The sequence below is a fragment of the Taudactylus pleione genome, unplaced genomic scaffold (assembly GCF_031769625.1).
Source record: "Taudactylus pleione unplaced genomic scaffold, aTauple2 ptg000406l, whole genome shotgun sequence".
NCBI lineage: Eukaryota > Metazoa > Chordata > Amphibia > Anura > Myobatrachidae > Taudactylus > Taudactylus pleione.
Window position 1 is genome coordinate 121,628 of NW_028284808.1, and position 72,089 is coordinate 193,716.

General features: G+C 43.1%; 1 protein-coding gene across 1 annotated transcript; it reads right to left on the bottom strand.

The window, feature by feature from the left end:
- Positions 1-4,002: 4,002 nt before the first annotated feature.
- Positions 4,003-53,261, bottom strand: PTBP2 (polypyrimidine tract binding protein 2). The gene is made up of 14 exons (XM_088446816.1): positions 53,163-53,261; positions 36,422-36,452; positions 35,665-35,740; positions 24,648-24,820; positions 15,923-16,066; positions 14,932-15,096; positions 14,726-14,836; positions 13,924-14,119; positions 12,774-12,913; positions 10,687-10,720; positions 10,106-10,198; positions 8,188-8,404; positions 7,937-8,014; positions 4,003-5,555 (listed from the first exon to the last, which is right to left on the bottom strand). Exons 1-14 carry the CDS (start codon positions 53,168-53,170, stop codon positions 5,426-5,428), a joined length of 1,596 nt encoding a protein of 531 aa, XP_088302942.1. The 5' UTR covers positions 53,171-53,261; the 3' UTR covers positions 4,003-5,425.
- Between the last annotated feature and the right edge of the window lie 18,828 nt (positions 53,262-72,089).

The window sequence follows — 72,089 nt, forward strand, 5'->3', positions numbered from 1 at the left end:
TTCAACCTTTTTAAATTTTATTTGCATGTTTAACCAATGTTTTATTAATGCCTATCTGTGTCAATTTGCTACTTTCTTCATCCAGTCACTATGTTTGTCTGGAGCATCTTCAAATTTGTTTTTTTTATATTTGACAGTTTACTCATAGGCCCTTTAATCCTGGACTGGATGCTCCATGCTTTTATGGTACATGGGTATAGCTGCCCACAGATTTTGGTTGGGGGAGGGGGGGTGGTTGAGTAGCTTGGGAGGGTTCAGTTTGGGGATCGAGATATGCTGTGAGTTGGGGTTATGGTTATACAGGATGGGAGGACTAAGAGGCTGGGATGTTCTCATCGTTGATGTCCATGTTTTAGAGCCTTTGGATAATGTGTTTTAAATATTTTAGTTCTCTTTTCATTGGTCTGTTACTTTTGATCTGATAATCCTGTACGGTGTTTTCATACCTGTGAACTATCTATATGACATAAGATGTCTGTTTGATTATGATCACTTGAAACAAGTCTACCTCAGACTTTTCTTTATTTTGTTTCCTTTGATTTGTTCTATATTATTTTATTTATTATAATTTATATGGTGCCACAAGTGTTCCGCAGCACCTTACAAAGTACATAAACAAAGTAACCAGTGACTTACAATACAATGCAGGACATGTATAATAAACATTGTTATATTACCAACCTTTACACCCAGATAAGCAGCCAAGTATTAGTTGCCCTAGTGGGGAGTAAGAGATAAATTAAATCACAGTAGGGAGAAGCACAAGAGGGTAGAGGGCCTTGCTCGAAAGCACTTACATTCTTTAAGGGAGGGGCAGACAAACAGGAGTGACACAGATGGGGTAGGCAGGGAGGAAGGAAGATGTAGCAACAAGTTAGGATGAGAGCTGGAAGGCTTTAAAGAAGTAGTGGGTCTTAAGAGCTCATTTGAATGATTGTAGAGAGTGGCAGAGTCTGGTGGGGAGAGGGAGGGAGTTCCAAAGGTGGGGAGCAGCACAGGCAAATATATATATATATTTTTTTTTTATTTCACAGATCCGGCACTCACCATACCAGTAGACAAATTGCCCAGGGTGCACAGCCAGAGATTCAGATACTTCAGAATGTGGGAGGCACTCCAAGACTTGCACAAAAAAATACACACCTCCTTTGTGGACGCACACTCTTTCCAAGGTAAAAAATGCCGCGGTGCCCGCTACAACGGATAAAAGAGCAAGCAAAGTGCGGCACTCGCGGTCTAGTAAACACAACTCGTGAGTTCCATGAATAAACAACGTTTCGGGCTTTATTTGCCCGTCCTCAGGCTACACAAGGCCAACATTAATTTTTAAATCTTTATTAATGTTGGCCTTGGGCCTATCTTGAGGTGTCTTGGTACGTATCTTTTTTAGAGCCTCGAGGAGGATTTAAAGCGAGCTCAATTTTTGGACTAATTAATCAGAATTGAAAACGAGTAGGAATAACGGTGAAGTTGTCTCGGGACTGCATTGTAATTTACAATATATTTATAAATTGTGTTTTATCAAAGCGCCCCATCAGTAACCAATTTGTATATCTTTTAGAACAGTCCTAACAGAGGACTCACTGAATGGTGCTGCTGTATCTGATTTGATTAGGCAGTGTTTGATTTTTTGTGATAACATAATATAAATTTAATATATATCTATATATATATATATATCTATATATATATATATATATATATATATATATATATATATATACACACACACACACTGATTTTATACATTGGCTTATATTGCGGTCCTCATTTATGCTAATTTTTGATTTTGCTATCTAAAATAACGCACAATTGTCCTGTCTCATATTTATTTCGTTTATGTGGGTGTAAACTTTAAAATTCCAAAAATAAAACCGAAAAAAAAAAAAAAAAAAAAACAACACACCACACATTGGGATTTAAGGGTGTTTCTATAGAAAAAAAAAAAAAAAAAAGATTCATTTTTATATTATTCATTAAGAATAGAATGTAATTTACAGATAGTTTTGTCAGATATTATTGGTGGGGCTGTTGTTTAAATGTCTTGTATGCTATGGTGTCATTCAGTTAATCAAATGTATTAAAATCAGTCTTGGTATTTTGCTAATGTTAAAAAAAAAAAAATCATCTAAACTTTCTTTCAAAGTAACAAATTGCCTAATGCTTCTGGAAACTCATGGTGCCCATTCAGTTGCTTTGCCCAAATATAATTTAGAAATGTCCACATGAACCAAGGCAGGCACAGGCACACACACACACACACACACACTAGTATAAGTAAAACTTTTCACTTTAGATTTAGCAGAAATGTGTAATATTTGACCTGATATTTATAGGACTAAAGTGAAACAGTATGACAAAACAATAGAACTGTTTGCAACAGGGAAAGAAGCAGCAATATAGATGCGAGACAGAAAAATATAGGATCAATTGAGGTAAACAGTAGAGAGAAGGTAAGAAGACAATGAAGAGTATTTGTATCTCAAATTTAGTTAAGAAATGTTGCCAGTGGTGACAGTTTTACAAAGCAAAGCCTGCATTAATATCTACATACCAAGTATTTTATTTACCAATGCAGTGTGCTGGGAAGAATTTAAAACTAAAAATTATTCTGATTCTAGAATTTTATGGGTGCTTTTATTCAATATTTTTTTCCCCTGCACTACTATTCTGAATATTTAGACACTTTTCAAGTAACCTTACATAAATGTTAATAATTGCTGAAATACACAACCTATAAGAACCGATTAGCCCTACGATTTACAAATTATGAATTGTAATATGTATTTATTGTTCCTAGGACTTACATGATGTGTATACTAATCATGCTCTAATAAACATCTAAGACATTCTATCATTTTAATTGAATTAATTGGTATCTTAATACAAATGTATTGTGGTTCTTATTACCTTTTTTACCCCTAATCCCATTGATAGACACATACACCAGATTAAAATCCATTTTATCTCAAATTCTGAAGTATTCTGGGGTTTAGAAGAGCTAATTTTACAGAAATAATTATATTTGTTTTTCACTGAATGGTGAACTGTAGTTACAAGCTTAATTTTAGTGTTGTGTGTTTTATGCACAACTTAACATTCTTACTTCACCAAACAAAGATGCAATAAATCTTTATACATATTTTACATATCCAAATGATAGCCTGTCCTTCTCAACATACTGTGCTCAGTCAGCAGTTTTAGTGTAAACTGCAGATGATTCTTTAATAACATCCCTCCCCCCCAAAAAAACAGCGAGCACCCAGATCAATTTGAAGATGCAGTTCTCAACTTACAATACTCCACTCGATTAGCTCTTAAATCATTAAGGGTTATATTTACTAAGCAGGGTTTTTCAGAGTCACCGCTCTCCAGAGATTTAGGCTGTGGGATTTAAAAAGGCAAAACCATTAACTGCAAAACTAGAAGTATTTAGTATGTAAAGTGCCTACATCAGACAGTATAATTTAACATTTGTTTTTAGAATGTAGATAAGGGTGCTAGTTATCCTACATATTCATGTACAATTAACTATTTTTAATCCCTGTTGTGCTGTGGACAGTTTACAAGATGGCATATTAAAAAACCTGAACATAATTATATTTGTATGCTTGAAAGTCTTAAATGGAGATATGGCACGATAACCTATATTTTGAAACAGTAACAGAAAATAAAGAAATAAAAATTAAGCTGCAAAGTGGGAAAATGACATACCTAGAATATAGTTCACAGACTACAAAAAATAAAAAAACAGGCAGTTATAGAAAGGTGATGTTTGTAAAGGCTGTAGATTTTCAACAGGGTGGGAAAGGTTTAGCATGGGCTGCTGGGTTAACCCCTTCACAAATAAGTTGTGGACTTTTTGGCAGTACAAGCCATTTGTCAATTAGATTTCCCACCCTGGTAGAGAAATGTGAATTTAGAAGCACAGTGGAGAGAAACAGAGCTTAGGAAAGAAGAGGCAGCAGAGAGAGAGACAGAAGAGAGAATACAGAGCTACAGAAGTGTTTATTGAGCATGCTACAGAGGTAAGCAGAATACACAAGATGAAATCAAAAACAACCATCAAACCTCCCAACTTTGTTAGAAAATTAAATTTTAATTGTGCCGCAATCAAACTGGACTGAATTTTACATTTCTAAAGATGTAAAAACTGAACTGATAGAAAATATACATGACCATTTTCCTACATAAACAGAATCTATGGATTTTAACCAAATACATTAGTTTTATTTTAAAAAAATGTACTTGTCTTAAACAAAAGTCAAGCTAACTGCTAGTTTTATAGATTAGCAGCTTTCTCGATTACAACCGGTAGATTCGCAGCCATGTCTAGAAGTCAGGTCTGTTTCTAAATACAAAATATTTTTGAAGATTTTTTTTTTTTATTACAACAGAATATTACAATGCAAGGAAAATTAAGACTAAAGGCACATTAACTTTGGTCCCACCTGGTTGTCAGTTTCCAAAAACTGCCATTATTCTCTTCATTCGTCAAAGGCTTTCCCTGACTTTGTAAAATACATGCACCAGTTTCTGAAATTGCTTGACCAGTCTGCACATGCTCAGAAATCCACAACCATATTCCAAGTAGAATTACAAACAGGAGATGGCAATATATAGTTAAATGCACATCAGTCATGTCAACTTCAAAAACTACGGAAAATATTCAGCCACAAACAAGACATTACTTTAGTGCCAACATTTAAATGATACGTTTCACAAGAGTATGTACAAAAAGGTTAAGATTCTACTACGTATTCTATAATGTGGCCAAGACATCTTAGGGATCTCCTTCCTTACCTTCTAGAAAAGAACATACAACAATTCTGTAATTTGTTACTAGTACAGAGATCAAAAAATAGATCATGTCTAATTTACAAGGCAAATGCTGACATAAAAAAAAAGTAAAAATTATTTCTTCCAAATAAAATGAATATACTGAATGAGAAAAAAAAAAAAAAACTGCTTCTCCGTACACAAAAACATGGACGAAACCATGACTCAAGTTCTGAGCAGGAGGAACCAAAGCTTAACCTTTTTACACATCTCCTGGTGCAAAATGTATTTATTCACATGTAACAATGTGCCTATGTTTATTCACCTGTGTTTTAAAATGGTAACACTTAGGGGAAAAAACAAATTCATTTTTTTAAGGCACATGTCCACGGATTAAAACAAAAGAAAAAAAAAAGAAAAAAAAAAAAGTTAAATGAAGACTTTAAAAACACAAATGGCTTCCCTAGTCACATTGGAAAATATGCAGCTAGATGTTAACTGCATTTTTTAAATCAACTAATGTAATGAACCAAGAAATGATATAGTGAAGAACAAATCAGACTCTGGTCCCTACTTTTCTGAACAGTCTATTGGTGACAATACACTTAACAATGCAATAAATCCAGATGCTCTGCTTTTTGTCTTTTTAAATTGTTGACTTGGAGAAAGAAACTCTCAGATGGTGATTGTCTCCAATGTTGTAGTTGTGAAGGTCAATCAATGCCTGTATAGCTTCTTCCACAGTAGACATTTGAAGGAGGGCCATTTTATGGTCTCTAAAAGGGGAAAAGGAAACAGAAAAAAAAAAAACTTAGCAACATTTAAACCAACAACTCCATTTGCTCTATACCAGTGGTTCTCAAACTCGGTCCTCAGGACCCCACACAGTTCACTTTTTCCAGGTCACCCAGCAGGTGCACAGGTGTATTCATTACTCACTGACATGTTTTAAAAGATCAACAGATGCAGCTAATTATTTCACTAGTAATTATGTGAGGAGACCTGCAAAATATGCACTGTTTGGGGTCCTGAGGACCGAGTTTGAGAACCTGTGCTCTATACATAGCTTCCACAAATGTCAACAGTCTGTTTGTAAGGGGTAAATTTACTAAGAATCACGTTTGGCCAAGTTTGCAATCTCACGCGAGTTTAGCTTGTTTTCCCGACTCGCAAATTTACTAAGGGCAAACACATGTGAACTCGCAGGAAACAGACATCAAAACTCGCATGAGTTTACAAAACACGACCAAATACACCATCGGCCAAACTCGCAAGTACTTTCCATAAGAAACCATACAACTCGCAAATTTACCAAGAATCGAGTTTTGAAACTCGCATGAGATATTACCAAACTCTCAACAAAATAGACTTTTCAAATACACAACCTCCTGAGGCGAGTGTTTGGATGTGTTCACAGGTGTTTCAAGTTGCAATTAGTGGGAAAACAATGATTATGTTTTTTAAAGGTGCTAAATCAGCTGCATTGATATGTGTGAAGCAAAAATGGCAATATATACTACAATTGGTATTCATTGCATGCGACTGGGATTTCATGACCTGCTGCACAAGGACCATGTTCTACTACACAGAAAAATTCACATTGCGCCCCATCTTGGTCTTGCCCCTCTGCCTGGACGCCTCATCACTGTTGCCTGTACTGACTGCCCTATAGAGCCTCTTGAGATGCAACCTCCTCCACCTCACTCTCTTCCTGCCTCTCCTATGCCCTGGACATATTTCTTCCCCCTCCCTATACAAATGCAAAACTCACAGAAAAAAAAAAAAGAAACTAAAACAACCCTCCTCTCCTACTACCCACACACATGCCACACACACAAAACACACTGACAGGACAAAAGAAAAAAATACAATCAATAAAAACAGAAAAATTAGACAACCAGATATATGACAAGACAATAAATAAGCACAAAACAATGTCCACACACCAATCAGCAATCTAATCCAGTAGCCAAAACCTCTCCTACACCACTAAACACACTCCTCACTTTCCCTCTGCAACCTCCAACCAACAAAAACCTCAAAGGTTGGGCTGATTGTAGTGTATTTATATGCCTAGGCAGTGTGTGCATGATGTTACTGCTTCAATCAGAACATGTTTCTAGGATGATGCATTCAGTCTCCTGTGTGTTTTCTAAACACAACCCTCCTCCTGTGTGTTTTATATAAACACATCCATTCTCACGCGTGTTTTGCCTAAAACTCACACGACAAAACACATTTGCAGTCACCATCGAAAAACACGATTTTGCAAAACTCACTTCTTGGTAAATTTGCGAGTTTGGTTTGGGAAAACTCCCGCGTATTTGTGGGAATCTCGCCCAAACACGATTCTTAGTAAATTTACCCCTAAGAGCCTGTCTAGGGAAGGGGAAGATAGGGAGGTCAATTGCACAGTAGAAAGAGAATAATACTATGTCACTCAAATAGGAGTTAACAATGTAGCTGGAGGTGCTCCTTGGAGTATATCAGGTATATTTGAAAAAGGAGAAAACAAAACTCTTGTGCGGGGCACACTCTAAGAGGGGAGAAAAATGGGAATGAGAAATAAATGTATTGTAAAAGGTACCTCTTAATAGTTAAAATTTAAATACTGCATGGCAAATGCAACAATGAATTCAGACCCATAATAGATACTGTCCGTTGATATTAGTAATGAATTTGGCATTCTTGCTCATATATTTATTGTGTATATTCAAGCACATACAATTTAAGAACCAACTACTATGTTCTGTCATTGTTACATTTGCCATGTGGTATTTTAATTACAACTATTAAAAGGTACGTTTTACATACATTTATCTCTCCTTCCCCTTTTTTCCCCCTCTCGGGAGTGTGCCCCACGTAATAGTTTTGTTCTATTCCTCCCATTTCAAATGTTTGGAATGTTTCAAATGTCAGTAGTTTGTGAATCACTTTTCTTTGTTAATTAGGGCAATGCTGTACCAATCAAAGGGCTTTGGGGCTCCAATGGATTGGGGAAAAAAAGGTAATTCACCAGGCAAGTAAAATAGGTCAACTTTGTTGATCAACCAATGGTAAATTCTTTCTTCTGATCGAGCTCTTTAAGGGTTAAAAGTAAAGGCAGAAAAATTATCACAATAAAAAAGTATGAAAAAAACTAAAATAAAGGACTTACTGAAAGAATTTGAAAGCTTTGACAGTTCCTCCTGTGTTGGTAAACAATGTTCTCAAGTCATCTTCAGTTATTGTTTGCCTAAAAGAAAAAATATATAAAAAAAAAAAAAAATCCTATAAAAATCCTGTAGAAATACAACTATGGGGTTGCTTATGTACATATACATATGAAATTATAGATTTCGAAATCAAGTAATTGATAGGTTTGTTTTAGTGGTGCAGAACGCAGTAATGGAAATGTGCTTTACTCACGGAATGTTGGACAAATGCAGAGTTGCAGACGGTGGAAAGATATTCTGAAAGTTTTTAGAGCCAGGCTTCTTGAAACGATGTAGAGGGGAGTTGCCAAAGTCTTTGGTTAGCCCTTGATCGTCAAGACCTTCCCGAGGTAGCTGTACTGTTTGATGTTTGGACAGTGTAACCCTGATAATCTTTCCATACATCTTCTGTCCATTAAGGTGGCTCATGGCTGTACAGAAATAAGATATGGAGCATGAATAGAATAAAAAAAAAAAAATCACACACCCCTCCAAAATATATTTGATCATTATATCACATAAGAGACAATGTTATTTAAAATATGTTATTTGTCCACTGTAATTTTTGAAGGATACTGTAATTAAAATGAACTATGTATCTAGAGAAATAGAACATGATTGAAGTTTTGGTTTACAAAACAATTACTAATTTAATCAATGTGCTACACTCAAAAGTTTGTAAGTTCCAAAGCAATACTATGGTCCATCAAAGTGAAACAATCCTACTTTGAAGGGGCTTTAATTTTTGAAACCATGCAAATTGAATTCATGTATACACCACTACATGTTAAAAATAATTTTCTCTCATTAAGGGGGAGAATTGAATTCCCAGAGCAACGATGTTGCTCCCTGGTTAAGTGCCCAGAGCTACTCAATTGACAGCATTGCATCTTGCAGTTGAATCAGGAAATGCAGTTTACCGCAACTAATGCCAAGTGGTTACTCGTGGTAAACAGCATCTACTGAATCAAAGTGCTGGGCGCAACTAGCCCCGATGCTCTAGTTAAGTCAGATTACGGCTCACACCCTCAGGAGGGTGTGATCAGAAATCACTAGTTGGGGGTTTACAGCGTGGGCAATTGAGATGCTCCGACACTTCACCCGGGAGTTACATTGCCGCAAAGGGTAATGCATTAGCCCCCCTCCCCAAGTGCTTTATTTATCTTTAGGCAATTAACAGGGCTCAAACACAATGTGTACAGTTAACAGGGCTAAAAAGGGAGCTGGCTCCCTTATTAATGCATACGTAAAGACACCTGGCAACTTTATTTAGTAAATATATGGAGAAAAGGTCTGGATATGATGTATTCTGGCAAACAGTAAGATTAAATCAGGATCTTTGCTCATAAAGTACACTGGTGCGTAAGTCCATGTTTCTGAGAACATGACAAGGGAGTTTTAGGTCATTATTCAAAAGGTACTCAGCTAAACACCTTATGTTAATGCTCACTTTTACTATATCAGTACTGGTTACAGTTCCACAAATCCATCCAACATGTGACCTGAGCAGTAAACAAACTAACCTATCCTCCCCATTTCTCCACTTGTAATCAGGAACAAATAAGAAAATCAAAAACGTATTAATCCAACACCAAAATGCAGAAAACACCACAATATCCATTTGCGGAAGTCACTTTACGGATACAGAATACTCACACTTTCACAGATTAGCTTGTATTCCAAGAGGCACAGACCACAAAGCTTTATAAAATAATCTTCATATTCTTAGTATTCGATGTCCACAACAGCATATCACCATATACTGAGATGAACTCCCTAAAGTGTGACCCGAAAAGGTTCCATATTTACATTTTGGCTTCTGTGATGGGCACAAGTTACCGGCAGAGGGACCTTTTCTCCGGCAACTTGCAATCTAGAACAGACTTTTTTTGCACCAGAGGTGTTAAAAAAAAAATGATTTGATGTTGCTGTGCCAGAATTCTTGGCAATGTGTGTATAGTGTAGACTGCTGATAACTGAACTGACCCCTAACAGTTGATATTGAGTAATGGTTAAAAAACATGACCCTTCTACTGTCAGGTAATTTAGAATGGTAAAAAGGTTCTTATGTAAAACTAAACTGTTTATGACCATTCTGCTTTAAACCCTTTATGCAATAAGACATATCTTACCCAGTTGTGACTGGTTGCCGTCAGCCATTTGTATAAGAGCACTGTCTTTCTTATTGTATAAAATCTTCACACGCTGCACATCTCCATAAACACCTTATAGTAAGATTCACAGAAAAATAATGCAAAGAGTTTAAATAGTAAATCAGGCTTTTATGAACTGCATTAGTTTTGAAAGATCAAATGAAACAACCAGACACCGAAAGTACCATTCAACCAATCCTAACATTCACAAGAATGAAAAGCAGATCAAGATCTTGAACAGTGTATTTTGGATAAGAATATATTTGATATACCCTCAAAGCTATGTGAATGACAAATTAAAAAACAAAAACAAAAAACGACCATGCAAAATGAAATTCACATGCATTAAAACAAAAAAACCCACAAAATTAAATAAGTGACTATGGTGAGATTTAAAGAAGAAAACAATGATAAAGTTAAAAGAAGGGAAAATAACAAAAGCAGAAGATAAAACAAAATATTTACTCAAATTTACGCCAAAGTGCTAACTACAAATAAAAAAATTAAGGTGAAATTAAAATGAAATTAATAATAAAAGTATAGTGCTAACAATAACATACCGAAGAGGGTAAACAGACTTTGGGGCGAAACCATCTTTAGAAGGAGAGAAGAGCAAGCAGCGTAAGACAAGAAGAGAGAAGAGTCGAGGAAGAGCGGAGATGAACAGATCATCCATAACGAAGGGTGGTTCCCGTAGAATGGTGAAGGTGGTCATGGATCATGGTTCAAGGCAGTTAATTGGGGCAAGTTGGTCCGAGGAACACATTGTTCAAGCCAAGAAGCATGAACATAGGGATTGAGGGAGGGTGAGGACAGACACAGAAGATGGGGAAAGGTTGTACAGCAGTATTTGGAAAACATTAAGAAACAGGAAGAACACAACACAAAAGGGAGGGTAAAGGATGTAAAAGGGAAAGGAGGGGGTTGGATGTAGAAAAGAAAAAAAAAAAAGAAGTGGGGAGAAAATAAAATAAAGGTCAGTACAAAGGATATGCAGGAGTTTGGTCAGAAAAAAATGGTTGGCTTATGTACTGTACACAAAAAACTAAAATGTAGTCATCCAAGACAAAAATGGGAAATCACATTCATATCAAAGTACACAATACTAATTTGGTTTGACACAGGGAGGCATGCAGTAGAAACAGTCTATGATTTACATTTCACTGCATTAAGCATGGCTGGCTTCGAAATGCATAGGAAGTCTCCAGTAGATGGCTGGCTGATCATTTAAACATGCAAAATGAAAGGAGACAAAGTAAATGTGACCAATGCTTACCATAGTTGGCACAGAAATGAATATCAATTTCTAGAGTGGAGTTAGACAACTTAGGAGTGCATCAATCAAGTTGCCTACCTTCACTCTAGAATATATCAATACAAGAAACAAGAAAAAAATAAAATAAAAAACAGCCACCAAGTAATCCTGGTTATCAAACTTCCAACATTTCATACCAGTATGCACAGCATCCAAACAGAAATGAAGGAAGAGAGCAAAAATGGCAATATTGGGAGAGGAAAGACAGGTTTAAGAAAAAGAGAGAAAGATACAGCATTAGAGAAGTTTAGAGAATATGCCCAGGTTACTGCAAAGAATAAGAGATTACTAAGACAGGAAGAGAGCTTCATCAAAATCTTTGGAAGAACCTTGAAAGAAAAATGTATTAGAGTAGTTGATACAAATTGGAGATTTGTAAAAAACAAAAAACACAAAAAAGCAAAATGGCGCATGTAATGAAGAATTAAATTATAGTATGTGAAACAGCATAAAAACAAAAAACACACACAATGACATTCAGAAAACAAGACTGATCCAATTTTGCTGGGCATGGTAACTTAGTGTGTGATTTAATTAAGTGTGATGTTGAATAGCCCCGGGAAGGAGGTCCCAGAGCTTTCCATTTGACTGCAATGTTAAGCCGACAGAGGATTTCAGCTCGCACCCTCCTGAGGTGCGAACAGAAATCAGACTAAACTAGGGCAGCGTCGCTGGTTCCGGTCTTAACACATGCGCTAACAGCATCGTGGCCGGCACTTAAGTCAGAGAATGTAGGTTACCGCAACTAAACAGCCAGCATTTCCCAACTTAAGCACAGGACGCGATGGGGAAAATTGAATAGCACTGGGAACTCATTCCCAGCGCTATTTAACATCGCACTGAATTGAATCGCCCCCTTAGAAGCTAGTGTGCATAGAGTGTGGTTTGCTGCAGTAAATTCAATACCTTGGTACAATGTGTTTTTCAAGCAATTGGAACACATAATTACTTCCAGCTAAATTTACCAACTTCGGGACAAAGAGCATGCACTAGCCACAATCTTTTTATGCCATTGTACTCCATTCACTGCAAGAAACTGCACTTCACATATACAAGTTCTATTATTGTAGTTACCAGAGTTTGATCAGAAGAATCCAGTTTGATTACTCTATAATTAGTTTACATTTGCTCTCCACCCATTCAGCTTTTACCAGATTAGCAGAGTTCTATATATTTTGTGTTAAACCAAATTACAAAAAAAAAAAAAAAAGTTAAGCACAAAGATGTATTCTTAAATAAAAAGAATGTTGGTGGGGAATAAAAAGTAAAACATTAAAATGTGTTTATGAAGAATATAACTACGTTTACACTACATGAATTTGTTTCACTGACCTCTTCATTCAAGTTGCTTACAAGGAGAACAGTGTTGCCACCCTGTGTAACACCATGCATACCAACACGGCCTGCAGCAGCAGCGGCAGCTGCTGCAGCAGCATTCGGGATTCCTAGAGGACTCAATGCACCTGGAACTGCTGCAAAAAAGGAAATATACTCAATAAGAAAAAAATTTTGCCGATTTGCTGAAGGTGGCCTGATGGGACAGTTACATGGTGCTTGGTGTGTCTTCCTACAGCCAGCAAAATGAAGACGTATGGCAAAAATAAAATGTTTACATACAGCCCACAATTCAATAAATGTATATAATTTCATAACAAGTTATTCTTTCAAATTAGGAAAGATCTTATGCTCCTTACTTTAGCAGTCCCATTTTATTTTGCTTCGAGCTTTTATATAATCGCATAACGGGATATGCTATGTATTTTACACTGCAAAGTGTTGATATGACAAAATAACACCAGTAACCTGCATTTTAGTACAGACAAGCACAAATTTACAACAAAATTCAGTTTTTTGCCAAGGGAATAGTGTGCGTCCGTTTGGGCATTGGACTGCAGACAGACATAGTTGTAAATGTACATTGAGCATGGCAAATTAATAAGAACTGGAACGTCCTCTAAATTGGTTAAGTTATATCTGGATTGATACAAGGCTAAGAACTAGCGAGCCATCCCATTCAAACCTTATCCGGTCTTATAGCTTTACTGGAACTTCCATATTCTACTGAATGACTTATTAAAGCCACATGCTGTATTATAACAAATAAGACTACATAGAATGTGTATTATTATGTAATGATCACAAGGTGAACAGTCTTAAGAGTGTATGCAAGCCGCTGTTTAAACTTGGCTGTCGCAAGGTAACCAGATGTGAGTATTTCCAGATGCACAAGACAGTCTGCATGAATGTATTATTTATATGAGCAGAACCAAGATACCATATTAGGTATGGAAGGGAACCAGTGTCACACAAAGCAGCATGTCTCTGCACAAGAGACAGGGAGAAATTAACTGAGATCATAGCTTAGCGAATCAATCCATATTTGGTGAGCATGCTGGAAACGAGATATATATATATATATATAAAAGGTTCTTCATACCATAAACCTACTGTGCACTGCTATTTAAAATCATAGAAATCATACCTAGAAGTGAAGTCTCCTTGGCAAATGCTGCAGCAATAGCTGGATCTAATGCAGGCTGCCCGTCTCCAGATGGAAGGTCTGGGCGTGTATAGTCCCGACTTTTATCATTGTTGTACTTCACATTTAAGTTCACCAGTTTAGAAAAGTCAATCCGAAGGGTACAGCATGCATTATAGATATTTTGACCATCTAATGCCTGCAATGAAGAACACCAGTTTAGAATAGTGACATTCACCAAATATGATACCATTAGCAATGGTCCCCATGTGTAATCTGCCTCAAGCATTTTATCTGAAAATTGTGCTCTAGGTCCCAACATGATTATAAAGAGGCTACTCAATTGCTAGCGTTGGCTGCTGTCAATGCCAGGCGCTCGACAGAGCAACTAAATTGTTGCTCAGTTTGGGTGCGATAGCTGTCGGCACTGCTATTTCTGCTCGTCTCTCCTGAGGTGAACAGAAATGTGCGATAAGTCCTGGTTTTGGGCGCCCAAAAAGCAGGACAAGGGCTTTAGACAGGTTTAGCAATTTTAGGTGGCTAAACCCAATCTAATTAGAAACAACAAGGGCGATAATTAATGGGTGCCAAAAACATTGAATTGCAACATTGGATGCCCATTAGAGTGCCTTAAAAAACAATTGAATCGTCCCCTATGAATTGCATTTGCAGTAACGATTCAGCACATAACCATTGCATTCCAGTGTAAGCAGAAACTTTGAGCACATTGGTCACATACATAGGAGTGCTCACTAGAATGGTTACTTTTATTATCACATAAGTAAATTTAATAAGGTTTATGCACCAGTTTAGCTTGCTGTGCATTAGTCGGGTCTCCATACTGTAGCAGTGCTTGAAACTGATTGTTTTTTGTGAATGTGATTATCTTCAACACGGTCCCAAACTTTGAAAATATCTACAGGTAAAAAAAAAATAAAAAAATTCTAATGAATACATTGTTTCATATACAAAATCATCATGAAAACACCAAGAATTGCTTGTCTTACAAACCTGGTGAAGGACATCAAGTGTGACAGGGTAGTACATGTTATCAATAATTATTCTCAGTACTGGACTCTGTGCTGAAGATAATGTGGTCTCACTTCCTGCGGTGCTGCCCACAGAGGCATTTGTCGCCTGGACGGCGGATACAGCCTGAAGCACTGCTTGGGCACGCTGAAATGGAAAAACACATACACAGCATAAGGGGCCCATACATCAGAAATCAATTGGGCCAATTCTGCGTTTTGCAGAGGATTGTGTAAAAAAAATAAAATAAAAAAATCGGCAATGTATTGGGTCGCCAATTCTGACCAAAAAGGGATCAGAACCGGTGAATCAGGTTGTCCAGCATGTTGGATTTCACCAACAAAATCGGGGCTGTAGAAAATGATACACCTTTTACGATTGGCAGATCTGTTCTTTGGGGAAAATGATCTGCGAAATATGGTACTTATCGGCAATGTATTGTTAAATCAATGGTAAGAACATTGAAAATGGTGAATCTTTTTTTTGTGCTTGCTGTGGCCCCATTAGCTGTAGTGGGGGAGGGAAATGCTGCTTTTGATAACAGAATAAAAGGGGAGAATATGAACAGATGTATTACAGAAAAAAGCAGACTACAAAACAAAAATATTTTTAACCACCTCTAGATGGTAGTGGGCCATCTACTATATGCTGGTTGGGGCTTCCTGACAGGATTTAGGTACAGTCTGTGCCTCTCACTGATCCCCATGCCAGTTAAGTTCTGTTTAATTAGTTTAGATAAGCGTTCAAGAGTTAGGCATCCCTTAAAGAGTTACATTACAACTAACTCCATCAAAAATAAAGTGAACCCATTTGGAATTCTTGTATACAATAAGTATTTTTCAATATTCTCCAGTTGCACATTATTTGTGTGAAATATTTACTGTTGGACTGCAATGTTAAATTGTATTGACTAATCCTAGATTATATAAAGCTATTATAAAATATATTTTTTTAAACTAAAAACATCACATACCTGGTTGAGTGCACTGTCCGTTTTGAGTTCTTTATGATTAGAGTATTGAATATAAATTGGCTGGTTACGTAGGTGGGGTGTCAATGAAGTGTAATAATTAACCATTGTGACAGCTGCTTCTTCTGTTGCCATTTCCAAAAATGCCTACAACATACCAATATATTAATCCAGATAAACAAGAAAATAGCAACAAAATAACATTTCATGTGTATAGTTGCAAGCATGCATTTGAGAATAATGTGAACTTAACATTGAATATCCGTTAAAGCCAAAATGGCTGATCATACATTTTTTTTTCTGTGCTTGAAGACAGGGCAGTGGAGTAGGAGACAATTTTGGGAGGAGTCGGAGTGGGGAAAAAAAGATACAGATTCCAGATTTAACATAATAACAAATTCTACCTAAAAAAATCCTCCAAAGCAATTCCTAAGAACGACATGTGCGATAGGAGCGTGGTACATGCCTGTAGTGTGCACTCCCCCTCCCCGCTAGCGTCTCACACACGGAGGGGACAGAGTTATGTGGTGAGTCGGACTAGTAAATGACATGCCGCCACCACCACCAACCTGGGCCAGCTTGGAGAACCCCCTCGCCCATATAGAATCTAGTAGGATTATTGTGATATGCACATACTACTAGCATTCCCGCTAGGCTGTTTTAGCGGGGCGCCCTGCCCTCCTTCTGGAGGGCAAAAAGCGCCCTGCCAGCGGGGTGCAGTCTTAACTCGCGGGTCACAGTGTCCCGCGGGTAGGGAAATGTGCTGTGACCCTGTCACCGCCGGAGAATAGACGGCGGGCGCATGCGCCCGGCATCTATTCTCCCTGTCGGCAGCACTTGGGGGCTGCCCGGCATGTCCATAAGTGGCGAGCACGCTCCCAAGAGTGACGAAAAGGGGACGCGTCTTAGCACGCCCCCTTTTCAATGGTCACACCCCCTTTTCAATGGCCACGCCCCCTTTTCGGGCGCGCACGGAAGTGCCCTCTCTAGCTCCGGCGCCCTTCCTGCCGCCGGAGCTAGAGTGAACATTATACTACAGTAACTGGGGAGAGGAGATTTAAAAAAAAAAAAAAAAAAAGGAGGTACAATGAAAACGGGAAGAATGACAGCAAAAAGAGACTGAAGGAAAAAACAAAAAACAGGGGTATAGAGAGACCACGGGTGGATATAAAAGGTAAGTGATTGCATTAAATGTACAGGAGTCTGATTCATTATTCCCCATTTTCCAGTTACTCCTCCAGATCAGTGTCATGTCTCTCTGAACACGAGCCTGATCATAATCATGCAGAAAGGAAACGCTAAATGGCAGGAGGAGAAAGCCAACAAAGTGTTGTTGCAAGTAACGCTCTTTCCCTGCATATTATCGCCCAATAAAGAAGAAACCAAGTGATCATTTTGTGTCTTATCGACAACGAAGACAAAGCATAATATCTTGATACAATCCCAAATATTTGAGAAACGTCTCTTAATTCAACTAACTCTGAAATATTTCAAATCATGAGAAGGGGTAAAACTCTAAAAATTAGCACAGACCTAGATGTAAAAATTAAAGTTATGGTAGACTTACCTAGATAACCCTTTCTTCGAGGTCCATAGGGTCCCAGAGATACCATGGGGGTTATTATGGTTGGAGAGATCCAGGTACCAAACAGTTAAAGCTTTCAACTCCCAGGATGCCTTGGGTCCTCCTCCATATATACCCCGCCACTAGCCTTCAGTTTAGTTAACAAGCCTCAAGGCAGGAGAAGGAAGAGCAATCATACACCAGAAACACTCTTACACAAAATGAGGAAATCTTTGACCGAAAGAAAAACTACCATGCAGCCAGATGCGTCAGGGTGGGTGACCTGTGGACCCTATGGACATCGAAGAAAAGAATATCGCTAAGTATACCCATAACTCTAATTTTCTTCTTCAGGGTCCATAGGGATCCACAGTGATACTATGGGGATGTCCTAAAGCAGTTCCCATAGGGGTGGGGGACGCTCCTGAGCAGAAAGGAGAACTTGTCGCCCAAAGGAAACATCCTGAGAGGCAAAAGTATCAAAGGCATAGAACCTAAGAAAAGTGTGGACAGAAGACTTGCTCAATTGTTCAGCAGAGGCACCATGACTAAATGCCCACGATGGCCCTACAGACCGAGTAGAATGTGCCGTCACCGTGCTTGGGACAGGGAGATCAGCCTTGTGTACACCTGAGAGATAGTCATACGTAACCATCGAGCATCTGATTTTCTAACAGGGTTTGTGAGCTCCACATAGATACGGAGAGCTCGAACTACATCCAGGGAGGCTTCACGTACAGAAAAATCTGGAGCCTGAAAAGCTGGAACTACACTTTCTTCATTTACATGAAAACGGGACACTACCTTAGGAAGGTAACCCTCCTTTGTACGAAGAACAGCTTTGTCCTGGTGAAAACTCAAAAATGGAGAGCAACAAGAAAGCGCTGCCAAAACAGACTCTGCGAGCACAAGAGATAGCAAGAAGAAAAAGTGTCTTCGCTGTCAACCACTTAAAATCTACAGCGTCTAGAGGATCAAATGGGGAAGCTTGTAGCCCCTTAAGAACCAAAGACAAATCCCATTGTGCTACCGGTGGAACAAAAAAGGAGGCTGAACTCGCAGAATGCCTTGTAAAAAGAAAAAAAAAATCTAATATCTGGTAATGAGGCAATCTTCCTCTTGAACCAGACTGACAGTGCACTTTCAAAGTGGTCAGGCGGATACCGCTGTCTAACCCTGCCTAAAGAAAAGCCAGTACCCTGGAAATACTGAACACCTTAGGGTCATACTTCCTATGGGAAAACCCATTGGCCAAACGAATGCCAAACTCTAATAGATACGGGCAGAGGCAGGCTTCCGTGCCCTAAGCATCGTTTGAATTACAGAACTAGAAAAACCTTTTGCTGTTAGGATGGAAGAGTCAAGAGCCACGCCATCAAAGCCAGACGAGGTAAGTCTTGATGTCGGCAGGGACCCTGCGTTAGCCGATCCTGCCATAGCGGAAGAAGATACAGACTGTCTCCGGACAGATTCTGAATGTCGGTGAACCAATGACGTCTGGGACAAGCCGGAGCCACCAGTAATACTGTTCCGCCTTCCTGCTTGAATTTCCTGAGAACTCTTTGAAGGAGAGAAATCGGGGGAAAGAGATACGCCAGCTTGAAGTCCCATTTTACTGCCAGTGCTTCCACGAAGCCTGCCGATTGGTCTCTGGACCTTGTGGTTCTGATGTGACGCCATGAGATCTCTCTCTGGTATAGACCCCATTTGTTTACTAGGAGCAGAAATACTCCCAGATGGAGAGAGCACTCCATGAATATTGCTGAGATGGCCGGAAGATGACATTCTGCCCAAATCAGAACCTTTGTCACTTCTTTCATGGCTGCGTAACTTCTTGTGCCTCCCTGATTATTGAGGTGGGCAACTGTAGTCGCATTGTCGGACTGATTCTGGATCGGCCTGCCTTGGAGTAGGTTCTGTGCCATGATAAGTGCCTTGTACACTGCTTGCAGTTCCAGAATGTTTATTTGGCAGATACCATTTAGGGAAGATGGACAAATCAGGAAAGTTGTGATGACCTGTCACTGCCCACCATCCACCAAGACTAGCGTCTTGAGGTGAGAAGCACCCAATTTGAAATCCAGAATGGGCGTCCTTTGTTCAAATGAACCTTTCCTCAGTCACCACAGGAGAGAGTGACGAACCTCTGGAATGATCCTATGAGACCTTATTACATGATACTGTCCGTTCCACTTGGAGAGAATCAACTTTTGCAGAAGCCTGGAATGGAGTTGAGCATATCCCACCATGTCGAAGGTAGATACCATTGATCCCAGGACCTGCATTGCCAACACAATGGATAGCCTTCGCTTGCGTATTCGTAATGACAGCTCCACAATCTTGTCCTCTGGCAGAAACACAGTTTGTGCCCGAGAATCCAGCAACGCTCACAGATGTACCATCTGCTGTGTTGGGGAAAGTGATTTCTTCCAATTGATTATCCAGTCGTGCTTTTGTAGGCAGGCTATGGTCAGTTGAAGATTGCTTTTTAAAACAACCGGAGTCTGTGCCAATATCAGAAGGTCGTCCAGATATGGCAGAATTCTGACTGACGCCTGAGATAGGCCGTCATGACTGCCATTATATTGATAAATACCCGGGGAGCCGGAGAAAGACCAAAGGGTAGGGCCTGAAATTGTTAATGCTGCTGAAAAACAGCAAACCGTAAAAATTGTTGGTGGGATGGTATAATAGGAACATGCAGATACACACCCTGAATGTCCAGGGAAACTATGTAATCTCCTGGCTCCATTGACAAAATAATTGACCGGAGAATTACCATACGAAACTTGGATATATGGATAAACTTGTTGAGGATTTTTAGATTTAGTATAGAGAGATAAGCCCCATTCGGTTTCTGAGCCAGAAATAGTTTGGAATAATAACACTGTCCCTGTTGCGACACAGGAACTGGCACTATAACCCCCACCTGCAGCAAGGAGTGAATGACTTCCTGAAAAGCCAAGGCCTTGACTGCATCTGATGGAGGATCTGTGCAATAGAACTTCTGGGGAGGATGCCTCCTGAGGGCATACCCCTGAGAGACCACTTCTCGGACCCAGGCATCTGTTGTTTGATGCCAATAATCCGCAAACTAAAGAAGTCGGCCTCCCACCCTGGGATCCCCCAGGAGGAAGCTTGCCCCATCAGGCTGAAGGTTTGTCGTCTGGTTTAAAAGCTGGACGTCTTGCGGGTCCAGACCTCTTAGTTTGTCGCCTTGTTGTCTTGCGAAAACTAGTCGACCTAGAGGAAGACTGTTGCCTTGCTCGTCCCTGAGGACGGAAGGACCAAAAATAAACCTGCCCAGTTTTCATAGTCGCAGATGGCAAACCTGCTGATTTTGAAGCTAAAAAGTACCTTTCCATAGAAAGGTAAGACTTCCAGCACCCTCTTTGATCCTGTATCAGCTTGCAAGGATCTTAAAAACAGGGCCCTGCGTGCCACTATTGAAGCTGTTGATGCTTTAGAAGCTAAAATTCCAGCATCTACTGCAGCTCCTCCCAGATAGGAAGCGGTTTCCCGTGTGTGGGAGATATACATCCTCTGTTCTCTGGTAGCATCTGGTAGAGTCTTCCAAAGCCCACATCCATTCTTCAACAGCTTTGGCTACCCAGGCTCCAGTCATAGCTGGACGAGTAACAGCTCCAGGTGATGAAAATATTGCCTTAAGACATACTTAAATTTTCTTATCTGTGGAATACTGCAGAGAAGATGCTGACGGAAAAGGCAATGTAGCATTTCTGACTAAGGGCCTGATTCAGACTCGCGAGCGCTGGCAAGCGGGTCGATGTTGCCCAAGTGCGCATGCGCTCGACGGAGGCGGCTCCGTCATGCGCATGCGCGAGACGGGAATAACGACGCTAAGCCGTCATTATGGGTCTCGCACCAAAGGGGGCGTGCTGTTGATGGTATGGGAACGCCTACCGTCTGGGGCCGGCCCCACTGACATCACTAGTGATGTCAGTGGGAGTGCTTTTGGCTCTGATAGAGCCAAAAGCACTCCAGGGCTTGCGGCAGCGAGACCATCGCGACCATCATTTTGGCTGCTCGCTATAGCTGTGGGTGGTCATCCACAGCTATGCAAGCGGCCAGGAGGCCGCTCCAAAAAGTAGGAGGGACGGCCCTGATTCAGAGCGAGCGCTCTGTCAGAGCATCCGGCTCTGAATCAGGGCCTAAATGCGTTACATGAGGATCCACAGTAGGAGGTACCTCCCGCTTAGTACATACAGAAGATGGGAAAGGGTACAACGATGTTATTCTTTCATTCATATAAAATTGTTTATCCGGGTTACTCCATGTCTCGACCATAAGCTCAGTGAGCTGTTTAAATACAGGAAACTCTGTCTTGACCACCTTCCGGTGGTGAATAGACATTGGAGCCTTCTTATTACGAGCTAGTTCATCATCCTGAATATCTAGGATCCATTTAACCACCCTCACCAAAGAAGAAACATCCACTGTGGACGGATGGTCCTCCTCCCCCGAACTAGAGCCTGGAGAAGAACCTTACGCATCATCCGATTCCTCGGATGATGCGTCTGAATCCATATGTTGGGCAGACTGATAAAAAGATAACTGCGCTTAGATGCCTTAGTAACTACAGGTCTGCTTTCAACGTTAGATGCTGCCATACTTGGACTAGAATGGCCATAAACATCTTTACAGGAAGGATGCATAGGAGGTGCAAACATAGAATGCTGTGTACACCCCACCCCATCCAAGGAGGCGATGTGGGAGCAGCCATACGATCCACAATCTGCTTCATTACCTGGGACAAATAGGATACCAAAGATGACTTGTCCAGAAACAGATAAACTGGACTGGTGAGGTGGCTCTTTACAACAGACAACACACAAACCATCCTTTAAGTCCCTGAGAGGACACATAGGGCCTGATTCAGAGCTGAACGCTCTGACCAGAGCGCTCGCTCTGAATCAGGGCCCTCCTCCATGAAAATGGAGCGGCCTACTGGCCGCTCGTATAGCTGTGGGTGACCACCCACAGCACATGCGAGCGGCCAAAAAGATGGTCGCGATGGTCTTGACCATCGGGCTTGCGACGGAGACCCTGCGGTAGGGTCTCCCTGCCACAAGCCCTGGAGTGATTTGTCAATCAACATCGACAGCACGCCCCCTTTGGTTCGAGACCCGGAGCTATGGAAAGCCCGTCGCTCCCCGGGTCTCGCGCATGCGCACGACGGAGCTCCCTCCGTCGTGCGCATGCGCAGTGGGGAACATCGACCCGCTTGCTAGCGTCCTGACGCTCACGAGCGGGTCTGAATGACCCCCATAGACCATACATGATTTACATGAAATCAGCGCAGGGGCTCCCCCTTCTGTTTTCCCTTACCTTTAGACATGTTCAAAAAGGTAATAAATGCAATGCTATGTGACAGCCTTCAAAAAAATCTCAAATGAATGCAAAGTACTCAAAGAATAGCCTCCACCCAAAAGGACAGAGAAAAAAAATAGTGATCGTTATAATTGACAGACAGAAATAAAAAAATGTGTCAATAGCAGCTAGAAACAGTCACATACAATGCATATGTAATATAATTACAATGGACTCTAAATCAACTACATAAACACCAAGAATGGAAGGATATAGAGCCATGTATACCTTAACCACAGGAGAGGTATATACGGAGACTGACCCAAACCTTCCTGAGATCAACAGCTACAGCAGAGCACCGATAGTGGACCATGAGCGTCTCATATACACGTGGAGGGTAGGCGAAGCAACCCAGATGAGCGAAACCCTTCGTAGGAACTGCGTCTGGGTTGGGAGAAGAGCTGCTGAGGGAGCGCCTACCTCCCCATAACTGCGTTAGCCAGCCGGGTACGCTGGCCTCAGCGTCAGACGATAAGACCCCCGGTGGTGTAGTGAGGACGCGGACAATCCCGGGTCCTGACTGCAGCGGCTTCTGGTGCGTCTCCGACACCAGAAGCAAGGAATGCGGCATGCGATTCCCTGTAAGCGAGGAACCGCCTTATCTGACATCTTCATGCGTCCAGTTACAGTCCGGGTCACAGCATTGTTGCTAGCAAGCTCAGCCGAGACCCGCCGGAATCACCAGCCCACTTACTGGTGATGCGGTCCAGTGGAGGTAGATGGAGTCGCAGTACATGCATCTTAATTCAGACGCTTAGTACTGCCAACCCAAAAACATAAAATAAAACATCAAATAAAAGCTTAGGACTGCCTGAGCAGTCCTGTTACAAAGGTGCGTCTTGATCCTGCCGCACCAAACGAACAACAACTGAAGGCCTATGGCTAGGGGTGGGGTATATATGGAGGAGGACCAGAGGCATCCTGGGAGCTAAAGCTTTAACTGTTTGGTACCTGGATCTCTCCAACCATAATATCCCCATGCTATCCCTGTGAATCCCTATGGACCCCGAAGAAGAACGAACATTAGGGGTTGGGGGACTGGCCTAATTCTCAGATCATAAACCAATATGTAAGATATTACATTTTATCAAAAAGGCTCCAATAAAGGATAAATGTGCAAAACTATGTTATGTATAAAAACGAAAATTTACAATTTTATTAAGTATCAGGTGCTGTATCTACACCCATGTGTAGAAACAAGGTATATGGAAACAATGAGAATAAAAAAAAATAATTATATATATATATATATATATATATATATATATATATATATATATATATATATACATATACACACACACACACATACATACACACATATATACACACACACACATATAACACTTTCAAGATAATAAACACTAAATCAATCATGTAAATAAAACAAGATACCCAATAAAAACATGATAAAGGTACCAATTAATGCCCAGAATGAGAATGGACCGGAAATCTGAATGTAGTTTCATGGGGAATTCCTACTGTCCACTGACAGTAATATTACCATTAGTTTGTGCACATACCCTATTATCCAGGTGAATTAATACATTGTGACAATGATTCACTCTCCGAATAGATATGAAGCAGAGATTAATGCTGCCGCGTTGATGGAAAATTGGCATGTGCCTAACGTATGCACAGTTTTGCTGACTTGTGCAGTTATCTAATTTGTATTAATCCCATGTAAAATAATAAATGCGTGAAAACAGTGGCATGTTGCCACTTTCTTGTGGTAAGCTGTAGTTTGTTTTAAAAAATAAAAAAAAAGTTTACCTGATTTTTTCCTTTCAACATTAGGATGTTTGTTACTTTACCAAAAGGTAAACCCAGAGCAATGACTTCTGTCTCTGTTACTTCACCAGGAAGTTTTCGGATGTGAAGCACCCGGGAAGGAGAACTTTCCATTTTATCATCTCCTTTGAACTTTTTGTTATCATTACCATTGGCTGAAATAAAAAAAAGGGGGGAAAAAAATGATCAAAGTAATTCAGGCAACTCAAACTCGTCATGATACAGCTGTGAGACACACGGAGTATTCTGTACTGGACTTTCTTTTGCCCTTGAATCGTTTTTATCATCATCCTTGAACACCTGGACCAAGCCTTGGACTTTCTTTTGCCATCTGGACTTATTACAGCAGATTCTTACCTATCATCGTTTCAGCAACTTTACCCACAAAGGTTGCTTAACTAGGGACTACCAACATGCAGGATCATTTCTGCTAAAGAACCCTACATTTCTGGACCACAGTGGTAACTATATGAGACTGTCTGACACCCATCTATATACTACTTATGTGGCATCAGCTAATACACTCCATCATTATAAGAGGCTGTAACAGGAACAGGTGTTTACTGTAACAAACTCTGAATATCCCAGAAGCTTATCAACTGATTTTTTACTACTGTTTTTTACAATTATTCAAATTATATTATTTCATTATTCATATCTTAATTGATGCATATGGCTTAATGATTGTATGAATATATTTTATATTCAATTATATTAAATAATTTTATATACACTATCCATTCCATTTTTAGAAGCATTATTTAAATGTGATTATAATGCTGTTTTCTTTATATAGGTTCATGTAAAAAAAACTACCGTCAACCATATTCTGCGATAGCAGCCATTTTGTTGCCTGGACTAAAATTAGTAAGGTTGAATTTTGTCAACACAAGTGCTATAACGAAGCCTCTTTATGACCAGTCATGAGTCACCAACACCTAGGCCATAAAATAGCTACATTTCATTTTAATAAATTTAAGAGTCAAGTGACAGTTGAATGAGGATTTCTTAGTTTATACATCATATTCAATACATTTAATATTACATATTTTATTGCTATCCTATAGCAAGTGTCAGTTACAATTACAAAGCAAGTCCCGATTAGTATATACCGAAAAGATTCTCACAATTTTTGTAAATTATGACACTATCTCCACTTTGCTGTTCAAGTAAATGTATGCATTTAATAATTCCCTACAGCAATTTCCAATTACAAGATTCCCTAAACACTTTGTTAGACTCATCTTTCATTTATATATAAATGTCTGTTTGTTAGAAAGATTCCAATGAGTTGTGCCATAAATTATAATTTTTTTTTGTTTTATTCCAGAATCAATATAGAACAGCGATTCAAATATCCTCTATGACAACAATTACAACACACATAAAAACATCCAAAAATCCACTAAATTCAGTTAAAGTGACGTCAAGAGATATTTTCCCTGCCACTATGGGTCGTATTCAATTAGCGAATTGGCTAAAATAGCCGTTTGACAAAGAAATGGCGACATTTTTCGCCAACAGACAGGTGAAAACGTCAACAGGCGAAGAAAAAACTGGAGAAAAGTTTTTTCCATCCAAGACAAGGTGAAAAAAAAAAAAATCAAAATCCCTATTTTTGCCTAAAAATGTGGGAATTTCTTTCAGAACCCTTTGGACACCCCCCTAATGATAAATGACTGGAAAAAAAATTTGGATGTTGCGTACTTCTGCGAAAAACTACCACGCCAATTTTGGGGCGAAAAAAATTAAAAAACACGTTGAAATAAGATAGAAAGCTATTTTTTTTCCCAACAAATTACTGTTCCATGTAAATTGGGGGTACGTTAAAATGGGTGCAAGCATATTTTCAGGTCGTAAAAACACAATTTTAAAAACTGTTAAAAAACCACCTGCTGCGACTGCGTGCGATATTTAAAATACTTTACGCATCTATACCGCCCATCGAAAAATCAGACCCAATACGTTAAAACCATTTTCAACGATTTTTTTTTGCCCAAAATTTGCGCGGTTGTTTTTCGCCAAAGTTCACAACTTATGATTTTTTTCCCAGTAATCTATCATTAGGGGGGTGTCCAAAGGGTTCTGAAAGAAATCCCCACATTTTTAGCCAGAAATAGGGATTTTCCATTTTTCTCCAGTTTTTTTAGCCGGTTTCTTGGCAATAGTTTTGCTGTTTTTTTTGGGCGAAAACTGCAGTTTTCGACAATGGCGAAATAAAATACAGCCCTATAATTGAAAGCTTAGGAGGATTGTCTTTATAAAGATTCCTGTTCGATATCGATCATCCAGCACACCACCAACGGCCAGCGCCCCTCGATCGCTGGTCCCTATAGTAACCTGGTCGATATCGACCTGCATGCACGGTCAATGGACAATATCTTTATTGTCTATACATGCCCATGCATCGCAGTCACCAAAAAATGCACGATATGAACAATAACGATATGATAGATATCGTTATCGTTCTTATTGTGAATTTTAATCGTACCGTGTGTATGCACCAGGTGTTTGTGCTTGCACACAGCTTTTAATTTTTGCCACAAAATTGTGCAAACAACCTCACTTCGCCTCATCTATTCAGAGAACACTGTTTCAGATGTGCTGATATAAACCTATTTTATTTATTTTTTGGGGAGGTAGTGGGTAGTTTTTTTGGTGGTAATTCCAAACGTCATGGGATATTCAGCCTTGTATTGTGTAGGAACCACTTTATCCCGTCGAAGTGCAGCAACTACGTGGCATAGATTCCACAAGTGGATGGAAAACCTCAGAAGAGATGTTGAACCATGCAATCTTGGGTGCAAATGGACCTCTGTACCACTTCCCATAAATGCTCGATTGGGGTCATTTCGGGCGAACGTAGTGGCCATATCATTCGTCTGAACTCTCCAGAATGCTCCTCAAAACAAAATCTGGAAAATTTGGGACAGATCGTACAGTGCATTATCCTGCAGGAATTTTCCATTTTTGTGGGGGTACATGAAGGTCTGCAAATGGTCATCAGGGAATGCAACATGGCGTTTACTGGTCAATGAAGTGTTCAGACAGACCAAAGGACGCAACCCATGAAACACCATTATGGAACCACCACCAGCCAGCATGGGGTCCACGCCACATCCGAACCCTACCATTAGCCCAAAACAACTGGAACTGTGACTCATCGGACCTTGCTACATGTTGCCAGTCCCTCAGGTCCAACGTCACAAGCCCAGGTGAGGCGCTGCATCTGGTGACATAGTGTTAACGGGGAACTCCCATGGAAGCTAAAAAACACTGCACTAACCTGCTGGATATGGGTCCGGTACGCCTACACTGAATATAAATATACAAGTGACACTTTCTGAAATCACATCTATATTCAGTGTAGGCGTTCCCTATTCGAACTCCCACATCACTTTGCATTGAGCAACCTAGCCGGTGTTCAAACAAGATGTCAGATTACAACTCAAGCAGGTCTTGGCATTTTGAAGACGCCACCTAATGAGCAAAAATGTGCGATAAATCGTAGGTTTGGGCGCCCAAAGCAGGATTTTGGACTGGTTTAGCCGACTAAACCCTGTCTATTTGGGCGAGATATGAGAGATATGCATGGCACCCATAGACAATTGACTATCGCACCCCGATCTCCCATCACTTTAGACGGGAGATAGGGTGCAATAAAACGATTGAAATGGGGGGGGGGGTGAGGAGGATGGGAGGGGGAGTTAATTCAGAACGATTGTCGTGGTGTGCATCTCTCCACCCCACAGGAGAGCGCAAGAAGACTTGTGAAATCGGCATTACAATATATGCTTGGCAACGCATCGCTTATGCTGGCCATACACGCTGCAATTATCGGGACGATCCACCCGATAACGGCGGATCGCCGCGATAATTGTAGCGTGGGGGGGGGGCGACCGAGGGTTAAATATTGCTCGGTCAGGCATGCTGGATTGTCCAGCATGCCTGTCCGATGCAATATTTACCCGGTAACTGTCGGCCGCATCGGGCAGTGTATGGAAGGAACAGGGAAATGTCTCCTCCCCCGGGGGCGGAGCACGGATGTCGGGCTATACACTGTGAGATTTCTCTCACAGTGTATGCCGCGGACATCTGCGGCTGGCAGCCGGCCAGATAAAATGTCTGTCGGTCTGACAGACATTTTATCTTGCTGTGTATTCCCAGCATTAGAATTAAATTTCCTCATTGTGTAAGTGTATGGTAATATCAGAATACCATGCACTAATTTATACATATACACGATATAACCACACATACCTATACATACACAAACAGGCTTCTAAAGGGAAGAACTAAAAACTTAGGAGGAGCTGTGTAGAACTTAAATTTGCATAACACATCAAATAAAGACTTTTTGTTCTCACAGAGCAGAAATCTCTTGTTTTGTTTGAAAACTGCCAATGTAAAACATTTAGGTCTGCAATTCTGCACCTGTTTTACTGTCTTCTCCCAGCAGAAAATGACCTTGGAATAAGTGAGGAAAGTAGCAATGAATAGATTCTTTACAAAGTCATAATCATCAGGAATATTTCCACACTGTATGTCTGAATCCCATTTACGAGCTAACAAAAGGCTCTACACATTCTGAACAGCTTTACTTTTAAAGTGTCCTAAATGGAAGCTTTTACAAAACCACTATTCATATCCTGCATGAACAAGCAAAGAAAAGAAGCTCCCGTTTGGAGGGTCAGATGATGGCTGTTTCAAGGTACATTAAAATAACACGAGCATCACAATAGAGATACTGAATGCTTTTCATCAAGTATAGTTAAAACATAAGGAATCAATGGCACATTGTTGGGGGAGGCAAGGAGCTCCACTTTGAACCTCTTTTGCAAGGGGAATTTAATTGCTGTACAAACAAAATGTAGGGTGAAAAGAGCAAGGACCACAGGAAATATAGGAGTGAACAAGTTTTGAGGTAAGATCAGAGAAAGGGTTGGGTGCGTCAGTCATGGCAGAGTGACTCAGTGTGATTCAGGCCACTCACTCAAAAGTGCCCAATGGTATGAATCATGTTATTAATTGGTCACAAATGGAAATATTAAATATCACCGATTAATCAGGAAGGTCGGGTTGGGGTGGCACCAACTGGATAATACTCTTACACCGGGTGCACACCTTGTCGACTTGTCCGCTGACCAAGCGACTGATTGGTAAGCCAATACACACTTTCCAATTGGCCACTCAATATGTCTGGGCTGACATCACAACTAGGTAGTTGTGTGTCAGTATTGGTGGTCCTTGCAGCCAGTGTACGGGCGGTCGGCAAGACGCCCATACACACAGCCAGATGCACCAATATATCAACATCGGTTGTGCTGCAGGGCCGTAGCAATATGTCTGAACGATGTCATTCACAAACATCTGCTCAACCATGGATATCTCTAAAATCTGCACTGTTGGGGAGCCTTGAGGACCGCATTTGGGAATCCCTGGAAAGTATTCTAAAGTAACAAGATCCTATTGTGAATACTGAAGATAGTGCATTATTATGCACTTTCTGTGTGAAACAATGTATTAGAGGGAGCTACATAACGATGATTTTTTTTTCTTATGCCAATTACTCCGTTACTGAACTTCCAGCACAAGAACAATGAGATGCAAAAAGGGGCTATTTTCATAGTTACAGATTGAATTTATGACAGCTTGTACTCTAATGACCAGTGTCTTTCCAACATTACTAATTGTGTTCATGAAAATGTTAAATTAACTGGAAATAAACCGCAAAGGGTCCTGTATTTAGAATGGCGTCTAGCATACAGAAAGTTGTATCCGTAACAGCAAGTAGAACATTTTCAAATTGCTGACTAATAATTATTGCTAAATGTTCCTGGAAAGAAAGAAAAAAAGGTTTCCAAATGTCATTCAAGTGCTACATTTACAAATTTCCTTGAAGGAGTTGCGAGTATAAATGTTGGCTGTATAGAGTCTGTGGTATGCCATCATATGCACAGCTGACCATTTCATTAAAAGGTACTCACTGATTTAGATAGCATTTGGATTGCTTTGCAATTATCGTAGGCCTGTGATGAGACCCTACCCTCTCATATTGAAATGCTTTGTGAGGAGACCCTAAAGGAACCCGCTGCAAAGCCGAAGATGTTTTTGTAAAAATGTAAAATCAGCAGATGCAGAGGACATGCTTAGGAAATCAGTCACAAACAAAAGGGGAGAACCTGAATAACTTAATGCTGGCACCTCACAAACCACATTACTGCAAGCTATTGTTGAGTGCAAGTATTCTGTCACAAAACCGTTAAAATGCAAGCTAGTCAGTCTGATAAGAACGAATGTTCAGAAACTCAGAGACATAATAGATGAAACAAAGGGCGGTATTCAATGGTTTGGGCACGATAAGCACGGAAAATCGGCAACATTTGAATAGCGCCCCGCGATCTCCCGCCGCTTTAGACGGGAGATCAGGCGCACTATAGCAATTGAATACCGCCCAAAGTAGGATATCTAAACTGGATGTTGCCTGCTCATTATAGATGGTGCTAAAATCTGGTATGCTCTAAATCACCATTGTGACATAATGGCAGCCAATTCTCAGTATACAGCTATCGTCTCCCAAGAAACACAAAAAACTAGTGTCCATTTCAACAAAGCAAAAAACAACTTTTGCATTTCTAAAATAGCACCAATGAAAAGTCACAGTAATTTGTTTAATACCCATCTCTGTCACCCAGTGGATCAAATCATTCCCATGCACAGTGAAAGCAACCTGAGGTAGATAATACTGTTGACTTTGAAAAACTACAGGTTTGATAATACTTATTTTTCAGTGTTAGTTGGACCAAAACTTCCACATATCTACTTGATCCACATGTGTTGATTATCAAAGTAAAAGAAAACCCAAAACCACTTCCAATGCTACTACATCCAGTAATTTGATTCAAATAGAGGATCGATTGTGGGCGATTTTTTTAATGCAACTACTGTAATCTTAAGGTGCGTACACACGGACAGATATATCGTTACGATATGAACGATAACGATATCGGTCAACGATATATCGTTCATTTTTATTCAGTGAACGACCAACAATGCGCGTTCCCGCATGAACGATAACGATATCTATGATCGTCCGTACATGCAGGCCAATCTGGACGATATCGTCAACTTTGCATGTTCAGAGATGTGGCAGGATGACTCACTGAAAGATATCTTTGAAAGATATCTTTCATGTCGTTGGTGGCACAGGTTTTCCTGTGTGTATGCACCTTTAATGTTACGTGTTGGATTCTCCCAATTCAACTTACTATGGCCCTGGTATGAATTTCTCAGGGCCGACATTCTGTAGTCTGGCATCGGCGAGCACTAAGGCACAGATTTATCAGGGGAAGAGGGGTCTGAGTTAAATCTGTTACATGACTAAGTAACCATATTCTTGTTATCAGTCGTTGCTAATCATAAATGGTACTCCACCCAATCAGCTCCTGTCATGTGTTTAAAAAATAACAGTTAGGAGCACCATTTAAGATTAGCAACAAGTGATAACAAGAATATCATTCGTTGATAAATCTTGGAATAATTTAATCCTATTTTTTTTTTATATATAGATCCTGGATTGGAGAGAATATTTATTAAACATTGATATTTTTGTCAGGCTGCGAATACACATCTACCTTTTGACTTTGGAAAATAGATTTATCTAATTGTATCCACTTATATGACATTAAACACTGTTGGTTCAGATTTTTCATTAATGGAGACCCTAAAGCACCAGTTTATTTTTTATTTTTTGAGGACAAAGGGCCCCATTTAATAACAAGCAATACGCTCGTTATCACTCATTACTAATCTTAATTGGTGCTTCAACCAATCATCTCCTATCTGCCATTTTACAGACTCTGTTTGAAAAATTAAAGTAAGGAGCGGATTGGTCGGAGTACCATTTAAGATTAGTAACGAGTGATAGCAAGCATATCACTTTATTAAATGGGGCATTACCGGTTTTATTTACGGAATCGGTATGATATACCAATGGATGGGATGCCGATGGTCAAAACACAGACGCAGGCATCCATAACGTGAATAAATCCCGACAGGAGCCGGTGAGTACCCTAACCCCCCTTAAGTGATGCCTAACCCTAACCTCCCCTTCCCTCACCCCAAACCTAACCCCCCCTCCAAGTAGCCTAGGGGAGTGCCTAACCCTAACCTCCCCCGAGTTGCCTAACAGAGCCCATTTACCTTAATTCTGGATGGCGGCTGTCAGGATTTGGCGTTGGGATTGCAACACCTATCTTTAGTCCCGTTTCGGGATTTCGACAGCCGGCATCCCGTCCGCCAGTAATGTGACTGCATCTCCTATTTACTAAGTATTCTGCCAGATGGTTACGGGCTTTTACTACATATTAAACTGAAACTCAATAATTTATTACAAGGGGTTTCAACACCAAACCTCAGATACCTTATTGCGGGGCAGGTTATTTTTTCAGGACTTTATTAAAAAAAGAAAGAAAAAAAAAGGAATGTACGTGTGTTAATCTTGTCTGGTTAATCAGTAAACATCCCATCTGTTTCCATAAGCAGAAATACTGAACATATGACCTGTTGGGTCATGATCTATCCCTTATAGATTGCTGTACTCCACCCAAGGGATCTGAACATGTACAGTTTACCTAACACTTTACAATAAATTGGGCATTGTATGCCGACCATGAGCATCTAAGCATGCAATGTGCAATTTAGCTCGCACAGATAGGGGGGGCAATACAATTGTTTTCGCCCACGGCTGATAGTGCCGGGCGCCTGACAGAGCAATTCAATTGCTGCTCTGTTCAGGCGCTTACAGCCGCGTAAGCACACATTTCTTCCTGCTTGCCTAGACAGGCAAGCAGGAAATCTGTGATGGTCGGGAGTATGGGCATCCAAAGCAGGACTTTAGATGGGCTTAGCCGTTTTACGCGGCTAAACCATGTTGTTATTTGGGTGTGACATGCACAATATGCATGGGCACCCAAAAACAATTGAATAATCGCAACCCGATTTGAAGTCACTTTAGTCGGGAGAAAGAGTGCAATAAAACAATTGAATTCCCCCTCAGATTGCAACAATATTTTTGATTCGTAGAAAATATCCCCAAACCACTTAACAGCGACCTCTATTGCCCATGTCTACAATGATATTACATCCGATACTTACTGAAATTGCACACCTGACACATACCGATCACTATACAAAACAAGTCCATAAAAATGGTCAGCTTTTTGCTCATCTCTTATTTGGTTTGAATAGTGATCAGCATGGATCAGGTGTGCAATTTCAGTAATTGTCAGTGTGTATCAGATGTAATACCATTGTAGACATGGGCTATAAGGATAGCTGTTCAGTGATTTGGGGATATTTTCTATTATTTAAACACATTATTGCAATACATTTATTAATATTATTATTGTGGTGGATTTTAGGTCATTGGTCAAACCTAGATAATAGTGCCCCATATTTTCAGTGCAACCCCGATACTAAAAGATTGGCAGAAAAAAGTTTTACAAATGTGTTCACATACATCTATCCTCCATGCGCTACAAGTCGCGAGAGCTCTGTGGGACTCTGTAGCACCTAGTGTCTTTTCGGGCAACTTTTTCCTTTCAATTCATAGCGATGTTAATAGGACGTGCAAGCAGCTTCTGCTGATTAAAATAAGCCGCATACCTATATTTAGTGTGCGACTGGCAAGGAGGCTAGATGTAGGAGGACAAATCTGTAGCTTCCAAATGTAACTGTTATACATACCATAATATATAGAGACCAAATAGGCTTTATGCCTTTGCAGGCCACATATTGAAAATGAGACATTTAATGAAAAATGGTGCGAATGACAGCATGCTGTGCATCATGGTCATTTATTAAGCAAAAAGATCACTGCACCATTGATGAGCAGGTCTACTACTCAATATAGTGCCTTTACATTTAGTTTTTATAGTATTATCTAATCTACATCTGACCTTCTGACCTGCATTAAATGGGAATACCAAGTGCAAAGCTTGTCACCTGCTTGTTAAAAAAACCCTAGAGCTGGCTATTATTTAACTTCCCAGCGTGTGCATAAAAACTCCCGTTTTACCATGTATAAACCCAAATACAGATTATATTCCACACATAAATCAAACACTGAGCAGTTACAACATGCATTTGAACTTCAAACTATAGAAATGGTCCAAAATTTCAAAATTTGGAGAGTTTATTATTTTTAAAGGCGCCACAATGTCCACAGCGCCGTACAAGGAACATACAAGAAAGAGAAACGGACATATCTATAGTCCAGTATCTGTAAATTGACATATATTTGGAACAATACCATGCAATAAGCCGACAAAATAGGAAGAATGCAGGCAAGAGCGAGTGTGAGGCAACTCACTGGGCGGAATTTAATTGAAAGATGTTGAATAGTGTCGGAAAGGAGTTTTTAGAGCTATTTAATTATCCCCATTGCACACTAAACTTCGAGAGATGCAGGTTATGGTGCCTTAAGCCTGGTGTGTGGTCGCAGGAACCTGCATTCTCCAATTTAATCATGGCTACGACGCAGATAGCTCACGTGGCACTAGTTTACTAGGATTTCTGACGCACCTCAGGAGGGTGCGAGCAGAAATCCTCTAAGGGTTTAAAGTTCCGCCAATTGAAGCTCTGCAAACTCATTCCCAGTGCTATTCAACATCTCGTTCATTTGAATTCCCCCAAATGTATGTTGTCAGGAAAGTAGATGGGAGTTATGGAGAGGGAAAGCCAGATCAATAATCAATGAGACTGTACCCAGTAGAGGGTGAGCACAATTCCCCCCTAATAACGGACTTTGCGGTAACACCCATCTACTGTACTTGAATGTAACAATTAAAAAGGTATGGAGACTGACAATGTCTCTCGGAATAAAATTATGTCAGAGACTTCATAAATGGCATAATATAAAATGTTAGCGTGCATCACCTACAAATAGTTTAAAAAGTAAAAAAAAATAACAATATCAATAATTGATATTTGTACTCACCAGTCACAACTATACTGCTCATATTAGAACTGGGACCGTTAAGCACACTTCCAGAAAGCAGTTCGTCGGAACCTCTCTGAAAAATAGAAAATAAATTACTGTAAAAAGTAGGATAGTTGTCCAATTCTCAATAAAATGTAAGCTGGAGCAGGCAATGTTATTTGTGCTATGTAGGTAGCCAGATTTGATTTTTACTAACTTGACCATTACTTAAGAGAATTTGTCCTGCACAAAATCCTTAGATGCATTTCTGTAGCTTCTATCGCCAATGTTTTGTCAGTGTGGAATGGTTCAAAACGGCTTGCTTTATTTGCAGATGACAAACATGCCAATAGCCTCCATGTTATTACACTATGGTAACCTGTCCATTTTTCCAAACTTCTACATCTTAGTCAAAAAATGCAAGGAGAGAAAAAAAAAATGCTATTCAATTGTACTACACTTTCAATTGCTTTATAACTGAAGGTGTTCTATTAATATGCTTGTCTGTTGCTAAGAAGTGTGTTTAATACAATTGCTACATGTTAACAAAAACAAAGCTCTACTAGCTTGGAACTCTCCTTAGTAAAAGGCAGAGGCTGAGTTTCTTGCACAAATAAACATCTTCAACATCAAATATCACAAGGTGTGTATATTATACCAGACTGGTGGTGTTTATATATAAAATAAATTAACTAGCCATACGGCAAAATAAACAGTTTTCATGTGCTTTTATGGAAATGGAAAATTGCCAATAGTGTGTACAAATAGACTATACCTTAACGCCGACTGCAACATCAGTAACAATGCTGTAAAACAAAATAGAAAAACATTTTTAAAATATGCTCTTTTAAATTGGCATAATCTTTATATTATTTTCTGCATATGTGAATTTATAACAGGAAATAGAAGCCATATTTAACACAAAAAGGTTCCGTTACTAAAGCAAAGATTACAGTAAACCACAAAATTAATGGGATCAAAAGTTAAAGGGAAACCCATATTGCAACCAAGCCAGGAAAACTGAAATCAGCAGGAAAAAAAGAATGCATTTAAAATTTCCCCAATTACGAGTAGTATAAACGGAGATTGCAAACCAAATCTCAAATTGGCACCAAAATAACCTGATGACGATAACTTTCAGCCAACATGTGCTGTTCAGAGCACCAACTATAAAACACTTCTGCAACTAGTGGGTGCATAAAACTAAAATCACTGCAAAACTGGGAGCATTTGAGGTCATAGAGGAGCTCTCTACATTTTCTACTATGTCTATCAAACTATCAGTAACACCAAAACCTTTTCCATATTTTATATATGTATACAACAAAAATATTACTTCTTTTTATGGCACATTTAATGCATTGCACGCTTACTTTTTATTACACATCATTTCATGGGTTAACGCATGAAAAAAAAATTACAACCATAACATGGAACATGTGCCCGGTATCGGGGGCGATATTCAATTGTTTTGGGCGCTCGTTTCATTTCGCACATGTTGCACCCAAATAGACCAGGTTTAGCCGCATAAAGCGGCTACACCCGTATAAAGTCCTGGTTAGAGCAGACAAACAGCAGTTTGGGCACCCAAAACCTTTCGCAGATTTCTCCATGGCACCTCAGAAGGGTGCGAGCAAAATCTGTGTGCAGCCGGCATTCACGCCCGATCGGAGCAACAATTGAAAGGTCCATCGGGCACAATTACGAACAGCCGTGGGCGAAAACAACAGAGTTCCCCCCTTGTAAACTCAAAAGGGTGAATTGCACCATAGTCTCCTAAATAGCCTATTGTAAATGTTAGAAGCGTGTGAAGAAACAAAAAGTTTGTTAAACAGGCCCTTATAAAAAGGATAAATTATATTTTCCAATGGCAGATATAAATGGGAGTGATTCAACTAAATACAATTATCGATATAGGGGGCGATGCAGACGATATGCCATCGAATCAGAGTGTGAATGCCGGTAGTGGAACCTTATATTGTATATTTTACTTGTAAAGGAACATTGGAAAATGCACAATGTTAGGCAACAATATGTACAGATTATGTGCATGACGAATATCGCTTATACATCGCACCAGAACAAGCAATTATACATCTTATTTAACGGAGCTGGCTCCTCTGAATTGGAAAATGGCAACATAATCTTTGTACCTTTTGCCAATTTCATGTACCGCAACCATAGCCATCTTTAACAAAGCATGAGATGGACACAATAAGCAAAGCCTAAAAATATAATCACTTGTATAGCTTTCTGTAGATCAATGTAAGAGGCAAGTGAGCCTTATCTAAATGAAAGGGTGCCAAAACATAAGCATGTGCTTGTTTATGCCATTAAAAAGGTTAACACTCAAAAAAAATACTATAATCTAATTTTGAGCAAATAATTTATTATGTTGGATGCAAAATGGAAAAAACATCCATTTACTTGAATTTGGACTTCTGACCCACGTCATCACTTAAAAAACCAGACAGGTCTGTTTTTGCCATGTCGTAAATGTCCGACAAGCCTTAGCAACATCTGTAGCCATGGAAACAGTAATTGCATTCAATAGTTAGTTTCCTTGGTTTTGTAATGTTGCTAATGAGTATCGGATATTCACAGCACATCTGCCAAATGGCACAGCAGTCATGGCTAAATCTTCCAACTACGGTAAAAGTGCCTTTTCTAGTAATAGTAGTTATTTCAGTAAGTTGTAGAACCCAGCATAAACATAACTAGGCAAAATATATATATTTTTTTTTTTTTTATGCCATACAAGCATTGGGCAAATCCATCTCCTTTTTTGTTTTTGTTTTTGTTGGTAAAAAGGAGGAGATGGAAGCTCACAGAGGTTCTTTATTGCTTGGGAGAGATGCTGGAACAGTGCACATTGGAGGCAATTCAATTGAATACAATGTTAAATAACGGCAGGAATGAGTGCCCAGAGCTATTCAATTGTCCGCATCGCGCCCTGCACTTAAGTCGGGAGATGCACTTTGCCGCGCCTAATGGCAGGTGTTTAGTCACGGTAAACGGCATTCTCTGTCTTAAGTGCTGAGGACGATGCTGTTAGCGCACGCAATAAGGCCCTGATTCAGAGCCGGACGCTCTGACCAGAGCGCTCGCTCTGAATCAGGGCCCACCTCCATTACTATGGAGCGTCCTCCAGGACGCTCGTATAGCTGTGGGTCACCACCCACAGCATATACGAGCGTGCAGGATGATAGTCGCGATGGTCTTGACCATCGCCACTGCGAGCAGAAGCCTGCGGTTGAGATTTTCAACCGCAAGGCCAGGAGTGATTTTGGCTCTATCAGAGCCAAAATCACTCCCACTGACATCACTAGTGATGTCAGTGGGGCCGGCTTCTGACGGTAGGCGTTCCCTTGGGAACGCCTCCGTCTGGCAGGCACGCCCCCGGCACGCCCACCAAAGGGGGCGTGCTGTCAATCAACATCGACAGCACGCCCCCTTTGATCAGGCACTACGAGCGAAGGAAAGTCCTTCGCTCGTCGCGTCTCGAGCATGCGCACGACGGAGCTCCCTCCATCGTGCGCATGCGCAGTGCAGACCATCGACCCACTTGCGAGCGGACAGCCGCTCGCGAGTGGGTCTGAATCAGGGCCTAAGTCTGCAACTAGCATTGCTGCACTAGTGTAGTCTGATTTCTGCTAGCATACCGAGAGGGGGAAAGGAGAATTCCTCTAGTTACAGGTTTACAGCACGGCCAATTGAATAGCTCCTGGGAACGGAACTCATTTCCGGCGCTATTCAACATCGCATTTAGGAGGCGATTAAATTGTTTTTACCGGGGGCGCCCAACGGAGCAATTCAATTGTTGCTCAGTTAGGGCATGAACAGCCGCGGGCACCTCTGCTCGCCCCCTCCTGAGAAATCTTGGATTCGGGCACCTTAACCTGGACTTTCTGGTCTAATTACCCGCAAAGAGCGAGATAATTCATGTGCGCTCAAAACTATCGAATTGCAACATTGGATGCCCATAATTAGGCAACATAAAAAACAACTGAATTGCCACCTCTATTGAAAGAAAGCTGCCTTAGCTATAGCGGATGTCAGAGCAAGGATTGAGAAAATAAAGCATTATTCCCCTATACTGTCACACGCTCTGGAAAGACAGCCAGGTGTCCTGCGTCTCTACTAACAGATTCCTGATCTTCCATTTCACCAATCTACAATTAATAAAAAAGAAAAGAAAAAGAAAGAAGAGGTGGCAATATCTATGGTACATGTACAGTCTAGTGTCACCCTAACAAATGGAAATACAGGACTCAGGTACTCGAAGTAGATAATGGACAAAAATAATAAATAGAAAAACAGCAAGTTTGAAGCATAATAAAAAAAGGAGTGCTACAAATATATGCAAACAATATCAATAACTAAATTATCACTTGGGGGCTCATAAAAGATGAATGCATTTGCACCCTTCAAATGTAAGCAAGAAAAAGAGGCATGCATGTAAAAGTGCATTCTTGCCTTTAAAAATATTTTCCTACCACAGCCCAAAAGGAAATTTCAATTAAAACATGAAAATAGATGGCACGACTTTATGAAATATAACAGCCACACAAATTCTGCAAGTATAGCTGGAGAGGTGAACATACAATCAGAAGCAGCTAGACTAGATAGTAGTACTGTAAGTTACCAAAATGATTGCTCTCCAGTGCCCACAATACGTGATCATCCCTGCCGATGTACATACACCTGTATATACTGTACATGTCTACCACAATCGCAAATACGTGAACACAACCTTACTGTACTCAGCCAACACTCGTCCCTCCCCTTTCCTCAAAAATAAAGGTAACAAGAAATTTTAAAAACATTATTTTACCAAAATAGGACTACATTAAAAAGTACAAAAAGATAGATTTGCCGTTATGTAACAAAGTGCACAGATGTCTAGGCAGATGTTGTAATACAGAAAAACAGATAAAATGCTTGCTATAATCATGTTTTACCAGTAGCTTTAAAGAGAAACACAGAAATAAGTGATTACAATATGAATGTGATAAATGGCAGATCCCTCTACTTCATACAAAGAAGTAAGCATAACTATGGTTATCTATGCACATTTATGATTCTGCAAGTGGGAATTTTATATTTGTACTTCAGAAGTTTATGTATGGGGGAATGATGCGGATACAGAAGAAACCCACACAAGGTAATAATACCATTTCATAGGACTTCAAGGCTTCACAAAAAGTTTAGAAACATTTTACATAAAAAAAATGCCAGATTTTCTTTTCTCAGAAGTTCCACGTGTTAAAAGGACGGCCTGTACCTGCATTCCAAACTAAAATCATTATTGGTGGACAGCAGTAAACAAAGTAATAAAACAGTTGCTTTGTTACCCTTAGTCAGGCAAATGATGGGATGTCTGAGGCAGTGCAGCTATGAATCCCGGCTGTCGATTCAGGATCCATGACGGATGCACCTACTCTCTTTAGCCATTTGTTTCTTATGCTGCATACACACGGTCAGATTTCATAACGATAGTATAAATCGTTCATATCTTTGACATGTAGGCATGCTTCGACCAACGATGCGCATTCCCACAAGTCAGATAACATTATCTGACATCGACTGTGTTTGCAGTAAGATTTGGACGATTTCATTCATTTTAATACTGTCAGAAATCGTTCAAATTGTTAATGAAATCGTTCAACGAAATCGATGATCTGACCGTGTGTATGCACCATTAGCTGCATGTTAAATATGTAGGCTTGTCATATCATCCCTTTAATTTGGGACACGTGATTTACACAGGTTATTTGGCCAATTAAAATCAGGCAAAATGGAGACTTGAAGTCATCCATCTAGATGTCCCAAATTAAAAGGAATGATATGGCAAACCTAGTTATATATGTATTACTGTCAGCTTTGACCAGTGGGGGTCATTCAGACCCGCTCGCGAGCGCAGGACGCTCGCAAGCGGGTCGATGTTGCCCCACTGCGCATGACGGAGGGAGCTCCGTCGTGCGCATGCGCGAGACCCGAATAGCGACGGGCTCTCCGTCGCTCCGGGTCTCGCACTAAAGGGGGCATGCTGTCGATGTTGATTGACAGCACGCCCCCTTTGGTGGGCGTGCCGGGGGCGTGGCTGCCAGACGGAGGCGTTCCCATGGGAAGCCGGCCCCACTGACATCACTAGTGATGTCAGTGGGAGTGATTTTGGCTCTGATAGAGCCAAAATCACTCCAGGGCTTGCGGCAGAGAGACCCTACCGCAGGGTCTCCGTCGCAAGCCCGATGGTCGCGATGGTCTTGACCATCGCGACCATCATCATGGACGCTCGCATAAGCTCTGGGTGGTCACCCACAGCTATGCGAGCGTCCAGGAGGACGCTCCATTTTCATGGAGGAGGGCCCTGATTCAGAGCGAGCGCTCTGGTCAGAGCGTTCGGCTCTGAATCAGGCCCAGTGTTCCCATACACACAAATACAGCGGCATGGAACTTAAAAAAAAAAAAAGTTGTTTTAGCAGGGCACCGCGCCCTGCCTAATTTCAAAACAGCAATATGCTCCTTGCTGTTATGGCGGCGCCCTATAGAAACAGCCTGCCGAGTGCCGTCCCCACCCGCAGGGGGCAGGAAAGTTGTGGAGCACCGCACACTGCTGGTGAATTGAGGCGAGAGCTTGGGGGCGGCCCAGCATGTCCATAAGTGCTGGTCACAGCCCAAAAGTGATGAAAAGAGGGCACATCTTAAGGATACACCCCCTTTTCTCATGACCACTCCCCCTTTTGCGAGCTCGGGTGCACTTTTTACTGTACGGCACCCTGCCCCGTGCTGGACCTAGAATGAACAGTACTTATGTACTCCTTTTGGGCAAATGAAACCACATGCACCGTAAGCCACAGAAACTCATTACAAAAGTGCTGGCACATCCCTTTTATTATCCTTTATTTATATGGCGCCACAAGTGTTCCGCAGCGCCTTACATAGTGCATAAAACTAATAAGTGAACAAAAAAAACAAAAAAACAAGTAACTTACAGTACAGTGAAGGGTATTATATACATTGCTGCAATAGTGATTAAAACACTCACAATAAGCAGCAGGGAGTTGCCAGAGACGAGTTAGGTGCCCTTATGAGGAGTAAGGAGTAGAAGAAAGTGTAAGGAGAAGCACATGAGGGAAGAGGTCCCTGCTCGTGAGAGCTTACATTCTAAAGGGGAGGGGCAGACAGACAGGCGTTACACAGAAGGGGAAGATAGGGAGGAGTATTATGTGGGTTAGGATGAGAGCTGGAAGGCCTTGATGAAGTAGTGGGTCTTGAGAGCCCGTTTGAAGATATGCAGTGAGGTGGAGAGTCTGATAAGGAGAGGGAGAGAGTTCCAAAGGTAGGGAGCAGCACGGGCAAAATCTTGGAGGCGGGAGTGGGAGGAAGCAATCAGTTGGCAAGAGAGGCGGCATGCATTTGTTGAGCGAAGTGGGCGGGAGTGTGAAGGGAGAGAAGGTCAGAAATGTATGTGGGGGAGGATTTAGTGAGGGCTTTGTAGGCGAGTGTAAGAACCTTGAATTTGATCTGAAGGGGAGCCAGTGTCGGGCTTTAAGGGGAGGGGAAGCAGATGTAGAACGTCTGGAGAGGAAGTTGAGCCGAGCAGCAGCACTGAGGACCGATTGTAGTGGAGAGAGGTGAGAGACTGGGAGGCCAGCTAGGAGAAGGTTACAGTAATCCAATCTGGAGATGACCAGTGAGTGGATGAGGGTTTTAGTGGCATCCTGGGTGAGGAAGGGTCTAATCCCGGAAATATTTTTTAGGTGGAAGCGGCAGGACTGCGAGAGGTGCTGAATGTGCGGTTTAAATGAGAGGAGGAGTCTAGAATAACTCCAAGACAGCGCACTTTGGGAATAGAGGAGATAGTTGTGCCATCAATAGATAAAGAAATTGTGGGAAGTGAGGTAATGGAAGAGGGTGGGAAGATGATCGGCTCAGTCTTAGACATGTTAAGTTTAAGAAAGCGCTGGGACATCCTTGAAGAGATAGCAGAGAGACAGTTAGAGATACGGGTAAGAAGCACCTAAGAAAATTGAAAGGGAGTTTTGTAGAGAAAGAGAAGGGAGGAGTGTTTAGCAGGAGAGTGGGGATTTCATAAAGGTGCTTACAAAGTGATTTCTGAGAGTTTTGTCCTGTCAATCTCTGTATTGTTATTTTGAAGTTTGTCTTATTTTTTGTCCAGTCTAATTTTTATTTTTTTTTGGTTTCTCAGTTTTTCTGTGTGTCTGCCTGTGGTATGTGTGTGTGTTTATTTATTTTTTTTAAGTGTAGTTTGTTTTATAGGCATTATAATCAGGTTCCTACCAATAGAATTGTGTTTAGAACCTAAAAGTGCCACTTTAAAAGTCTATTTATTTGGGGACTTTTCAGTCGGCTTTGCAGTCAATTTCCAATCAGCCTGTTAGTAAATCCATCTCCCTTTTTTGTTTTTGTTGGTAAAAAGAGGAGATGGAAGCTCACAGAGGTTATTTATTGCTCGGGAGATGGATGGCATTGATGCTTTGTCGATTTTCGTCGCGATTCGGTTTCACAGTCTATTTTATCTTATAGTAAATCCCTGATTTGCAAAATTGACTTAAAATCACCTACAAATACACCAAAATCGACCTTAAATATACCCCTAAGGCTTGATTGACAAGCTTGTAAATTCCTAATTATTTTAAAAATCCCTCTTCTAATTATTAAGCTTTTATGTGAATTAGATGAAAAGCCCATAATTATGTTTTCAGTCAAATATATACCTTTTTGGCATTAGTTTAGTGTTGTATGTAAAATCAAGTACACATTTGTTAAAAAACAAGAACATTTTAGGGGCAATTCCAATTTTTGGGGGCGCTCGACGGACCAATTCAATTGTTGCTCCATTTGGGCACCAGTGCCATGTGTGCACCCCAAAAGCTCAGGGCTTAGCCGCTTATAGCAGCTAACCCCATCTAAAGTCCTGCTGTGGACACACAAACAGCCAACTTACCAGAAATGTATGCAGCCGCGGCTGTTCACGCCCGAACGGAGCAACAACAGCGCCCAAATGAAATAGTCGCAACAAAAACTATTGAATCGCCCCCATTGAAATAAAACTTTATACCCCACCAAACAACTTCCCAATCTCTTTGCAAAAGAGGATAATGGGCGTCCATATCTTGGATGCTGAACTGCAGACTAAATAGACTGCCCACATTTATTTCCAAAATTAAGATTCTTAAAGCACTATTCCTCACTATCCCCTGCTCTATTGTGAGCAGTGATCGCAAATACGCGCTGTAGCGCGCATTTTACCAGATAATTGACAGTGGGGATTCAAGAACAACTGCTGGGTCCCTCAGGATGCGCTCTGAACAATCAGCAGCACTGTCCTGTAATAATCTGTTTCACGCTTCAAAGACAGAGGAAGGGGAGGAGACCATAGAGAGTGTGATCTCCCACCCTCCCCTCACCCACTGCTCCGCGCAGGATCCGGATCATCCAGCCTGCTGTGTGTGGCTGGATTGCCGTCACTGCCGGGTAGGGGGTGAAGCCGGTGATTACACAGAGAATGGGAGGTGAAGGACATCTAGCTGTTGCCGGGAGGATACGGAGGACACAGACAGGATATGGGTCAGGAATAGGAAAGGGGCACAGTCCTTATACACACACAGGGGTACTTTACTCAGTGTGAGTAGGCTCAGTGTAATGTCTGTACACACAATGGGGGCAAGCAGAGAATGACACAGTAATATCAGCGGGCAGAACCAGAGCTGGGGACTTACAGGTGTATAATATCACTAGGGGTAGTACAGGTCGGTGGAAAGCAGCTGAGGAGTAGAGATGGTGCGATGTGTTTGTGTGTGAGGTCACTGGGGCTACAAGGAAGAATAGGTCAGTGGAGGTAGAGCTGTAGTAGTCTGTGTATGTATGTATGTATAGTGTTCCCTCTAGCTCCGGCGGGAGGCAGGGCGCCGGAGCTAGAGAGGGCATGCCCGTGCGCGCGCCGAAGGTGCGCGCGCGACCGAGAAGGGGGCGTGGTCATCGGAAAAGGGGGCGTGTCTATAAGACGCGTCCCCTTTTCGTCACTCTTGGGGGCGTGCCCGGCACTTACGGACACGCCGGGCAGCCCCCAAGCCCTGCAGACAGGGAGAATAGATGCCGGGCGCATGCGCCCGGCGTCTATTCTCCGGCGGTGACCGGGTCACCGCATGTTTCTCCACCCGCGGGACACTGCGTCCCGCGGGTGAGAACGGCTCCCGCAGGCTGTTAGGGCAGGGCGCTTTTTGCCCTCCTCCTGGAGGGCAGGGTGCTTTTTGCCCTCCAGAAGGAGGGCAGGGCGCCGCGCCCCACTAAAACAGCCTAGCGGGAACGCTATATGTATGTATGTATATACAATATATATATTTTTATTTATTTTAGATCATAGCTGGCACTCTTTCCCATACATAATGTAATTGTCAGGGCGCTCTCAGTACAGTATAGGATACTGTGTCTAAGATAGCTGCTGCACTCACAGGACTTGTACATACAGCAATAACTTCAGGTGGAAAGTTACAAAGGTTAAAATAAACTGAAATGTTAATATTTCTATTAATTTTTAGTATTTCTCACCTGAAATTATTGCTGTGTGTTCTTTGGGCGGAATTCAATTGATTACGCGGTCCGGTTCTTCCATCTAAAGTGACGGGAGATCGCGGGCCGCTATTCAATTGCTGCCATTTTTCGCGCTGATCGCGCCCTTAGAGGTCAGGTTTAGCCGCGTAAAGCAGCTAAACCCGACCAAAGTGCGGGACGCGACCGCGAAAAGTGATGTTTGGGCGCCCCAACAGGTCACTTTTCGCACATTTCAGTTCTCATTCCCCTGGGACTGCTAGCTGAAATGTAGCGCTGGCAGCTGATCGTGCCCGACAGGAGCAAGAATTGAATAGCTCCGTCGGGCGCGATAGGGGCTGGAATCAATTGAATTCCATCCTTTGAGTCCCGCAGCTGAGAGAGACATACATATTTGGCTGATGGCCATATTAACAATATGATGTAATGTGATGGCTTGTCTCAGTGATCCAAGAGACATATGGGACATCTGAGGGCATGCGGGGGATCTGATGGGCATTTTAGGGGTATGTTGGGTGATCTTATGCCATGTGGGATGGTATGAGGAACCTTAAAGGACACATGAAGAGGTCAGGATGTATTTAAGGAACATGTGGAGAGGTCTGATGGCTATTTAATAGATTTAATAATACATTGTGATGGGACCCAGAAACAATGAAGTAGGACCCCAATTTTTTTAAATTTTTGTCTCAGCGCGATCACTGAGAGAGCTATGGATGGAATTAGCCCAGCAGTACAAACCAGATCCTCCTCTGATCTGACTATTACAAAACAGGCCTTATTTTGTCTGGTGTCCAGCTGTATAATACCAGTTTTCAATATTTCACAATCTCTACAGATTTGTGTTACAAGAATGAGCAACACTGTATACTACTTCTCACTTAACAGATTGCTCTTCAGTGACTACATTTCATTATGCAACAATATACAATCTTGGCTGTTTAAATTTACCTCATTATCAGTTTACATACAACATCCATGGCAATGTTACCAGCGAATCCTCCCTTTAGTACAGGAGGATAGTCTAGTGTTCACTCTAGAGCTAGGGTTGAGCTCATTTCACCTTCAAGCTAGGGACCTGGAAGTGATGTGAGAGGGCGGAAGTGCAGTTCCATGCCCATTAAGGCCACCTAAAGAAGAAAGTTGTCCCCATAATAAATAAATTTTCACATTTTCCAGCAGAAGCACAGGTGTTTAAATTACTGACACATTTCAAGAGATCCACAGGTGGTGCTAATTATTTCACTTGTGATTCTTTTAGGAAACATGGAAAACATGAACTGAGTTTGAAAACCTATGCCCTAAACACATGACCAGATAGAAAAAGGAAAAAAAAAAAAGTTGGAAATATTGAAGTATGCCATAGATAGAGCATGAACTGCTTCTTCTGCAAATTTTCCATTTCTGCTCTAGATAAAATCAACAATAGACAATGATAATTAACTAGTTGTTGCAAGGAACCAGACAAACTGTCAGAACGTCAGCACCTCATGGCCGTCTATGCTACTTGATTGCTCCCTATAAGCAGTCATGTGACAGGTACTGAACTCATATGGTGCGTACACACTGGGCGATTAAAGTGGACGACTGAACGATATCGTTATCGTTCAGTCGTCCACTTTATCGTCCATTTTTAACACAAAAAAGATGAACGATGACGACGACGCGCGTTCCCGCGGGTCGTTCGTCATCCTCGTTCATCGGGCTGACATGCAGGCCAACCTGACGACCTCGTCAGGTTGCTGCATGTCAGGGAATGGGTGAGAGAGCCCGGCGCTGAACGATATCGCTAATGATATCGTTCAGCGGCTGTGCTCAATGTCATGAACGACATTGAGCACAGCCTGCCGGGGACACACTAGACGATATCGCTCAGGGAGCATATCGTCTAGTGTGTATGCACCATTACACCGCCAGTCACATGCAAGATAGTACTATTGTCAGTTTTGCGTTATGTAGTCAGAACATTGACATGGTCTGAATGTCGAATGTGAACATGTGGATATTCACAATGTCAACAATGTGATTGTAGGCAAACACAATGGGCACCATTCTATTCAACGTGAAGTGAATAGCGCCGGGAATCAGCTCCCGGAGATATTCAATTCATTTGCGCTGCTAAGCCGAATATGGATTTGTTCTCGCATCCCTCCCGGAGATGCGAGCAGAACTATGACAAAAGTCCAGGCACGATGCTGTTTTCTGCTCTTAGCGCTGGGAAAACAGCATCGCGTCGGGAAGTTCAGTCGGAGAATGCCCGTTCTCGCACCTAAGCACCTTGACCTAACTTCTAGCAGAATTGAATAGCTCCGGGAGCTCATTCCCGGCGCTATTCACTTTGCGTTTAATTGAATTGTGCCCAATGTCAACAGTACAGGTTTAAGGTTAGGATGCAGTTAATATCTAACAGGAAAAAACTAAATGTCAACATGATAGCCATGTGATAACCATGTAGACATGTCACTATAACATTCTGGTGTACACACCCAGTTTTACAATAGAACTACTAGTGTTCCCGCTAGAATGCGAGCAGGGCAGGGCGCTGGGTTTGCCAGCCAGGAGTTTCTGTAAGGCCTTGTGATGCGCCCCCAATTAGTCACACTTGGGGGTGTGCCTAGCACATACCGAGGTGCTCTTCCGTCATGGTGAATAGATGCCATGCGCATGGCGTCTATTCACCGGATGGTAATAGGTCAGCACAACTTTTCCCACCTGCGGGACATTGCGGCCCGTGGGTGGTGAAGGCTCGGGGCAGGCTATTTTAGAGGGCCGCCGCTAAAAGGGGAGGGCACATTTTGCGCTTTTAAAATCGGGCAGGGCACGGTGCCACGCTAAACAGCCTAGCGGGAGCACTATATCCATTTCACATTAAAAGGTGCAAAAAAGAAGGCTCATGTGTGACATCATGCAGCATTTTTATGCAAATGTATGCATTTCCACTGGCAAATATGCAGGTTAAAAGCCTCTTAATGTGTGGAGCTTGGTGAATTGTGGGGCTCATTGTGGGTTATACACACATAGGGCTCGATTCAATTCAACGCAAATTGAGTAGCGCCGGGAATGAGCTCCCGGAGACATTCAATTCAGTGCGCTGTAAAGCCTAAGGATTTCTTCTCACACCCCTCCTGGGGTGCGAGCAGAAATCCGACAAAACTCCTGGCGCGATGCTGTTTTCTGCCTTTAGCGCCACGGAAACAACATCATGTCAGGCAGATTAGTCGGAGAATGCCGGTTCTTGCGACTAAACCTGTTTAATATGCAAGAATGAGCATTCTCCGACATAACAGCTTGCTGAATTGAATAGCTCCGGGAGCTTCTTCCCGGCGCTATTCAATTCGCGTTGAATTGAATCATGCCCATACACACCTTGTATTACATCCTCATACAAAAGTACACTTATTTTATACATAAATATTTTTTAAATCATTCCAAGAGATATACAGAATATTTATGGGAGTGTTTTAAGTTATGGAGATGTAACCACCTGTAAAATACTTTGCGCACAATTTTGGATTACCGCGGGTACCTGCGGTATCCAATTAAAAAAAAAAAGTGGTCACAGGGTTTTCGAAGTTGAAAAAAATAAATAAATTATACTTACCTGTCAGGGGGGTCTCCACGGCTCCTGGTGACGTCCCATCCATCTTGTCACTGGAGAGGGGACTGCTGGGAGGCGCAAGAGCTGCTGGGAGCTGTAGTTCTCCCAGCATCAGCTATGGCGGGTATGCACTCACACGGGGGAGGGGGGGTTACACACACACACATTCACCCTGCTGCAGATGAGCCAGCTCCCGACGCTGGATGCAGAAGACACCACTGCGCAAAGTGAGTAATTAAGGACTAATTAAGCTAATTGGAATGGAAACTACCAATTGCTTAACTGGGGGAGGGGGGTTCCCTTGGGGGACCCAGAGCAAGTCCCACTGATAATACCTAAAATGTACGGTTTTCGAATATCCAAAAAATGCGGCTGCAGGAAAAACCCAGCGCCGCTGGGTTTTTAATCCCAGCCGCAATTGTATTCTCCCCCAATGTTTCATTGGGGGAAATTCAATTCAGCGGGAGTTGAATAGTGCCAAGAAGGAGCTCCCAGAGCTCTTCAATTCAGTGCGATGTTTAGTCCAGAGAAGGACGGTTCTCGCGACTTAACCTGTGTGTTTAGTAGCAAGAACCGCCATTTTTCGACTAAAGTGTCGCCAACGAGGCTGTGAGCGCTGTGCTAAGCCGGAAAACTTTCTTGCAGACGGCACTTCAGTCCGTTTTCTCCTCGCACCCTCTTGAAACGATTAGTCGGACTAAACAGAGCGCTGAATTGAATAGCTTCAGGTGCTCCTTCACTGCACTTTTCAACTCCCTCTGAAACTGAATCGTCCCCCTTTTGGTTAGTCACAGCATAAACCCATTTCTGTCTTAAATTGCTAATTAACATTTCAATACTTGCCCTATGACGACAGTGGTTTTAAACTTACAAATGGAGCAAATCCAGGGCAGCACAGACGGTGTAATGGTTAGCGTTACTGCCTCACAGCACTGAGGTCATGGGTTCGATTCCCACCACGGCGCTACATGTGTGGAGTTTGTATATTCTCCCTCTGCTTGCGTGGGTTTCCTCCAGGTGCTCCAAAAATATACTGCTAGGTTAATTGGCTCCCAACACAAATTAACCCTAGTGTGTGTGTGTTCATGTGATAGGGAATGTAGATTGTAAGCTCCACTGGGGCAGGGACTGATGGGAATGGCCAAAAATTAAGTAAAGCGCTGCGGAATGTGTGTGCGCTATATAAATAACTTGTAATAAATAAATAATTTGGGCGCGATAGCTGGCAGCCTTTTACGGAGAGGAGTAGAATTGTGCCAATGGTCTGTGGTTTAGGCGCTCTAAAAGGACTTTAGACCAGTCAAGACGTTTTTCTCAGCTTAACCCAGGACGGGCGCCCAAAACAATTAAATATTGCACCCCGATCTCCCGTCACTTTACACGGGAGATCTGGCACGAAATAACAATTGAATCACCCCCCATTAAGCAGTACTAATTCAATTAGCATTTTGGGGAAGTAGCTTCCGGGTTAAGTGCCTGGAGCTATTCAATCTATTGCGCAGTAGAACGGTGCATTTTAACCGAAAGTGTTCTCACCACGAATTGGATTCCTGTCACTTGACAGACCCAAGACATCAAAACATTGTTTAGGGTGAAAAAAACAGCATTCTGAAAGGCTTTTCTGACATAACTTACTTATTAAGATCACGTATATTTAAAATAGAGTCTGCCAGATTGGGACATTTTGAGGACCATTGCACTGATCTGACTATTCAAAGCTTCTACCCATTGTTTATGAAGCAGCAGCTGACAGGACAATATGAATGGGCCTTCATAAGTGATCACCACTCCAAGTAGCCAAGGAACAGGCCCCAAGATGTTAATGAATACAAGAACATATGTACCAATATCTTACAATCCCCAAGGAATCAATCTATGCTTTAAAATGTCACTTCTTGTTCATATGGTTGGAGTATTTTGCATATGACATATACGTAAACGTCAGCATTAATCCAGATGTTAACCATCTTTTTTTTTTTAAACACAAAAAAAAATCCTTTGTCTACCAGAGACCAAACCTAGGTTTCACACAATAAATAAGTTATTAAATAAGTGTAGCTTTGCAAGACTCCCTCCAGTTTTAACATTTGGATTACACCTACAGATCTACTTTGTACAAAAACAAAGATAACCTACATAAATCTAGACAAAGTTAATAGAGGTGAGCTGGAAGAAAGCAGCACAAAAACATTTGTTCGGCTACAGCATGTTTCCCCTTCTGTTCAGTGCTGATATACACAAACAGCAATATCATTTACGCTAGATGCCTTATTGCAACTGCTCACGGTGAAGCCACCAAATAAAATAAACAGCATACATATCCAGCAGAGTTTCATAAGGCCTAATCTTATCCCGGTCATTGTTGTATCTAAAGTCTTAATGATCTCCATCAAGCTGCATTTATCAAGGCGGATGCCCTGGTCACAATAAGCAGAGAGTACCCCCCCTCCCTCCATCATGAGACAGAGCCATGTAATGTGCTGACTGCTCTCCCTGGACCAACGCCAGTGCACAAAGGACCAAATCCATATGGATGAAACTTCCATGGTCAGTCTGCCTCAATGCAAAGCCCCATTTCCTGTGTCTTTGTCTGAACGCACTTAAATAGGACCAAGTGGGGCAAAAATAAAGTAACTAAAATATCCAGAAACAAGGTCATAAACAAATACAGAACCATCATAAAAAGAAGCAGCATTGCCAGGTGTTAGGATGAGAACTGTGGATTATTATATTTTATTAATAGAGTGCCACAGGGGTTCCGTAGTGCCATACAGGGACATAATACTGACAAGAATTAGAAGTACAGTATATAAATACAGATAGATGCAGTGAACATATAACAGAATCATGAATAGGAGACAAAGGATGCACAGGGGCAGCCATGCATTACTATGAATGAAGGATGAATAAAGTGTACTGTCACATCACCAAGGGATAGAGAGACAACATGTCCCTATAATCACTGGGGTGTATGAAAGCTATATATGCCTTTATACACAGCACAGCAGGATATGCTATAGACTAGAGCGGCCCTATTGCGTCCAGGTGCACGGAGCACAGGACCCAGCCGGCCTTCCTGGAGGCCCCTCTCCAGCCTCCACCTCCCGCGGGGTTTCCTAGCACACCCCTCCCAGCCCTCAGCCATCACCAGCGGTGGCCTAGCTGCACACAGAGGGCCGTTACCATCTGACTTCCCATCACAACGGAGGGGAGGTGTGAGGCCCCCAGGTACATCAGATGCGCCCGTCACACCCCGCACGGGTTATTTAGAGAGACAATGCGCCTTGGCTGCAGGGAGGCACCGTACACCCTAAAATGCGCCTTTTCAGAGGCAAATACATACCCGTCCATTGCCAGATTGGTCAGCGCTCCGTATACGATCTTGAACAGCACCGACACCGACTTCACTCATGAACAAAATGGCGCTGCCTCATGGGGCGGAAATTGCCGAGTGCTGGGCGAGCTGAGCGACGACAATGTACGGAAATGGCCGAGCCAGGCGCCCGAAAGGAAAGAGGGATGGACTAGTCTCTTTCTGCCAGCCAGGAGGAAGCTGTGTGCTATGCTATGACTGACAGGCGGTTACTCTTGTGAGGGAAAAACAAATTCTCCACACTTGCAATATCCATCAGGGCTGCCGTGCAGGTGAGAGCACTGGGCTCTGGGAATGTAACCTCCCGGAGATCAGAGAGGCAGCCTCAGGGTGCAATCTGGGTCAGGGCTGCTGAGAGGAAATATGACGGTCAGGCTGCTTTAATGGCTGTAAACACATAACTCGAATACAGATATGTCCTCTTGCATCTGTGCCAGTTGTGCTGCATTTCGCGAGTCGTGTACTTGTGAACGGGTACGCACGCTGCGTTCGCACCCGCTACTTCATAGGATTGCATGAGACGAACTCAGTGTGCGGAGTAGTATGGCGCATGCGGCTAATCTCATGATGCGATGCATACCTCCCAACATTTGAGTCTCCGTGGTCGGAACTTCCGCGCGCTCCCGAAAAAGGGGCATGGCCTGTCTGTAAAGGGGCATGCCCTAGTGGCACGCCCCCTTTTACATCAATAACGGGCGCGCCCAGCATCTCCATGCTGGGCTGCCCACGGGATTCCGCCCTGCACTGTGAATAGATGCAGTGTGCATGCGCACAGCATCTATTCTGTCTCTGCTCTCGTGCTTCCCCCAACCCCCTCCCCACCGCCAGACACTGCGGCCCGTGGGTGGGACAGCGGGACAGTCCCAAAAAAACGGGACTGTCCTGCTGAATGCAAGAGGACACATCTTTACTTGAGCGTTTTGGTGGAAAACCTTTAGAAAACGATTATTAGAATAGCAATGTATGTAAATATCCGCTCGTACTTAGGCAAGAGCAATATGAGGTTGTATCCTACAATTAAATGTCCTGTTCTTGTTAACTAGCAAAGCCAAATGTTCATAAAGTACTACAATGAGCATGTAGGACTGCTAATAATGCCTCCCAACCAGAGACGTCTTATGAGGGAAGTCCCCTTCGTGGCAGCGCATGTGCAGTACATAATCTGGCACGGTGCCAGAGCCTACCGCGCCAGCGCATATCTCCGCAAAATTGTGCTGGCACCATTTTCCTGGAGATTTCCTCTGGGTAAGCCGCAGCCACTGCAGAAGGTAAGTATATTGAATGGGTGCGGTGTGGACTATCCAGGACCCAAGAACCCCTTAAAGATTTATAGATATGCCACTGCGCCCAACTGACACAATTTTTTCAGGACAGTCCCTATCATGACTGTGTTGTCCCATTCAGCTGGGCATTTAGAGAGGTAAATCACACTTCCATGGGACAGGGTGAGGTCCAGCACATCACATCATGTGGCCACGCTCTCTTGCTCAAGTGGTGGCTCACAACATTTGCCATGCTCAAGCCCCTAAAAATATTGAGTTATGACTTTCATTTATACAGACAGGCTTTCTCATAGTGTATTTTATTGTATAAGTTAGGGATGGCCATCAATGGTTTTTAACCATTGGGAAGTTGAATCATCTATGGCCCTGTCTATGCCTGTGCAGATCGCGGAAGCCGTCAGTCATCAGACCTCCACGGCCAGATGTTAACCATCAGTGAACATCCAATGATGGTAAAACTTTACCATCTGTGTCCCATGGTCGAAGACCATCTCTAGTATGTGCATGTAAGGAGTTTAGAGATCCCACTGTTAACTGTAGTGCCACACTAATTATTATGTACCAGGGTATTTAATGGAACTTGAAAAAATGTGGGAACTCTTATTCATGTAATAGGGCCTGTTTAAAACCCAGAAGCAAGTAAACAATTGGGGATGTGTACAAAAATCATGAGATGTGGACGAGCTGTGTTGTCGGCATTTCTACGCTGTTACAATGGCACATTGCCCGGCTGGCAGCTAATTGAATAAGGTAATGGTAAGAAACAGTTGGATTCTCTGAAGTAATCGTAAAAGAGAGAAATAAATCCAAGTACTAGCATCATTCAGTGAAGTCAGAGGTTAAAGCAATACGAGGTGTCAATGAAAGATAAAATAGACAGTGTCAGAAGAACTCAGTGAAAGGCAGGAATAGTGAAGGAGGTAAGGAACAAACACCATCTTCTGTCTGCAACAGGACCTGTGAGACAATAGCCATCACTAACATTCCTGTTTAACCCTGGGAGAAGCAGGATCTCCTTAGACTAGGGGTGGCCAAACGCGGCCTACCCCCTGCCAGGGGGCCGGTACCCCAGCCCGTTCAGGATTTTTTGGCTTTCCAGACACTTCTGTCCGGACTCTGGAGATAGTTTAGCTCTTTGAGAATTTGACAGTGTGCAATGACAGCAGCAGTAGAAGATGGACAGGCCTCAGACTCGGACACAGACCAGGAGTGGTAAGTAACAGTAAGAGGAGTGGTCTGAGCTAGCACATAAGAAGGCAGTCTCTGATCTGACACATAAGGGGGAGATCTGAACTTTCACAAAAGGGTAGATCTGAACTGGCACGTAAGTGGAGATCTGGTCGAGCACATAAGGGGGGACTCTGGTCATCAGATGTGACCACACCAAGCTGGGCTTTCCCTGACACAGTCGCATCTGGTAGGTGCGACAGTGTCAGAAACACCTGTGGCAGCTGCTGGAAGGCAATCTTCCAGCAGCCGCTGGGATCAGCTCACCCTGTCAGCCCCTCATTTGTCGCTGCAACCTCCCACCAGCCTCTTCCTGTCAGCCAAGGTACAGAAGGGTGTTCCTATAAATATAATATTTACCACTAAACTTTTTATTTTTAACTGTAGTAAACTGTTTTTACGAAAAATGTCCCCAAAAGAGTGGATTGTTAAATTATCAAATTATGTAAATTATACCTTTTTAAACCCAGTTCATTATAATTGTATGACCATATTTGTTAGTAAAATTAGGTAGTATCTACATAATTTGATTTTTAAAAAATGTACAGTACATTTTGGGGAAATTTTTGGAAAAAATATTAGCCAATTAATTGATGGCTCTGGGCTGGTATTTAAAACATAATTGGGGGCAGGATATTTGTATTGTTTGTATTGTTTCTTAGACCAGTAGTTCCCAAACTTTCATGACACCGTAGAGTATCAGCATTTCTTTTTTGGCACCCAAAAGTTTCTTATTTATTAGTTCTTATTGAGAAATTAACGAAAAAAATCTAAAATAAATTGTGATTCCCTGTCATCCTTCAGTTATATAGGTTAAAAATTTGTAATCGTTGCGCTTCTGTATGTCCTTATATTTTATAATTAGCAGCTGCCAGCTCTGATTTTGCCTATCATATTGACCATTCTTAATTTTATTTGGTCCTAGTCCCCCAGCTCATGGCATCTCTGCAAGCGCCCTGTGACACCCAAGGGTGAAACAGCGCCCAATTTAGGAACCACTAATTTTATCAGTAAATAACCCTTACCTAATTGTTGGGAAGCAAGCTGTGAGAAAAAAAATGTATGGCCCTCCGTTCAAATTAATTTTTTTAGTATGGCACGAAAAGAAAAAGATTTGGATGCCTCTGCCTTGGAAGAACCAGAAGTTGCTGTTTGGAAAATAAATAATAGCCAGTTAGTTACTGAAGCAGTATTTCTACTTCAGGGTCCATAGGGTATCCACAGGATACCTTGGGGTATAGGTGTGACGTCAGTCATCGGGCACCAAAGAGTTAAGCTTTCAGCCTCCCAGGATGCACTAGGTCCCCCTCCTATACCCCGCCCCCGAGCCAAGGCACCTCAGTTTAGTTTGGTGCCCGGCCGGAGTCGGGTGCACCTGTCGGAGTGGGGGCTAGAAGAGCCCCTGAAGCTTTCTTCAGTGCAGCTGTGGCTGCACATCTAGATGTACAGCATGGACAGTCAGTCCTGACGTCCATGCTGTCTTCCCTACACCCCCGCCGGTACCAGAACGCCGGTACCGATCCGGGGATGCTGGTGAGCATCTGGGGTCACAGCTAGCGGTGACCCCAGATGTTCCGGACCATGGCCGGATTCAAGGGGGACAAAGGTAAGCAGCGGGGTCCCGCGGTGGGTCCCCGCTGATCACATGGTCCTGAGTCCGCAGGCAGGGGGCTCCCTGGGGACTGGCTGCAGCGTGGAGCCAGGCGACCAACCTGCGCTTCCACTATGCTGCGGCGTCCCAGGGGTTAAATGCATGCCAGGGGAGCGCGCCTTCCCTGTCTCACAGCCGGCGCCTCCCCCGCTGCACACAGCCCTCTATGCACGCTGCCAACTGGTCCTGTGGCAGCGCTCCTCCCCCAGGCCAGCCTCCTCTCTGCTCCTTGGCGGCCATCTTCCTCTGAACGCATGGTGAACGCTGCTGGAAGCCTGGACGGAAGCATCGTGGTCTGGGTCTCCCCGCATACCTCTCCTCCGATTTGGGTCAGGTCTGTGTATGCTGCGCTGTGTCCTACCAGGCCCTGTGTCTGCGTAGTTGATTGATCAGCGCTGTTAGTGCAGGAATTGATATTTCTTTGCATTGTATGTGACTGTGCTAGCGCTGCTGCCTGTAACTTTTCTTCTAAACTGTCAGCTTTATTACTATCCCTGTTCTTTCTGCTAAGCCCTTGCGGTGCGGAGCTGCAGGGTGGTCTCTCGCCTATTTGATATATAATTGGTGAGAGGGGTCACATACTTGGTGCCATCATGTCTGAAAGTGATTTTCCTCTCCGGCTACAGTGTACTACGTGTAAAGTACTGTTAGCGGAGGGGGAGGGTAGCGCGGAGGGCCTCTGCCGGCAGTGTTTGTCCATGGCGCGGCCTCTTACGGTTACAGCCCCGGTACAGGAGCCGCCCTGGGCTTGTTTCGCTCAGACACTTACAACCTTAGTGGGCCAGTTAGCTCCGCAACCCGCATTTACACCGATGGATTTGTCCCAGCAGTCAGTGGTGTCGTCACCCATGCAGGGTTTCCCACGACAATTGGTGGTACCCCACAGTCTCCCTATTTCCCCGCTCCCGGTTTCTCAGGAGCCGGCGTGGGTTAACTCCCTGACGAGTTCTGTACAGCACTTGTCGGATGTGTTGCAAGGGGAGTCTGTGATCCGGCCACATAAACGACCGGTGGCGTCTCTGTCGGCTCCTTATGAGGATGACGAGGGGATGTCTGATGATGGGGAGGTTCTGGATCCTTACGATCAGGAACCTCTCCATACTAAGGACGCTGACGCTAAGTCCAAGGTATATATTCCTGGACTTATTCGGGCAGTCCGCACAGCCTTGGTGATTGAGGACGAAGTTCCCCCAGCGGCTAAATCTAAGTACGCCATTTTTAAAGATGTGAAGGACGATGCCACAGTCATTCCTCTTTCAAGTCAGTTAGTGGACCATTTAGAGGAGGCGTGGAAACAGCCTGGCAAAAGATACCAGTCGCAGAGGCGCCTGGCGGTGGCTTATCCGTTCGCGAATAATTATTTTGCAAAGTGGGAATCCCCTCCACAGGTGGATTCTCACTTGACCCGTCTTGTCCGTAGTGCCACATTGCCGATGCCATCCATGTCCTCCCTTAAGGATGCTACGGACCGCAAGGTGGAGATCTGCCTGAAGTCCGCTTATTCCCTTGCGGGGAGGGCAGCACGACCGGCTATCGCCATTTGCTGGGTTGCCAGAGCGATGGAGCGCTGGGCGGATTCATTAGAGGCATCTTTTGATTCCGACTGTCCGGCCGAACAGGCGGAGTTGATTGGTAATCTCCGTGATTCGGCCACTTATATCAACAAGGCGGCCTTAGACATTAGTACTCTGGTGTCTAGAATTTCTTCAGCAGCGGTGGCTGCTCGTCGCACCTTGTGGCTGCGATCCTGGAAGGCGGACGCAGATTCCAAAAGGGGTCTGGAGGCGTTGCCATTTACCGGAGAAGTTCTCTTCGGTCCGGATCTGGATAAGATTGTGGCCACGCTGGCGGCAGCCAAATCGGCTTGTCTCCCGTCGGCCGCTGCTCCTTCTGGTTCTGGACCATCGTCCTTTCGGTCATCTAGGGCCCAGGGCAGGCCCAAACCACAGTCTTTTCCTCGACAGGCTGGCCCTAAGAAATCGGCCAAGCCCCGGAAGCAGGCATGGAGTACCAGACGTCCGGCCCCCAAGCCAGATGACAAGCCTGCGGCCTGACGGTCCGGGCCTCCCTTTGGGGGATCCCAAAGTGGGAGGCCGCCTGCTGCAGTTCGCCCAGTGTTGGTCGGTCACTACGACAGACACTTGGGTTCTCGAGGTGGTCTCCCACGGGTACGCCCTCTCCTTCCGGCACAGACCCCCGGCTCGATTCTTCACCACGGGTCTACCATCAGACCGGAACAAGGCTACGGAGCTGCGGAAGGTATTGCACACTATGCTCCAGGCTGGAGTTATAGTGCCTGTTCCATTCTCCCAGAGGGGCCAGGGTTTCTATTCAAATCTTTTTTTGGTACAGAAACCCAATGGGTCGTATCGTCCGATTCTCAACCTCAAAGCTCTCAACAGGTCTTTGCGGGTACCGAAGTTTCGGATGGAGACCCTACGGTCCATCATTCTGGCGCTGGAACCTGGGGACTACATGGTGTCATTGGACATACAGGACGCTTACCTGCATGTCCCTATTCTTTTGCGCCATCAACAGTTCCTCAGGTTTGCAATCCGCAGCGACCACTTCCAGTTTCGGGCGTTACCTTTTGGCCTGGCGACAGCACCACGTGTGTTCACCAAGGTGATGGCGGTCATGGCGGCTTCTCTGCGGCTGCAGGGAGTCCGCATGTTACCGTACTTGGACGACCTTTTATTGGTGGCAGGATCTCCAGAGCTCCTTCTACGCCACTTGGGCCTGACCATTGCGCTACTGCAACGGCACGGCTGGATAATCAACTGGCAGAAGTCCACTCTAATCCCGTCTCGGAGGATTCTGCAGCTCGGAGCCTTATTGGACTCGAAACAGCAGAGGATCTTCGTGACGGAGGAAAAGATCTCTGCTTTACAGTTGAGGGTGCGCAGTTGTCTGCTCAGTCGCCGGGTGTCTCTACACTCGGCGATGAGGTTACTGGGCTCCATGGTGTCGGTGTTCGACATGGTGGAATATGCCCAGTTTCACTCCAGACCTCTGCAGCACCTGATTCTGTCCAAGTGGAACGGGCTGCTGCAGTCTCTGAAGTCCCAGACAATTGTGCTCACCCCGGAGGTTCGCCCGTCCCTTGCCTGGTGGTTACAGACGACCCATCTCAGCGGCGGACGTCCATTCTGAGTTCCAAATTGGGTCCTGTTGACAACGGACGCCAGTCTTCGGGGTTGGGGAGCAGCTTCGGGTCCACACTCAATCAATATCTTGGAACTCCGTGCGGTCTTCAATGCTCTCCAGCAGGCACATCTGGTTCTCCAGGGTCGCCCGGTACAGGTCCAGTCGGACAACGCTACCACCGTGGCCTACATAAACAGGCAAGGAGGAACCCGAAGTCGGGCGGCTCTCGTGGAGGTCTCTCGGATCCTGGTATGGGCGGAGCGCAATCTTCCGGCCATATCAGCGGTCTTCATCCCGGGAGTGCTAAATTGGGAGGCGGACTTTCTAACTCGCCAGGACGTTCATCCGGGGGAATGGTCCCTGCACCCGGACGTTTTTCAACTGCTGGTGGACAGATGGGGTCTTCCAGAGATCGACCTCATGGCGTCCCGGCACAACAACAAGTTGCCGGTGTATGGGTCTCGCACAAGAGACGACGGGGCGTCTCTGGTGGATGCTCTGTCCGTCCGGTGGACGTTCCGGTTCGCATACCTGTTCCCTCCGGTCTCCCTTCTTCCACGGGTAATCCGGAAATTCAAACACTAAGGAGGGACGCTCCTGTTGATAGCTCCCGCGTGGCCCAGACGGCACTGGTTCTCAGACCTTCAGGGTCTGTCCGTGGACAGTCCTCTGCGGTTGCCGCTACGACCGGACCTTCTGTCTCAGGGTCCTTGCCTTCACCCGGACCTGACTCGGCTGTCTTTGACGGCGTGGCTGTTGAGACGGCCATGCTGAGGTCCCGGGGGTTTTCCAGCTCTGTAGTGCGTACCATGTTGCGAGCTCGGAAACCGTCTTCCGCGAGGATATACCATCGCGTGTGGCATACGTTCTTCCAGTGGTGTCGACCGAGAGGTTATGCACCGCGGGAGTTTCGTCTGTCTCGGATTCTTGCCTTCCTACAAGCGGGACTAGATCATGGGCTTCGCCTTGCTTCTTTGAAGGTACAGGTTTCGGCCCTGTCTGTCTGGTTTCACCGTAGGATTGCTACAATCCCGGATGTGCGCACCTTTATGCAAGGTGTTCTCCGCATTCAGCCGCCCTTTGTTCCACCTGTGGCGCCTTGGGATTTGGCTGTGGTCCTGAGGGCTCTCCAAGGACCGCCGTTTGAACCACTGGGCTCAGTGGATCTTAAATGGTTGACAGCTAAGACTGTTTTCCTTCTGGCTATTGCTTTGGCCAGACGTGTTTCTGATTTAGGGGCTCTTTCTTGTAGACCCCCTTTCTTGGTTTTTCATGGGAACAGGGCAGTGCTCCGCACTCGGCCCGAGTTTCTTTCCAAAGTTGTTTCCCAGTTTCATGTTAACGAGGAAATCGTTGTTCCGGCCTTTAACTCACCAGGTCTTTCCGTGGGTGAGGCCTCTTTGGATGTTGTGCGGGCCTTACGGACTTATGTTGACCTCACTTCTTCGTTTAGGAAGTCGGACGCTTTGTTTGTCCTTTATGGCTACCGTAAAAAGGGTTGGCCTGCCTCAAAGCAAACTTTGGCAGCCTGGATCCGTATGGCTATTTCTGAAGCTTATCTTCATGAAGGCCTACCGGTTCCTCCTTCTCTGAAGGCTCATTCCACTAGGTCTGTGGGTCCTTCGTGGGCAGCTCGACGTGGTGCCTCTGCAGTCCAGAACTGCAAGGCTGCTACGTTGTCCTCTGTCCATACCTTCGTGAGGTATTACAGGTTTGACACCTTCGCCTCTCAGGATGCTTCCTTCAGGCGGCAGATTCTCCTTTCTGCACAGGAGCGTCCCCACCCTTAAAGGATACTGCTTTGGGACATCCCCAAGGTATCCTGTGGATACCCTATGGACCCTGAAGTAGAAAATATGAGATATGGTAAGAACTTACCCTTGTTATCTCTATTTCTACGAAGTCCATAGGGTTCCACAGGACTCCCGCCCTGTCGCACCTGTGCTGCAGATGGGCTTTGCTCTGGTCACCGGTTTTTCCGTCTCCCTCTGGTGAGAATGTGATTCTTGTGTGTATCTAGATCTTTTTTTCTCTCTCTTCCTTCTCCTCCTCCAGCCTATGGCTTGGTAACTAACTGAGGTGCCTTGGCTCGGGGGCGGGGTATAGGAGGGGGACCTAGTGCATCCTGGGAGGCTGAAAGCTTAACTCTTTGGTGCCCGATGACTGACGTCACACCTATACCCCAAGGTATCCTGTGGAACCCTATGGACTTCGTAGAAATAGAGATAACAAGGGTAAGTTCTTACCATATCTCATATTTTAAGTTAGTGACAGGAGTAGTTAATCTTTTAACAAAATTGCACACACAGGAGGTAATTCAATTGTTTGTTTAGTCGGCAGCTTTTTTTTTTAATGCAGTTGTTGCTCCATCTGAGCTCGATAGACGCCGGCATTTCTGCTCGCATCCTCAGGAGTGTGCGAGCAAAAATGTGCGAGTAATACGTGATTATGGCACTCTAATCAGGACTTTAGACGGGTCTAATAGGGTGGGAAGAGGGCAATAATTAACGAATGCCCAGAACAATTGAATTGCAAAACTGGGCGCTCATTAATTTTCGCTGCCCACACAAAAATTAACTCGACCCCACAGTGGGGGAAATGTATTAAGCCTCTTTTTTGGGGGCAGTTTTTGAGGGTGTTAACTCATATTTGACTACGTGCCACGGTTCGAAAGCCCTAAATTGCATGCTTAGTCCAAACCACATGGGGTTTAAAGGAAACCACCATTAGTGATGTAAAAAGAAGATGCTCCCCCTCCTTCATTAAAGGGCTAGTGTTCACTTTGTCCGTCACCGGACCTAGAGAAAGGGCACATCCAAAATGCGCATTCGCCCAAAACGGGGGTGTGACCAATAAAAAGGGGGCGCATCTTTAAAAAGCATCCCCTCTTTGCCACTCTTGGGGGCGTGCCCGGCACTTACGAACATGCCGGGCTGCCCTCAAGCGCTGCTATCAGTGTGAATGGATGCATGCGTCCGGCATCCATTCACCGACGGTGACTGCTAACACCGCAGTTTTCCCCACCCACGGGACACTGCAGGTGGGGACGGCACCTGCAGTTTGTTTCAGCAGGGCGCCGCGCCGGAGGGCAGGGTGCTTTTTGCCCTTTAGAAATAGGGCAGGGCACGGCACCCCGCTAAAACAGCCTAGCAGGAACGCTAAAGGGCAATGCTATTTAGCAACAACCCTGATCCTCTAAGATTTGTGCCCCCGTATGTTGTTTAATAAAAATAAGTGCACCTGTATAGCACATTCATTAGTGAAGCAAAATCTTCTTTATCAAAACCAGCAGAAATAATATCCAGAGATAAAGTGCATAGTCATATAAAGTGCATATAGGCAGAATTTAAGGGAGACTTTGACACAATACTTCAGCATCAAAATTCATCGTGGCACAATGCAGGAATACTCATCGTGTTCATATAGTGTCATACGCCATCCCCCAGATTGTCAGCCCAATGGCAGTTTCGGTGTGTGATGAACACTTTCATCATGACTAGAGTTACTGCCCCAGCTGAAGAGAAGCAGCCCAAAAACTTGTTGCTGACACAACCATGCTTCACAGTACTGTAGGTAAGGTGTTCTTTAGGTTATGATGTTTGTTGCTTTTACACCCAACATGTCTTTTAAAATAAGGCCAAAAAGATCATCAACCTTTGAGACATTAGACCATAAGATATTTTCCTACATGATTTTTGGTGAGTGAATATTTTTTGAACACTCATTTTTGTTTTTGTTAGAAATTACTTCCATCTTGCCACCTTTCACTGTAGCCCAGGAGAATATGTGAAACTGATGTCACATGGATTAACTAGTTGCTGCCAGAAAATCCTGCAGCTCCCATAATATTGCCATAGGCCTTCTTGTAGCTTTATACCTTTCTTGTTAACTATTTTAAAGCAATGTCCTGATCTTGGCAATGTCAACTTTTTGATGATAGTCTAAACAGTGCTCTTTGGTACATGTAATGCCTTTGAATTATTTTTTACCCTTCTCTTAAATGGTACCTTTGGACATTGAGGACGTCATTCAAACCCGCTCGCAAGAGGGTCGATGTTTGGCTGTGCGCACGCGCAGCGGCCGCACTGCGCGTGCGCAAGCCCTGGAGTGAAAGAGAAATTCTCTCGCTCCGGGGCTCACTACAAAAGGGCCGGCTGTCGATGTTGATCAACAGATCACCCCGTTTTGTAGGTGTGGCAGGGGGGGTGGCTTCACAAACGGAGGCATTCCCAAGCGAACGCTTGCCGTTTGTGGGGGGCCCCACTGACCTCACCAGTGATGTCAGTGGGAGAGCTTCCAGGTCTATTAGAGATGAAAAAGCTCTCTGGGGCTTGCGGCAGCCGAGACCCTACCTCAAGGGTCTCGTAGCAAGCCCCGATGGTCGCGATGGTCTTGACATTCGCGACCATCATCCTGGTCGCTCGTTTAAGCTGCGGGTGGTAACCCACAGCCTAGCGAGTGGCCAGGAGGCTGGCTCAGAAAATGGAAGCAGCCGCCCTCATTCAGAGCGAGCGCTCACATTTTGCAAGCGGCTCTGAATGAGGTCCTGAATCCATAGAAGATTTAAAAGCTCCTTTCAGATATTGTATATCCTATTACAGGGTGTGATATGTATTACCGCCAGCTGCATGGCTGACAAAGGAGGAAATCCCAATCGTCCCTAGGTAAGTATAAACTAACCTATTTTTCCCCCTTACCCTCCTTTAGGGTGCCTAACCCCCCTCTAAGTGCCTAACCCTAACCCCCCATTCCTTGCTGCCTAAACCTAAGTCCCATGAGGGGGGTGCCAAACCTTAAACTCCCGCCAGGGGTGCCTAACCCTAACCTCACGGGGGGTGCCTAACCCTAAGACCCCCCCGGGAGCCCTAACCCTCCCCCCCACGGCTGTCCGCCCCCGACATCCGCTTGATCGAGATGTCGGGCGCCGGTCTACCGACGTCGGTCAAATGACAGGCGTCTAGATTTAGACGCCTGTCATTCGTCCCTAGTCGGGATTACAGTGTCTGGACGGCATTTAGACCGTCGGCTTCCGGACTACATCCCCTATTACAAGTATACAGGAAAACTGCAATGAGATCCTAAAGTTACTGCTGATCTTTATTTTAGGTTAATCACAATCACTTTTTGTACTGACAAGTGTATAGTATTTACCTTTAAACATGATTTTCAATGTGATTGGTTATTGCCCCATTATGAAGTGGTTTTCACATTTAAGCTACCAAGGTATTGTAGGTTTTGAATTTCACTTAATTTTCCTAAAAAATGTCTCTCTTTTTTCACTTGCCTTTTGTTGGTTTCAAAGTTACATTAATGGCGGAATAAGATCTGACGTGATTTATCTTGATTTCATGATTTACATCACAAAAACCTGCAATTTCAATAAGGTTGTGTAGATTACTACTGCTGGTAAAATGCTAATTTGGCAAAATGGTCTTATGATACCCATAAGTTTAGCAAATTTAAGGGCCTATGTATCAAAGCTTGATGAGAAATAAAATGGTGAGAGAAAAAGTATTAACCAATCAGCTCCTAACTGTCATTTTTCAAACACAACCTATAAAATGTAAGTTAGAAGCTTATTTGTTGGTGATTTATATCTCACAATTGTATCTCTCATCAAGCTTTGATACATAAACCCCTTAGTACGCAGGTTGAATCCCTTGGAATAATCTGTTGACTGAGCTAAGTCAAGTGGAGCTTGAGCAGCTCTCATCTGTCAGATATCTGGAGCTTGAAATGGTTAGTCCAAGCCACAAAATGGATGGGAGTGGTCAAAAAAGTGGCTGGGATGGCCCAAAACATGCAGACCATCCAAGGGAGCAAGAAAAAAGACCTCAGGCCTTTTTACTAAAACATTAAGATGATTTCTTAAGGCACAAATGAGATTATGGAGTATATTTGTGAAGCTGTAGCTTGTGTCTCTGTGTGTTTGATCTCAAACAGTGGAAAGCTCAGCCTGTTTTGCACTTAATGTTAGTTCTGCTCTAAATTTTGAGCTCAAACCTGCCAGGAAGCAGGCTTTTACTTAGAATTGAAGCACATGTTACGTCAGATGTTAAAAAATGAGATTATCCATGAAAGTACCAGTCCTTTGACATCTCCAGTAGTGTTGGTTTGCAGATTGAATATTTGCATCTTTAATAGCAACCTTTAGATACTTTTCAATTGCTGCCAAGAGTTAAATTGAAATTGCAACCATTTCAATGTTATCTCCTATAAAATTGAATACATTATCTGGGTCACATTATGAGTGTTTAATGTGTAAAGGGGCCTATCCATTAGCAGATGTTTTCCTGAACGATGAAAGACAAAAGATATCTATTGACAATTCCGGTGGCTATGCTGAGATTTTTGCAAAAGACGAACGATGAACGATATTGCATGACATCATTCAGGGAGTGGAATTATTTGCTAAAGGATAGGCACCTTAACACCAGACCTAGAGAAGATAAGAGCAGTACTACTGTAGATTGGAAGATGCCCACTGCTGTTACAGAAGTGAGGTCCTTTTTGGGACTGACAGGGTATTATCATAGTTTATATTTAATAGGGAAGTGCTGTGTGTTTAACATGAACGTATAATAGTATGTCGCAAATTGGTTGAAAAAATGATTGAAAGAATGTATATATGTAGTATATTTCATGCGTGTAAAAAGATTTGTGTGAGAAATTGGGTAATGAGTGAAATGGCAGTCATCAAAAATACTTCTAAAAGTATAAAAAAATGAGTGGAGGCAAAAAAAAAACAAGTTAAAAAACCGGCAATTTGATTCCTAGGAAGTGTACCATAGGTATATAATGTTATAGCTCTTTTTGTGGGGTGGTGAGATTTCTGCTGCTGTAGTGCAATGCCTCAGGAGACTATCTTGACCTTACCCTAATGGCCTTCTCACCTCCGTCAGTAGTATAGCTGGTACTTCTGCAACTGCTTCGGTTCTTTCCCTGGCGCTTGTGTCTTAAATAGACAAATTTCTGTGCAGTGTGCGCTCCGTCTTCGGTGTGATGGATGAGGTGGCATACAAAGAGTGTTTGCACTGCTCAGGCAATTTGTTCAGCAGTTAGCACTGTGCTTTTCAGACCTGCTGGTGACCTGGTGCTTGCAAATAGATGCAGGCTCAAAACATTAAAGATGCACTATTATTATTTCTATTTATGTTATTATCGTAGTTTATTCATAAACTGATGAACACCTACACTTACTATTTGAGGGACAACCTGTGTGATATAAAAAAGAAAATGTCTAATAGGAATATCTAGTGGAGATGTGAAGATACTCAACAACAGGTTTTTAATCATCTGAAAAAGACTGTGTCATAGTACGCTGGACACCAGCTATTACTTACCGGGTCCAGCAGCACTGGAATCTCGGTCGGCGGCGGGCAGTTGACGGGGATTCCCCTGCACCCGCTCCTGAGGCGTCCATTCCTGGTCCTCCTCGCTGTGCAGCTGCAAGTGCATGCGGCCGCAGCTCCCCTAGGAGCTTGAGCACCGACCTGCAGAGAAAGTTTAAGGGATAGACGCGCCAAACAAAGTCATGTTTGGCACAAGATTTGAACTCTTCCCTATAAGAGTGAGTCTCTGTCAACAGACAGGTGCCAGATTATAGGCTCCATTAGCTTACTCCAGCGTTCCTGTGTATACTTGCTATCCGTTCCTGACCATAGCTTTGTTCCTGACCCGTCTTCGTCTTGTCACTGGTACTGCACTTGCATGCATCTTCTCCCTGGTACCATCTTGTCCGTTTGGTTCTGATCCGGCCTGTTGACTACGCTGAAAGTCTTCTTTGCTCCATCCAGATTTTCACCAGCACCTGTATAGGGGAATCTATTCTGAGGGCAGTAACCTGTGTGTCGGACACAGCCAAGTCCATACCTTCTGTCGAAGCTGGATTATTGACTGAGACAAGATCAGTTTAAAATTGGATAGCAGCGACGCCATCTTGTGACTGGCCGCAAGATGCCATCTTGGAAATGAGATCGCAAGACGCCATTTTGCGAATGTACATGTGGCGATATTACTATTAGCATCATGCGATTGCATCTGTGACCATCGCCATAAGTTACGGCGATTCATCAAAAGCCCATTTCATGACTTTACGTAGTTTGGGTGCTCTGGATAAAGTGTGTGTATTATTAGAATTCCCCTAAAGGATATATTTCAGAAATGGCTGTACAGTATGTCAAAATTGGATTGCATTAGCTAAACAGAGCAAATGGCCACGTGACAACTAGCCTGTGAAGACAAGCTTCATGGACATAACGTCTGCTCTCACTCCAGGTGGCCCTGCTCGAATACAGCAAGAGGGTCGTTTGTAGCACCTTACATTAGCAGGCTTCCTACAATAAAAAACCTTTAAAGCCAAGAGTGTTATCTGAGGTTTAGGTCTTGTAGCTGTGCTAATTTGCATCCACACAGGCCCTGGGAGAACAAAGACCAGTATTTTTGAGCCTGAAAAGGGTTGGGGCTGCTGGGGCATGAACAAGTCATGGAACTATAATGCTCAGCATTCCACACTGCTAGGTGTTCTCATACACACATTAATACGCACAATTGCACTGTTAACTAGTCGCATATTAGCGAATGCATAAGATCCTGTATGAAAACGCTGAATATTAGCTTCATGCACACGCATCTGCCCCAAGTTAACTAGCGTCTTTACATCAAACCCCACATACTCACACATTACTGTCGAAGCTGAATAATTGGCTGAGACAAGATCAGTTTAAAATTGAAGTGTGCGCGACGCCATCTTGCAAATGGCAGCAAGACTCCATTTTAGAAACAAGAATCTGCAAGACACCATTTTGTGACCAGCGTCATTTCAAGTTAAAACTCAGGAGCTAAGAACAGATGGCAATGTTTGTTAATCTACCAAGGGCAACTGGAAGAACAAGCTTTCTGAGTAAAAGTAAATAGAATAGATAATGGGTATTTTTACATACAAATTGGGAATCCCTGGATGCAGATAAAGTATAGTTGTGGCAATTGTAATATAATCCAGGCATTGATCTACGCAATTGGATTTGTCTAGAATCCTAAACAGGTCTTAGCCCCACACACAGACAGGATGGCCCCAACTTCACAGCTTGATTCACAGTTCACACAAGAGTCTGGGAGAACAAAAGAGGTTTTTTCCTTTGAGCACAGGACAGGTGGGGGCCTGCTGACAGAGGGCATGTGGAACTACAATGCTCAGCAATCCACACTGCTGGATGTTCACTTCGTGTATGAGAAATTATGCACTTAAATCTCACCCATTAATAACTAGTGTCCTTATATCAAACCCCGAATACCCACACATTACATATTCACACATAAGGTTCAATAAGTTCTAAAGTGTATGATTTAAGTTGGTTCAGTTAGTTAAAGGCTGATAAATAAAGATATTTGATAACTAAGGTATTATACATGCTAAACAAGTCGTGTTTGGAGTTGTACCGATGCGTATTCTTTTTACAGTATTCCGGTGTTATTGGTGAGGAGATCGCATCATGCATTCTCGAGTTATGGATCGCAGAGACTACAAGCAACAAAATGTATATTTTAGGAACAGCTGTTAGGATGTTGCAGGGGGCGTGAAGAGGAAGATCCCCAGCTGTTAGAGGCAGGGAGAGTCTGTTTGAACCAGCCTGTTAAATGTGCTGTAACAGATGCTTCTCCCCTGGGAACCAATGATATCAGCAACAGACTTCCCTATTGTCCTGTTTATTCTGGGGGGGTATAAATATGAGTGCGCGAACGCTGGTTCTCAGTCTTTAGCTGAACGCTGTATGACTAGGGGTCTCTTGCTGATGCCTATCTCCGGGTCCGGAAGCGCCTGCGTATGTATACTGTACTTGGGGTCTGTATAAATTTCTTTTGCGCCTAAATTGTGTCTTGATCAATTGCGTGTAACTGTCTGAACTTTTACCTGAATATCACTTGTGCTTTGGAACCACAGATTTCACATCTAAGTCTTTATTTATGGTATGACTGCGTACGCAAATTAGCGTCATCCTTAGAGATTTATAGGAAGGATTTTAGAAGGTACAGGCAGGGGTATATAGAGATTCATTTTAATATCAACAGATGGGGGCTCATCGAGTGAAGTCACTTACCTACTCACACGGCACATACGGCTATCGATGTCTCAGCAAAGGGTGGAGTGGCCACATGCAGGGTTTTCCTGCAACCGCTTTGTGCTGAAAAATCGCTATCCGTTTTCGTGTGAGCCAAGGAAGCTGACTAGAATCTAGGGACAAGAAAGGAAAAAGTTTGTTTTCCTTTGTTGATAGAACCTAACGCTTAGAGGGGTGCCGCAGTATTGAGTACGCGGCTGAGACGCATTTTTGCGTACGCAGTTGAAAAAAGTAATTATACAGTTGTGCGGTAGTCGCATTATTGTGTATGCGGCTGGTCGCACACTAGCGTATACGTACTTCCGGTTGTGCTGCCACGTGTTTGAACAAAGCCATTGAGGTTTATATTTTTTTTCTATTACCAATATCTGGGTTAACGTGTATTTTTCTGCGCAGGAAAATAGTTTGTAACAGTGAATATTTGTTGAACAAAGTTATGGGTATTGTATGATCCTTAAAGGCTAGGTGCAAGGGTTAGTCTAGCTGCTCGGTAAGCAGCTTTACCGTTCTATACACAGTAGCAGGTGTACATGTTGTCTTTGTAGAGAGGTGCTTGAGAGTAGCCGACATATAAACTCTCATGGGTGTGGAAGTCGCCTTACTAAATCTTATCCGGGTGTGGAAGTTGCCTTTTTCAAATCTTATCCAGGTGTGGAAGTTGCCTTACTAAATCTTTTCCAGGTGTGTGGGCGCCGCCAACTTAAATCGTCCACAGGTAAGTGAAAGTGTCTTGGTTGTCTTTCACCGGTCTAAATCTTTATTGAAAAGCGGAGGAGTTGTCTCAGAATGGGAGCCACGCAAACAGTAGAGATGTTAGGCAATGATGTGCTGCTAATGGAGGCGCCGATCGGATCAGCCCGTCGTATCATGCATACCAAGTATGGTACTTATGCAATAAGGTATTGTGATTTATGGTTTAATATGACGAGGAAGAGTGTTAGACCGTTTCCCAGAATTGGTAGTTTTGATAAGGATGTATCAGAGAATGTCTGGGATCACATCAGTTTGATGCGCTCCCGAGAGAAAAATGTTAAATATTTTGAATGTTTAAAATTGTGGCAGCATGAAGGGGATGCGTGGCTTAAAAATGTGCAAACGACGCAAACTAGCGTCGTGAGCACATTGCCAGAAAATACATCCGCGACGCTAAATTGCAATACGGACGAGCTGCAAAATGGCGCGCACGTGCGGCAAGGTAGCGTCGTGGAGAGTATTGCCAGCAGTTCACGCTCACCTCCCCCACCTTATGTGGATGGAGGTGCAAGTACAGTTACCAAAAATACCCATAAAAATGTAACAAGCAACTTGTACCCTCTCTTAAGCAACTATAAAGAAAATGTTCATGATGCGGATGATGAGCCTATTGTAATGTCTGCCATTTCCCATGCTGTGTAGATGATAGATGCTGCATCACCACAATCACGGGTGGTGCCGCCATCTCCATCGCTAACAGCAAGGGAAGTGTTAACAC

Coding starts and splice junctions, on each gene's coding strand:
- PTBP2 (XM_088446816.1), bottom strand. Junction 14,120..14,725: donor ATGCACAGCAAGCTAAACTG/GTGCATAAACCT, acceptor TCTTCATTGCAG/GCATTAGATGGTCAAAATAT. Junction 8,405..10,105: donor CGGCAACCAGTCACAACTGG/GTAAGATATGTC, acceptor ATTTCTGTACAG/CCATGAGCCACCTTAATGGA.